At 49.3% G+C, this 53,423-nt stretch overlaps 2 protein-coding genes and 1 pseudogene across 2 annotated transcripts; 1 reads left to right on the top strand and 2 right to left on the bottom strand.

The window, feature by feature from the left end:
* Nucleotides 1-27,203: 27,203 nt before the first annotated feature.
* Nucleotides 27,204-32,579, bottom strand: LOC147118915 (uncharacterized). The gene is made up of 3 exons (XM_085983994.1): nt 32,494-32,579; nt 28,618-28,852; nt 27,204-28,182 (listed from the first exon to the last, which is right to left on the bottom strand). The coding sequence occupies exons 1-3, from the start codon at nt 32,577-32,579 to the stop codon at nt 27,346-27,348; spliced, it is 1,158 nt and encodes a 385-aa protein (XP_085840120.1). The 3' UTR covers nt 27,204-27,345.
* A 408-nt stretch (nt 32,580-32,987) lies between these two features.
* On the bottom strand, nt 32,988-36,194 carry LOC147118914 (uncharacterized). Its single transcript, XM_085983993.1, has 4 exons — nt 35,925-36,194; nt 34,678-35,843; nt 33,754-34,341; nt 32,988-33,135 (listed from the first exon to the last, which is right to left on the bottom strand). Exons 1-4 carry the CDS (start codon nt 36,192-36,194, stop codon nt 32,988-32,990), a joined length of 2,172 nt encoding a protein of 723 aa, XP_085840119.1.
* Nucleotides 36,195-36,470: 276 nt separating this feature from the next.
* On the top strand, nt 36,471-49,380 carry LOC147118913 (uncharacterized; annotated as a pseudogene).
* Nucleotides 49,381-53,423: the final 4,043 nt, after the last annotated feature.

Genomic DNA, 53,423 nt, shown 5'->3' with positions numbered 1-53,423 from the left:
TGGTCCAGCGAAACGGGCTGGTAACAGGTACGGCGCAGACCCTTCCTGGACAGCAGCGGCTAGAGCCGACCTATGGCACAGAAAAGGCCGAGCAGCGTCGACGGGAGAAGAGAGAGGGTAGAGCGCACAGGGCGCAGCCGGTGTTCAGGACCGAGCGGCGTCAATGGGAGAAGAGAGAGGGTAGAGTACACAGGGCGCAGCCGGTGTTCAGGACCGAGCGGCGTCAACGGGAGAAGAGAGAGGGTAGAGTACACAGGGCGCAGCCGGTGTTCAGGACCGAACGGCGTCAACGGGAGAAGAGAGAGGGTAGAGCGCACAGGGCGCAGCCGGTGTTCAGGACCGAATGGCATCAATGGGAGAAGAGAGAGAGGCGTGAAAGAAAACGCGCAGAGCGCAGCCGGTGTTCAAGGGCCGAGCAGCCGCAGCGGAGAAGAAGGGAGAGCACGGGAAAATGCCATTTTGAGCCGCAGCGGAGAAGAAGGGAAGCGCGGGATAACGCCATTTTGAGCCAGTCTAACCACACCCAGGGATGCCGAAGAGTGGCAGTGTCACAGCGTTCGACAATGAAGTCAAAGATTGGACGACATATGTCGAACGCATAGAAGTGTACTGCAAGGCGAATGAAGTGCCAGAAGAGAGGAAAGCGCTGGTATTGTTGAATTCCATGGGTGCAAAAACGTATGGCTTACTGCGAAACCTAGTAACCCTAGAGAAGCCAGTGGACAAGGATTTTGGAAAAATAATGTCAACCCTACAGGACCACTTAAACCCCACACCGCTGCTGATAGCAGAAAGATTTAAGTTTCACAAAAGGAACCAGCATCAAGATGAAAGTAATGCTGAGTATTTAACGGAACTGCGTAAGCTATCGAAACACTGCCAGTTTGGAGCGGGACTGGCAGATACCTTAAGGGACAAGTTTGTGTGTGGGCTTCAAAGTGAAGGAACCCAGAAATGGCTTTTATCTGAAAAGGACCTTACGCTGGAAAAGGCTTTCAGCATGGCAGTATCACACGAAGCAGCCGCACGGGGTGCTGCAGAGATACAACGGAGACCGCAAGAATATGGCACAAATGAAATGTCATACGGAACAGTGAAGTGTTATCGCTGCGGCAGAACAACACACGACAATAATGATTGCTGGTTTAAGGACAAAGTGTGCAGACAGTGTGGAAAAGTAGGACACATAGCAAGAGTCTGCAGGTCGGGAAAGAAAACCAGCAGCAAGAAATCTCCACAGGAGAAGTACAAGAAGGTACATATGGTGACGGAGAGTAGTTCAGACGAACAGAAAAGTGATACAGACTCCGGAAGCAAGGAGTTGGGTTGTCTGAAACTACATAAGGTGATCCAAACGGAGGATCATCAAACTATCTGGGTCATGCTCAAGATAGCTGGAGTCCAAGTGAAAATGGAATTGGACGCAGGGTCAGCCCTAACAGTCATAAACCGAAGGGACTACAAGCGGCTATTCTCACATATACCCTTGAGAGATACAGAGATTGTCTTGAAGACGTACACGGGGCAAAAAGTCTACCCCAAAGGAAAAATAAGGGTGAATGTTGTATATAACGGTAAGGAAACACCAAAAATGGACCTATATGTATTGCCAGATGGAGGACCACCACTACTAGTGTAAGGTTCAAAATTTTCAGGAATTCAATCACGCAACAAAACAGGGTTGATAAGACAGTTTATTGACCAAGAGAAAGCTTGTACAGAAAAACCTTTGACAAAAAGGGGCATACAAAATGGCCACCGGACCTCGTGATCAGTTTCTGGGACCATTTGATTTCTGTTACTGCAAGGCTTGTGGATTGAGGACAGTAAGCCCGTGAAAGCCAGTATCGGGAAACCGAAACTCAGGGAACTGAGCATACATATTAATTGGATTCTAAGTACAAGACAGTTTCAGGTAACAGGATGGGGCCCATCAAGAAATGGGCGGACAATTGAATGAACACTTAAACCCATTTACTGTACAAAGGAAAGACCGTTTAACAGCCATCAAGGGCAATCTCCAGGCCGATCAATATGTGAACCGAGTTACGGTGACAAAGTAAAAGACATTATCGGCCAGGAAGGCCAGTTAAGCTATCACCGGCTCCCGTTACAAGACAAAGCGCCCCTGCAGAGATTTCTGCCCGCCAAAAATATTCCAAAGACAGGACTATGATCTGGCGGGAGATAAGACTGTCCCAAAAAGGGTATAACTATGGATTTGAAAAGTCCATCAGGGCGATTTTCGTAAGTACACACACTGGACGCTACGCTTCACTTCGGAAGGTTTAACGCTTCAGAATTTCATCAGGACGCTTCGCTTCTTCTATGATTCTACGCTTCGCTTCGGGAACTCGCTTCTTCTACCTCGGCAGCTTCAGAATTCGACCAGGACGTTTTCAGGACATGGTCGGTGTTCAGCCAGGCAAGGCTCGGTGACAACGGGAAGACGACAAGGGTGGCCCGGGTACTGTTGTCGGGAGATCATCGACGACCCAGGCCGAAGGAGAAGACACCTTCTGGAAAACCGCCGAGCCACGCAGGAGCGAGAAATAAAAGGACACTCCGGGCCTAGCCAGTCAGGGCCTCGACATACCATTCGGCCAGAAACTTTCGGACTCCCCCATGTGCATCCAGTTATTTCAACGGATTCAGTCATGACGAGCGCTCATCGAGGCTGTGTCCACTGCCTCATCGCCTGAGAGAGAAAAACAAGCTGCGCCAGAAGTTTCCAAATCCATGTGACGACGGAAAGCTGTGCCAAAAGGCTGCGAACCCCCTCTTTTGCGAATCTGAAAGTGGTGAGCATGATTCCGAGTTCCTCAAGTCGAAACTTAGTCTAGGTCTAGGGGAGGGGGTAAGGGTAATCGTAATGTGTTTCCCCTTTTTCGATGTGCCGTGTGTTCCCCATTTCCATAGAGTTAAGTTTATAGATATGTGTATGCTTGTAGTTACTTTAATTTGTGCTTATGACATGTATTTCTTAATGCTGCAAACTGTTTAATAATAAAAGCATCCATTTTGTGCTATTCAACCTGGTCTATTGAGTCTTTCTCTGCACTACAGTTCCCTGTGTGGTAAACCACTTTTATCGTTCACTATCGTTACACTATGGTTATCACTGTTTATATCGTTACACTATGGTTATCACTGTTTACACTGTTGTATCACTACACAAGGTCACCTCTTGTCACGCTGTTATACCTGGGCTGACCACAGCTGACTCCGCCCATGACTCCGCCTGCTTGCCCAGGTATAAAGGTGGTCGACTGGCTGGTATTCCTCCTTGTTGGACCCGATCACCCACAAGGGTGGGCTCTGTTATTTAGCCAATGAAAACCTATAGTTACTTTCTTAACTCGTCGCTTTTCATTGGATGAATTGATAGGTATATCAATTTTATTGGCTAAATTTTGAAATGAGTGGATCGGAGCAGCCAAACGACCAGCCAAACGGCCAGCTACAACAGCCACAGCAGCCGGCCTGGCTGCGAGCCCTCCGACCGCCGTACCTGGATCTAAACCCACAGGCAGCGAACTCAGCCCTCGACTTCAAACACTGGCTGAGCTGTTTCGAATCCTACCTGGGAGAATCCGGCGTGCCTCCGGGATCCAAACTAAGAGTTCTGACCGCCCAAGTGAGCCCTAAAGTATTTGCACTCATCCAGGACCTTGCTACATACGAGGACGCCCTCAACCTGCTGAAAGAGCAGTACCGGAGCCCGGTAAACTCTATGTGTGCCAGACATCTCCTAAGATCCCGCTTGCAACAGCCAGGAGAGTCTGTAGATGAATTTTTATGGGCGCTACAAACACTCGGCAGGGACTGTGACTTTAAAGCTGTAACGGCTGCAGAAAATACTGAAGGGAATATCCGCGATGCCTTCGTGAAAGGCCTTCGGTCCGACTACTCACGGCAAAGACTGCTCGAATCAAAGGACCTCGACCTGAATACAACTGCAGCCCTCGCTCGCTCTCTGGAAGTGGCCCATCGGGACCTCGAGGCGTATTCCAGGTACTGTGCTGCGCGACCCTGGGACTCCGGCCCGACCCCGGCCGCAATACCCCTCGCACCGCCGCCTCTGGGACCTACCTCAGCGTCGGCATCCCAGAACCGATTGGGACCGCCACCCCCGGTACCGGCTGCAACATCGGAGCCCCGCGATCGGGCCGCCGGCTGCTTCTTCTGTGGCCAGGCGAAACACCCGAGGACGCGCTGCCCTGCAAGAAACGCGACTTGCTCCGATTGCCACAAGAAAGGCGACTTCGCTAAGGCCTGCAGGGGGAGAGCCACAGACGCCAGCAGTGCTTCCTGCGAGTTGTGGGGGCGGCCATCTTTCATCAAGGCCACAGATGCCAGTATCCCCTCGTGTGAGTCGTGGGGGCGGCCATTTTTGATCAAGGCCACCGACGCCAGCAGTGCCTCATGTGAGTTGTGGGGGCGGCCATCTCCTCCGCCATTTTATTCAACCTCGTGGGTGCCGCCATTTTGTCCACCACACTCGACCGCCACCTTGTCTCCAGACCCGACCACCGCCTCACCCGCAGACGACAGCAGCTCGCTCAGCCATACACTAGCCTCCGTCACACTGGACCAAGCTCGCCCGCATCACCTGTCCAAGTCCATGATGGACATCAAAGTAAACGGCCACGCCACGACCTGCCTGTTCGACAGCGGAAGCACGGAGAGTTTCATCCATCCAGACACAGTGAGCCACTACTCCCTCACTGTCCGGCCAACGCGCAACTGGATCTCGATGGCGTCGAGCTCCCATTCTACAGACATCAGCGGCTACTGTGTTGTGACCCTGTCGGTTAGGGGCATGGAGTATAAAAATTTTAAACTCCTCGTCCTGCCCCAGCTTTGCGCTGCCATCCTACTAGGGCTGGACTTCCAATCCCACCTTCAAAGTGTCACTTTGGCATATGGTGGACCCCTCCCCCCACTCACAGTCGACAACCAGCAGCCTTTAAACCGCCCACCGCATACCACCTGCGGCCTATCCACCCTCAAGGTCCCGCCCCCCTCCCTGTTCGCTAACCTCACCCGCGACTGTAAACCCGTCGCCACCAAGAGCAGGCGGCACAGCGCCGGGGACATAGCTTTTATTAGCTCTGAGGTGCAGCGTCTCCTGAAGGAGGGCATCATCGAGAGGAGCAACAGCCCCTGGTGTGCCCAGGTCGTAGTCATTAAGACCGGCAATAAAAACCGCCTGGTCATCGACTACAGCCAAACCATAAACCGGTACACCCAGCTGGACGCATACCCCCTTCCCCGCATATCTGATATGGTCAATCAGATTGCACAGTACCGGGTATTCTCCACCATCGACCTTAAGTCGGCCTATCACCAACTCCCTATCCGCCCTGAGGACCGCCAGTATACCGCCTTCGAGGCGAATGGCCGCCTCTACCACTTCCTTAGGCTTCCCTTCGGCGTCACCAACGGGGTTTCGGTCTTCCAAAGGGAGATGGACCGGATGGTTGACCAGAACGGGCTGCAGGCCACGTTCCCTTATCTAGATAACGTCACCATCTGCGGCCGCGACCGGCAGGACCACGATGTTAATCTGGAGAAATTCCTCCGTACGGCCGAACGGCTGAACCTCACTTACAATAAGGAGAAATGTGTGTTTAACACCTCGCGTCTCGCCATCCTCGGCTGCGTAGTAGAGAACGGGGTCATCGGCCCCGACCCCGAAAGAATGTGCCCCCTCATGGAGCTACCCCTCCCCCACTGTCCAAAGGCACTGAAGAGAACCCTGGGGCTCTTCGCCTACTATGCCCAATGGGTGCCGAATTATGCGGACAAAGCCAGACCCCTCATGAAGTCCACCTCCTTCCCCCTGACGGAAGAAGCGTGCGCAGCCTTCTCCCTCATAAAGGGAGACATTGCTAAGGCCACAATGCACGCGGTGGACGAGTCTATCCCTTTCCAAGTGGAGAGCGATGCATCCGACTTCGCCCTAGCAGCAACCCTTAACCAGGCGGGGAGACCTGTGGCCTTCTTCTCAAGGACCCTCCAGGGCCCTGAGATCCGACACTCTTCGGTCGAGAAGGAGGCCCAGGCGATCGTGGAGGCAGTACGACGCTGGAGGCATTACCTGGCAGGCAAACGATTTACCCTCCTCACCGACCAGCGTTCGGTCGCTTTTATGTTTAATAACAAGCTGAGGGGCAAAATCAAGAACGACAAGATCTTGAGGTGGAGAATCGAGCTCTCCACCTATGATTATGATATCTTGTACCGGCCTGGTAAACTGAACGAACCCCCAGATGCTCTATCACGAAGTACATGCGCCAACGCGCAAATTGATAGACTGCAGACCCTCCACAACAACCTCTGCCACCCCGGGGTCACCAGACTTTACCACTTCATTAAGGCCCGCAACCTGACCTACTCCATCGAGGAGGTCAGGACCATGACCAGGAACTGCCAAACCTGCGCCGAATGTAAACCGCATTTCTTTAGGCCGGACAGAGCAAGCCTGATCAAGGCCACCCGCCCCTTCGAGCGCTTGAGCATCGATTTTAAGGGGCCCCTCCCGTCCTCTGACCGTAATGTGTACTTCCTCAACATCATTGATGAGTACTCCCGTTTCCCCTTTGCCTTCCCCTGCCCAGACATGACCAGTACCACGGTCATCAAATGCCTGAACGACCTCTTCGCCTTGTTCGGGTTCCCGAACTATATACATAGCGACCGGGGCTCATCCTTCATGAGCGAGGAACTTCGCCAGTTCCTACTAGCGAGAGGCATTGCTGCAAGCAGGACCACCAGCTACAACCCCCGAGGGAACGGCCAAGTGGAAAGAGAGAACGCGACTGTCTGGAAGGCTGTTCTCTTAGCCTTAAAGTCTAAGGGCCTGCCAACCTCTCGCTGGCAGGAAGTCCTCCCGGCAGCGCTGCATTCCATCCGGTCACTGCTTTGCACGGCCACTAACGCCACCCCCCATGAACGAATGTTTGTTTTCCCCAGGAAGTCGACTACGGGAACCTCGCTACCAACATGGCTGACTTCTCCGGGGCCCGTCTTGCTGCGAAAGCACGTGAGGGCCCATAAAACGGACCCCCTGGTCGAGAGGGTGGACCTCCTGCACGCCAACCCCCAGTACGCCTATGTGGCATACCCAGACGGGCGGGAGGACACAGTCTCCTTACGAGACCTTGCACCCTCGGGCACCCCTGAGACACCACCGTTACCCCCCACCACCCCCCCAAATCCACCCCAGGTAGACGGTATGCCGGAACCCCACGAGCCTTCGCCGACCACGCAGACACCAGCATTAACATCGGATACTGCATCACCGCCGCCGCTGCTGCGCCGATCAGAGAGACTTACGAGGCCTCCGGACAGACTGACATACCTGAACTGGTAGTACACTTCACCCCGCCGGACTCAAATCTAAACAAGGGGTGAATGTGGTAAACCACTTTTATCGTTCACTATCGTTACACTATGGTTATCACTGTTTATATCGTTACACTATGGTTATCACTGTTTACACTGTTGTATCACTACACAAGGTCACCTCTTGTCATGCTGTTATACCTGGGCTGACCACAGCTGACTCCGCCCATGACTCCGCCTGCTTGCCCAGGTATAAAGGTGGTCGACTGGCTGGTATTCCTCCTTGTTGGACCCGATCACCCACGAGGGTGGGCTCTGTTATTTAGCCAATAAAAACCTATAGTTACTATCTTAACTCGTCGCTTTTCATTGGATGAATTGATAGGTATATCACCCTGCACCTAAGTCCAAGGTCTAGAACCGTAGGGGAGAGTGGGTCGAACCACTCAAGGGTAATTATTGCACAAAGCCTGGTAGGAGACCAGAACGAGCAAGAGAAACCCCCCGACAGAAATGGCGACCGCGGCAGGACCTTGGCAGCAGGAATATAGCGTTTTAGATCAAGGTTTGAATAAACGAAATGTGATGGATGAGAGGATAGCGGATTATGTTTTTGGGAAGGTAAACCTTACAAAACAGTGGATATCTGACCTATTGAGAGATAGGCGCCCGCTAGACGCAGCCATCAAGTGGACAGAAAGTAAAGAGCATAAGAAATCGGTAGAAAAGGCGGTTTGGCTAATATGCTACAAGAAGCAAGTCCAGCTTTTGGACCAGGTCGTTGTAGCACAGACAGCCCAGATAAAAGGGCTACTAACAGAAGTAGAGGAAAAGGTTGCGGGAGGTCAGAAACTGATTCAATCGCTTAACGCGCTGAATCAGGAACGCCAATCCGTAACTCACCGCCATGAGACCCGGATAGAGTATTTGGAATGTCAGGTCATTGAGGCCAAGGTCAGTGAAGGTAGAATAAAAGAGAGGTGTTTCCGCCTAGCTAAGCAGATAGCGGCACAGGAGGAAAGTATCTTGGGGGCCAGGGCAGCTTATAAGATGGCCATGGAGGATAGGTCTGAGAACACCGATCATAGCGCTTGTCACAGGGAGCTAGAGGACCTGAGAACAGCCCTAGCAAAGGCAACCGGCTTGGTGTGTCTCATAAACCCGCCAGCGAGCCAGTTACTGTTAGCCAAGGAATCCAAAAGACCAATTCCACAGGAGGCAGTTAGGGTACCAACCCCCGAGCCCTCAGCACCTCCCGCCTATACCGAGTCTTGGGTTGTGGGGGAGGAAACGGAGAAGTCAGACACAGAGGTTCTTGAGGTAGAGCAACCCCAGGTAGTAGAGTCGGGACTAGCACCGATGTGTCCCGCGCGACACCGGAGGCTCGGTCCAGGCGCCAATGATGGCGATGACGGACCCCTCGTGAATCAGATCGTAATGCCCCATAGCGCACGACAGCTAAGGGAAATGATCAGTAGCATCCCGAAACTCTCCGAGTCAGGAGATCCCTCCGTGCATTTTCGGGACGTGGAGCAGACCGCAGCAGTTAACGACTGCGACAGGGCCGAACTGTCCAAAATGCTGCTGTTCTCCCTGGACAGCTCGCTCCTCCAGTGTCTCCCTGACGAGAGCAAGAGAGGGCGCAAAGCGTACGAGGAAATACGGGATGAGATCCTGGAGATTATAGGGGAGGGTGACGGAACTCCGTTCCTCCGATTGGAAAGGATGGTACAGCTAGAGGGAGAACCCCCACGGGTTTTCGCCGGAAGGTTGTGGCCAGTGTACCGGCGCAGCTGCCCGGGAGGACCGGACCGGAACGCGCTAAATGATGACCAAAGGGCTCATTGGCTCCGGTGTCTGGTCGCCAATTGCTTGCCGCCGGTGAGGGAGCAGGCCAAAGCATGGTTTGACCCCACTAACCACCGCTCCACGGAGGAGGTAGTACTTGGTCAGCTCACGATAAGTTACAGGAACAACAAGAGTAGGGATGTGCTTTCCTCAAAAGGAAAGGTGCATGAGGTGAGGCCTGCAGCTCCTGCTAAAAAGGAATGGCATCAGGAGGGGAATCGTGCCCCCCAAGCCAAGAGCAGTTGCTCCGGGTGTGGAAAGGAGGGTCATTGGCGCCGAGACTGTAAAAATCCCTGGAAGGATTTAAAGGGAAAAACTTCCCCAGCCCCAGCCCAAGCACCCGTCCGGGAGAGGGGAGCCGATGTGTCGATCCATCCCGACGTGATCGAGTCGGTTTTAGAGGCAATGCGGTCTCTAATGACCTTGCAGGGGAAAATAGCGGTTGCCACCGGCCTCGTCGCTCCCGAAACTCTGATCGCTGTACCCAAGTGACTAGAGTCGGCGCCGCCCATCTACCTGTGTCCGCTCCGCTACGATGCATGGAGACGACCCCTCGTAGAGATGGAGGTGGAGGAGGTGAAGGAAACTTATCTGTTGGATACGGGAGCATCGTGCACCGTAGTCCACGCAGATAACCCCACCAACTCGCTTTTGTCAACCGGGGTCCCGTATCGTCTGTTGGGCTTCACGGGCGAAGAACAGGCTGGCGCACATTCCCTTCCCCTCTCCATTTGTTTAGGGCCACTCCGCACCACGTGGAAGTGTATCCTGCTGAGGTGGAAAGAGGGGGTGGGAGCGGGAGTCCTGGGGTCTGATTTCTTGGTAGCCCACGGGATCCACGTGGACCTGAGAAACCACTGTCTCTGGGGAGAGATTGCGAGCATGGAGGAGATGGAGAGGGTTCAGGAAACCCCTACGAAGGCGCGGGTTGGCCGGCGAGAAGTAAAATTCTTGGGTCTAACCCTATGCGCTGGCGAGAGAACCATAGACCAGGAGGATGAGCAGGAATCGGTACAAAGTCCGCTGGCCTACGCCACTCGCACAGTGGAGGTGTCCCGTCGTAACAAGTGGTTTGGTGGGAAGTGGTGCAAACTGTTTAAGTCGGGTGCACAAGGGCCAACAACAGTGGCCAAGTCTGAGGACAAAAATCCTCAGCCTGTGACAGAGTCACAGACCACACAGGCTGGAACAGTGGCCTGCATGAAGGGAGGAGTCATCCCATTGGAGTGGGAGGTCTCCCTTCTGATTTGGGATTCGGACGAGGAGGAGCCCGAACGGCTCGGCCCCGCCCTTGACCCGATCACGGAGGAGGATGAGTCAGAGGACGAAGATCCCGCCCTCGACTCAAGCTTAGGGGAGGTAGGGATTGGGGGCGGAGACTCACTACCTGTAGGGACAGGTGAGGTGGAGTCGGATGCCACAAATCCCGGCCCCGGGGGGGCGGAGCCTGAGGGAAGGGAGCCGGAGCCGGCAGCTGTGGTGGAACCACAGGCTGTGACGGTGAAAGTCCTGACCCCCAGTCCGTCAGCCCTGGGAGCCTCACCCAAGGCAGCCCCTCGTAGGTCAACTCGAACGCCCCAGCCCAGAAAGCAATGGCCCAATTCTCCCTATCTTCCCCAACCTCGGTACAGAGCAGCCCGAGAAAGGCACGATTCCTGTTCAGCAGCGACAGGCTGCGGGGGATCAAAGCCGAAGGTCAGTGCAGCCCCGCCACAAGAAGCGGCATGCTGCAGTCCTCACAGGAATTAGGTAGGCCGCCCGAAGGAGGGCGGCGCTGTACATAGGTGTTAGGTAATGATAAGTTAAGTTAGGTAATTGTAATGATAGTTTAAGGTGTGTAAAGTTTAAGATGATGGGATGTTTAAAAGATAGTTTTCGGAGTCTGCCCAGTATGTGTGTTTTGTTTGGAAGCGGGGTCAAGGGACCCGCGCGTTCGTTTAATTAAGCCAGCACCTGTTGGGAGCCTGGCTACATCATCTTATCGATTACAGAAACCAGGGATACGATGGAGAGGATTCTCGTGATACTCGCGGCGATTGGGTGCGGGCTGGCCTACCGGGGCCGCACCAAGGACGTCATCGTGTTCGGATGTTCCGGGGACACAGCCCCGGATGGATGGGACGGGGAAGCGAGAGGTTGAGGAAACCGCCACCTACTTCCACCAAGGGAGATGGCCAGGATGGCTGGGAACGAATTCTACGGAATACTCCAGCAATTTCGGTTTCGCCTACCAAGAGACTTCGTTATCGTGCCCTCGGGTGAGGATCCTTGCACCCAGAGTCAGCGTTACCGTGGGAAAGAGGATCTGTTTGGTGTGTAATGGGAATGTGCCGTTGAGTAGATGGTGGTGGTTACGAAAGCTGGGAAAGGACATGAAGAACTCGACTATCGAGTGGGAACGATTGGGTAACAATACCCATCGGACAATTACGGGGACTCATGGACAATTACGTGTGTGTTGGGACAAATGGTGGGAACCAGATGAAGGGATATATGTCTGTATGTGGGGTTCGAAACGCGTCTGCCCCAAGGGCATATCCATCTTTCTCCAGAGGCAGTGGCAAGATGAAGGAAAGGGGATGAGATGGGATGTCAGCACTCGGGCGTGCGGAGCCCCATACTCCCCGATTCCAGTAAACGCCACTGAACTCATCACCCGCCCACGCAAGCCCCTGCCCACGATTCCGGTAGCACTAGCCCAGCAGGAAGGGTGCCCCACCACCACAAAGGGACCCGGGAATGGTCTAGTATTGGTACCCACCGGTCAGGTGCTGTACCAAGGGGTACACTACGCAGTGGCCTCAGTAATTTTAAACCTCACTGAGGTACGATTGCCTGAGTGGTGCCCCAGGGAAACGGAACAGTTGTACCAGGTACTGTTAACCCGAATGTTCAGACAATTTTACGAGTTTGACTTTGCCGACATCGACAAGGCCAAATTATACACCACACCACAGGAAGTTTTGGATTGGGTAGGAAGGCAAAGAAGGGGTACTGTTAATGACATTTTCACTGCTTTTAACACCAGAACGTCTGTTGTCAACGCTCTAGACAACGTGGAGCTGCAGACACAGATCAATGGTTTAAAAACACAGTTGAGGAACATACTGACAGATGAAAATAAGGTAGTGGGTTCTGAGCTACATGAAGACCAAGCCATGACACTACACTTAAAGGAAATAATTGCTGAGCTGGAGAAACACGCTAGAACGGTAAATGCGCTCATTAAGGAGGATCGGAATGCGTCCGATCAGGCTGCGCAGAACGAGGCCTGTGTGCTATACGGGGCATGGTTACTGGGCGAGGGCCGCAGTAATCTGGAGGATTTAAAACAAGGTTTGGTCCCGTCCTGGATCAGCAACAAACACTTGCAAGCGCTCCACCCTTTTGAGAACGCATTAAGTCAGTGCCAGCTCAGACTAGCTGCAGAGGCGTACCCAGTCCCAGTGGACGGCGGATGCTCAAACCACACTATCATGGGAATAGTAATAAGGATGCCGGTGTTGGATCCCGCAGCAAAGCCCGCCCCGGTATACAGGGTGGAGAACATTGGAGTCATTCAGGGGGGGGTGCGCACATTCGTTACGCAGTGGTCCCACCTTATGTCATCAGATGGGAGCGTACGATGACAGGCACCGACCTCTCGGGGTGTCGTAGCCGGGGAGCACACATCATCCTGTGTCCCCAGCATTTGAATGCCTTTTTGAAACCACAGTGCGGGTTCAGAGCCGCTAGCGCGAAGCCGATAAATTGCACCATGGAGGCAATGGCAAAGGACCATGTGCCCCCGCAGGTGGCATATATCGGAGGTGGGACATACTGTGTCACCACTGCAGCGCCTCACTACCGCCATGGACAGCACGAGTGGTGTCCGGTCAGTGACAGCAGTTTCTGTTTTAAACCCAGGACTGAAGTTCAAGTGGCACAACAACGGATTGTCCCCATTCCTGCACCCTCCACCGTTCACCTCACTGTAAAAGAAAATTTCACGGACTTGCAGCGATTCGTCATGCATTTTGGTTATGTCATTCCCCCTCTCCCCGAACACCTCACCAAGATTTTAAAAGCTGTTATAGTTTCACAGAAGCATTTCTACACACTGGAGCAGAAGACATTAGAGATAGGGAAGGACATATTGGACATAGTCACCCCACCATGGTGGGACCTGTTCACCAATATAGAGATCCCGGCCTGGATTAGAATAGCATCCCACATCCTAGTAGTGTGTCAGGTTTTAATTGTAATATTTTTATTGTTCGTGCATTGCAAGAGAGGCAAACGCCTCCAGAGGCACGAGAACACAGGAGAATGGAGAGAACGCTATGTACGAGTGGGGGAAGAGGACACCCCAGTGTAAGCAGCTAGTATTAAAAGTTAAAAGCGGCCCTCCATTTTTGGATTTCAGCCACTGCATGATTTAAGTGTGTAATATGGTAATGTTATAGCCGTTGGTGAAGTTTTGCTTTGTTTGATTAATAAAAGGTGTATGCAGGTGGTGCAAGGGGCATTGGCCCCCTTCACATCTGAATAACTGAATGTGTTATAGTATAAGGTAATACTGCCTATGATTGTCCAACTGTACACAAGGTAATTTTTCCAAAATGGGAACTGCATGTGTCGGGGGGGTACATAGATACATAGATACATAGAAGATAGGAGCAGGAGTAGGCCATTCGGCCCTTCGTGCCTGCTCCGCCATTTAATGAGATCATGGCTGATCCTTTAATTCAGTATCCCGTCCCCGCCTTCTCTCCGTAACCCTTAACCCCTTTTGCCCGTAGAAATATATCTAATTCCCTCTTAAATATATTTAATGAGCTGGCGTACACTGCCCTCTGTGGCAATGAGTTCCACAGGTTCACCACTCTCTGAGTGAAGAAATTCCCCCTCATCTCTGTCCTAAATGGTTTAGCCCTTATCCTTAAATTATGTCCTCTAGTTCTGTTTTCACCCGCCAAGGGAAACATTCCTTCTGCATCCAGTCTGTCTAGACCTGTCAGAATTTTATACACTTCTATGAGGTCCCCTCTCAATCTTCTAAACTCCAGTGTGTACATCCCTAAACTACATAGTCTCTCCTCATAGGTCATTCCCGCCATTCCTGGTATCAGCCTGGTGAATCGCCGCTGCACCCCCTCCATGGCAAGAACATCCTTCCTCAGATGAGGCGACCAAAACTGTACACAGTACTCGAGGTGTGGTCTCACCAGTGCCCTGTACAGCTGCAGCAAGGTATCCCTGTTCCTGTATTCTAACCCTTTTGCTATGAAGGCCAGCATACCGTTTGCCTTCTTGACCGCCTGTTGCACCTGCATGCTCGCCTTCAGTGACTGGTGTACAAGAACACCCAGGTCTCTCTGTACTTCCCCCTCTCCCAATCTATTGCCATTTAAATAATAATTTGCCCTCCCGTTCCTGCACCCAAGGTGGATAACTTCGCACTTGTCCACATTATAGTGCATCTGCCATTTATCCGCCCAATCGCCCAGTCTGTCCAAATCGCTCTGGAGCTTCCTGGTCTCTTCCTCTGAGCCCACCCCACCTCCTAGTTTAGTGTCGTCTGCAAATTTGGAAATGCTGCATCCGACTCCCTGATCCAGGTCATTAATGTAAATTGTGAACAGCTGGGGGCCCAGGACAGATCCCTGTGGTACCCCACTTGTTACTGCCTGCCATTCAGAAAATGAGCCGTTTATTCCAACTCTCTGTTTTCTATCTGACAGCCAGTTCCCTATCCACGCCAAAACTTTCCCCTTTATCCCATGAGCCTCAATTTTCCATGCTAATCTTTTATGTGGGACCTTATCGAAGGCCTTTTGGAAGTCCAGGTACACCACATCTACTGGCTCTCCCCCATCTATTCTACCAGTTACTCCCTCAAAAAATTCCAATAGATTAGTCAAGCACGATTTACCCTTTGTAAATCCATGTTGACTCTGTCCTATCCTGTCCCCATTTGCTAAGTGCTCCGCTATTTCATCCTTAATGATGGACTCCAGCATTTTGCCCACAACTGATGTAAGGCTTACAGGTCTGTAATTACCTGCTTTTTCCCTACCCCCCTTTTTGAATAGTGGGGTAACGTTAGCTACCCTCCAATCCATCGGCACTGTTCCCGAGTCTAATGAATTCTGAAAAATCATCCTTAGTGCATCCGCTATCTCTAGGGCCACCTCCTTCAGTACCCTAGGATGCATGTTATCAGGCCCTGGGGATTTGTCCACCTTCAATCCCTTTAGCTTCCTTAACACCATATCCTTAGAGATATTGATTTGCGTCAGTTCCTCCTTTGCCAATGTCCCTATTTTTCCCGATATCCCAGGGAGGTTTTTTGTGTCTTCCTTCGTAAAGACTGACCCAAAGTATGCATTTAGTTGATCTGCCATTTCCTTATTTCCCATTATATATTCCCCCGTATCTGACTGCAATGGACCAACTTTGGTTTTCACCAGTCTTTTCCTTTTGATATATTTATAAAAGCTTTTGGAGTTAGTTTTTATATTTTCCGCCAGCTTGTTTTCGTAAGCTATTTTGCCCCTCTTGATCATGCCCTTTGCCCTCCTTTGCTCTATCTTAAACTGTTCCCAATCTTCCGCTCTGGCGCTTTTTTTGGCTATTTTATACGCCCTATCTTTGGATTTTATGCTGTCTCTAATTTCCCCTGTTATCCACGGTTGAGTCACCTTTTTAGATTTCCTTTTATGCCAGATTGGTATAAACAATTTTTGCAATTTTGTCATTCTATCTTTAAATGTTTGCCATTGTTTATCTACCTCCAGTCCTCTCAGGAACGTTGTCCAATCAGACCTACTCAGTTCCCGTCTCATGGCATCATAATTCCCCTTGTTTAAATTCAGGACCTTAGTCTCTGAGTCAATTTCTTCGCTCTCCATTTCGAGTGAGAAATCGATCATGTTATGATCGCTCTGACCCAAGGGTCCCCGTACAACAAGATTACTGATTAGTCCCTTCTCATTGCACAGTACCCAGTCCAATATAGCCTGTTCCCGAGTTGGTTCCTCGACATATTGATCCAGATAACCATCCCTTAAACACTCAAGGAATTCCTCCTCCTCATTATTTTTACTGATTAGGCTAGTCCAATCTATATGTAAGTTAAAGTCACCTATGATGACAGCTGTGCTCTTATTGCACGCTTCTCTAATTTCCCTCGTGATGCCCTCCCTAACCTCTATTTTACTATTTGGAGGCCTATATACCACTCCTATTAATGTTTTTCGCCCCTCGCTATTTCTTAGCTCCACCCATATAGATTCTGTATTAACTGAGTTAATATCCTTCCTTTCAATTGCATTTATCCCCTCTTTTACTAGCAATGCTACCCCTCCTCCCTTTCTTTTTTGTCGATCCTTCCTAAATACTGAATACCCCTGTATGTTAAGCTCCCAGCCCTGCTCACCCTGCAACCATGTTTCCGTAATCCCAATTAGATCATAATTATTAACCTCTATTTCCTCTATTTCCACAGCTAATTCATCTACCTTGTTCCTGATGCTTCTCGCATTAAGGTATAAAACCCTCAGGCTTTTTTTATGCTCACATTTTTTATGAATTAGTTTGGCCCTTTGTTTTTTGTTCCTCACCCTTTTACCATTTATTTCTGTCTGCCTTTCACTTTCCTCTATTTCACTACATAGGTTTCTAGCCCCCTGCCATACTAGTTTAAATGCTCCCGGGTCATAGATAGTTAATTACCGGGAATGTTTGGACGTGAGGAATCAGGGAAAATTTGCTCACCAAAGATTATTGATACTTTAAGCAAGCTATCAGTATCACAGGGGGGACTGTAAGATTCAAAATTTTCAGGAATTCAATCACGCAACAAAACAGGGTTAATAAGACAGTTTATTGACCAAGAGAAAGCTTGTACAGAAAAACCTTTGACAAAAAGGGGCATACAAAATGGCCGCCGGACCTCGTGATCAGTTTCTGGGACCATTTGATTTCTGTTACTGCAAGCCAGACAGGCTTGTGGATTGAGGACAGTAAGCCCGCGAAAGCCAGTATCGGGAAACCGAAACTCAGGGAACTGAGCATACATATTAATTGGATTCTAAGTACAAGACAGTTTCAGGTAACAGGATGGGGCCCATCAAGAAATGGGCGGACAATTGAATGAACACTTAAACCCATTTACTGTACAAGGGAAAGACCGTTTAACAGCCATCAAGGGCAATCTCCAGACCGATCAATATGCAAACCGAGTTACGGTGACAAAGTAAAAGACATTATCGGCCAGGAAGGCCAGTTAAGCTATCACCGGCTCCCGTTACAAGACAAAGCGCCCCTGCAGAGATTTCTGCCCGCCAAAAATATTCCAAAGACAGGACTATGATCTGGCAGGAGATAAGACTGTCCCAAAAAGGGTATAACTATGGATTTGAAAAGTCCATCAGGGCGATTTTCGTAAGTACACACACTGGACGCTACGCTTCACTTCGGAAGGTTTAACGCTTCAGAATTTCATCAGGACGCTTCGCTTCTTCTACGATTCTACGCTTCGCTTCGGGAACTCGCTTCTTCTACCTCGGCAGCTTCGGAATTCGACCAGGACGTTTTCAGGACATGGTCGGTGTTCAGCCAGGCAAGGCTTGGTGATGACGGGAAGACGACAAGGGTGGCCCGGGTACTGTTGTCGGGAGATCATCGACGACCCAGGCCGAAGGAGAAGACACCTTCTGGAAAACCGCCGAGCCAGGCAGGAGCGAGAAATAAAAGGACACTCCGGGCCTAGCCAGTCAGGGCCTCGACATACCATTCGGCCAGAAACTTTCGGACTCCCCCATGTGCATCCAGTTATTTCAACGGATTCAGTCATGACGAGCGCTCATCGAGGCTGTGTCCACTGCCTCATCGCCTGAGAGAGAAAAACAAGCTGCGCCAGAAGTTTCCAAATCCACGTGACGACGGAAAGCTGTGCCAAAAGGCTGCGAACCCCCTCTTTTGCGAATCTGAAAGTGGTGAGCATGATTCCGAGTTCCTCAAGTTGAAACTTAGTCTAGGTCTAGGGGAGGGGGTAAGGGTAATCGTAATGTGTTTCCCCTTTTACGATGTGCCGTGTGTTCCCCATTTCCATAGAGTTAAGTTTATAGATATGTGCATGCTTGTAGTTACTTTAATCTGTGCTTATGACATGTATTTTATAATGCTGCAAACTGTTTAATAATAAAAGCATCCATTTCGTGCTATCCAACCTGGTCTATTGAGTCTTTCTCTGCACTACAGTTCCCTGCACCTAAGTCCAAGGTCTAGAACCGTAGGGGAGAGTGGGTCGAACCACTCAAGGGTAATTATTGCATGAAGCCTGGTAGGAGACCGGAACGAGCAAGAGAAACCCCCTACACTAGGACGTGAATGGATCTGGAAGATACAGCTAGATTGGCATTCCATACAAGCACTGACTGTAGATGCCAAAAAGGATGACGACGCCACACCTGGACGACTGTCAAAAATGCTAACTGATGCACAAGAAGTGTTCCAGGAGGGACTTGGAACACTAAAAGGCATAACAGCAATGATCAAAATAGAGGAAAATGCAAGCCCAAAGTTTTTTAAGGCCAGACCGGTGCCTTATGCGATCCGCCCAGCCGTCGAAGCAGAGCTGGAAGGTTTGGAATGTTCAGGAGTACTGTCCAAAGTGGACTGGAGCGAGTGGGCCACACCCATCGTTCCTGTAATGAAGAGGTCGTTGAGTAATACGCCTGAGGAACCAAAGAAAGTTCGCATCTGTGGGGACTTTAAGGTGACAGTGAACCCAGTCCTTCACACGGTACAATATCCGCTTCCGCGGATTGAAGATATTTTCGCCTCGCTATCTGGAGGGCAATGCTTCACTAAGATTGATCTGGCCCAGGCCTACCTGCAAATGGAGGTAGAAGAAGCCTCGAAACAGTACCTCACGATCAACACTCATAAAGGTCTCTACCAATACAACCATCTGGTGTTCGGGGTAGTATCAGCTCCGGCTATTTGGCAAAGAGCAATGGATCAAGTCCTGCAAGGGATTCCAGGGACCCAGTGTTATTTGGACGACATCCTGGTCACGGGCGAAAATGACAGTGCTCACCTTGCCAACCTGGAGCAGGTGCTCACTAGATTGAAGGAATATGGGCTCCGAGCAAATCGCCACAAATGCGAGTTTTTCCAGAAACAGATCTCGTATTGTGGCCACGTTATTGATGAAGAGGGGTTACATAAGTCCCCTGTGTGGTAAACCACTGTTTGTATTCCTGTTTGTCCTGTTTGTATTCCACTGTGTACATGCCTGGACATGCCTCGGCTGACTCCTCCCACAGGTCCTAGTATAAAGGTGACTGCTCCCCAGCCCTTTGTATCCTGGACCGGTCGACCACGCGAGGCAGACCTCCATTCTGTTGTTAATAAAAGCCTTTAGTTACTCTTCTAACTCTCAGTCTTTTATGAGTAATTGATAGCGCATCAATTTTATTAACAACATTTTTATAATGGAGAAGATCCTCACACCAGCATGCCTGGACTTAGATCATCGGGAGGCGGACTCATCCATCAAGTTTACTCACTGGCTTAAATGTTTCAAAAAATTCCTGACCGCCTCCGAAGCAATCAAATCGGACGAGGACAAACTGGATGTCCTGACCTCCAAAGTGAACCACCGAGTGTACTCGGTCATCCAAGACGCGACCTCGTACGCGGACGCTATCAAGCTCCTCAAGGACCAGTACACGCGCCCAGTGAACGAAGTGTATGCCAGGCACCTCCTGGGGAGTCGTAAACAACAACCTGGGGAATCGACCGTGGAATACCTTCAGGCACTGTCTGTGCTTGGCCGGGCCTGCGTTGTAAGGATGTAAAGGCTGCCGTTTACACAGAGGAACTTATCCGGGACGCTTTTGTAGCGGGCCACAGATCCAATTACACCCGACAGCGACTGTTGGAGCAGAGTAACCTCGACCTCAACAAGGCCTCTGAACTCGCACTATCGTTGGATGCAGCCTACCAGGGCATGGATGCCTACTCCTCTGCACCGTGGACGCCGCGGGGAATGACAGCCTGGGACACGGTAGGACCGCCTCATAGCGCTGTGCCACCCCAGCCACACCCCAACAACGGCCCAACTACTGCAGCAGTGTCCCAAGGCCAGACAGCAGTGCCCCAAGGCCAGAAATGCTACTTCTGTGGCCAGGCAAAACACCCCAGAGCGCGCTGCCCGGCGAAAAACGCGATCTGCTCGGGCTGCGGGAAGAAGGGACACTACGCTAGTGTCTGCAGGGCCAAAGCCACCCCGAACCCCAGCAGCACCGCGTGTGGGCCATGCGGGCCGCCATCTTGGACCTCCCCGGCCATGTGCGAATCACCGGTACAGCAGCCTTTTTGGACGCCTCCAGCCACATGGGGATCATGGACGCCGCCATCTTGGACGACAGCCGGGACGCAGCAGGCCCCCGACACCGCCTCATCTGATACCCGCAGCGACACACCGACCCCTACGCTGGCATCCGTTACACTGGACCAAGCGAGACCGCACCAACTGGCCAGTTCCACAATGGACATTAAGGTAAATGGTCACGATACAATCTGCCTTTTTGACTCTGGGAGCACGGAGAGCTTCATCCACCCCGACACGGTGCGGCGTTGCTCTCTCCCAGTCCTGCCTGCGTAACAGCGGATTTCTATGGCCTCCGAGTCCCAGTCGGCGGACACCGGCGGCTACTGCGTGGTGACACTCGTAGTAGATGGGACCGTGTACGATCATTTTAAACTTCTGGTCCTGCCTGACCTCTGCGCTGCCGTCCTGCTGGGGTTAGATTTTCAGTGCCACCTTAAAAGTGTTACGATGGCGTACGGTGGACCCCTACCCCCACTCACAGTCCGCAGCCAGCAGCTTCCAAATTGCCCACCGCGCACCAGGTGCAACCTCTCCACACTCAGAGTCACCCCCCCCCCCACTGTTTGCTAACCTCACCCCCGACTGTAAGCCCATCGCCACAAAGAGCAGGCGATACAGTGCCGGGGACAGGGTTTTCATTAAAACCGAAGTGGAGCGGCTCCTGAAAGAAGGGATTATTGAGGGCAGCACCAGCCCCTGGCGAGCCCAGGTTGTGGTCGTTAAGACCGGCGAGAAGCAGCGCCTGGTCATCGACTACAGCCAGACAATAAATCGCTACACCCTGCTGGACGCCTACCCACTCCCCCGTATAGCTGATATGGTCAACCAGATCGCGCAGTACCGCGTCTTCTCGACCATTGACCTGAAATCAGCGTACCACCAGCTCCCCATCCACCCTGAGGACCGCCAGTACACTGCCTTTGAGGCAAACGGCCGCCTCTATCACTTCCTTAGGGTTCCCTTTGGCGTCACCAACGGGGTCTCCGTCTTCCAAAGGGAGATGGACCGGATGGTAGATCAAAATGCGTTGCAGGCCACTTTCCCATATCTGGACAATGTGACCATCTGCGGCCGTGACTTGCAGGACCATGACGCAAACCTCGAAAAATTCCTCCGCACCGCCCAACTCCTAAACCTGACATATAACAAGGAGAAGTGCATATTCCGCACAAACCGCCTCGCCATCCTTGGCTGTGTTGTGGAACACGGAGTCATCGGCCCCGACCCGACCCCGACCGGATGCGTCCCCTTATGGAACTTCCACTGCCCCACTGCCTCAAGGCCCTGAAGAGGTGCCTAGGGTTTTTCTCCTATTACGCCCAGTGGGTCCCCTACTATGCGGACAAGGCCCGTCCGCTGATCAAGTCCACCTCTTTTCCCTTGACGGCAGAGGCCCGCTTAGCCTTCCACCGTATCAAGGAGGACATTGCCAAAGCCACCATGCACGCAGTGGACGAATCCATCCCCTTCCAGGTGGAAAGCGACGCGTCCGACTTTGCCCTGGCCGCTACCCTCAATCAGGCGGGGAGACCCGTGGCCTTCTTTTCACGAACCCTCCAAGGCCCGGAGACCAAACACTCCGCTGTTGAGAAGGAGGCCCAGGCGATTGTGGAGGCTGTGCATCATTGGAGGCACTACCTGGCCGGAAAACGATTTACCCTGCTCACTGACCAGCGTTCAGTTGCTTTTATGTTTAACAACAAGCAGAGGGGCAAAATCAAAAATGACAAGATCTTGAGGTGGAGAATCAAACTTTCCACCTACAACTACGAGATCTTGTACCGGCCCGGGAAGCTAAATGAACCCCCGGATGCACTATCGCGTGGCACCTGCGCCAGCGCGCAGATCGATAGACTGCGGGCCCTCCACAATGACCTCTGCCACCCGGGGGTCACCAGGTTAGGGTTAGGGTTAGGGTTAGGGTTAGGGTTACCTCACGATCAACACTCATAAAGGTCTCTACCAATACAACCGTCTGGTGTTCGGGGTAATATCAGCTCCGGCTATTTGGCAAAGGGCAATGGATCAAGTCCTGCAAGGGATTCCAGGGACCCAGTGTTATTTGGACGACATCCTGGTCACGGGCGGAAATGACAGTGCTCACCTTGCCAACCTGGAGCAGGTGCTCACTAGATTGAAGGAATATGGGCTCCGAGCAAATCGCCACAAATGCGAGTTTTTCCAGAAACAGATCTCGTATTGTGGCCACGTTATTGATGAAGAGGGGTTACATAAGTCCCCTGAAAAGATTGAGGCAGTAGTCAAGGCTCCAGCAGCGGAAAATGTGTCACAACTGAGGTCGTTCCTCGGGCTGGTGAACTACTACCATAAGTTCTTGCCGAATTTGTCTACAGTACTACACCCACTGAACACCCTGCTGCAAATGGGGGTACCATGGAAGTGGAATGACTAATGTAAACGAGCTTTCCAGAAGTGCAAAGAATTGATCACATCAAAAGAGGTGTTGGCTCATTTCAACCCAGCACTACCAATTCGGTTGGCGTGTGATGCATCACCCTATGGCATTGGAGTGGTGCTGTCGCACAAGTTCCCGGACGGCTCGGAGAGGCCAGTAGCCTTTGCGTCTCGGTCATTAACCTCAGCCGAGCGTAACTATGCCCAGATTGACAGGGAGGCCCTCAGCCTAGTGTGGGGAGTGAAAAAGGTCAACCACTATCTGCACGGGCAGAAGTTCACCTTGCTGACGGACCACCAACCACTTGCCTCCATCTTTAATCCAAAGACTGCGCAACGGCTACAAAGATGGTCACTTTTTCTAGGGGCGAACCAATATGAAATCGAGTATAAGGGCACAAAACAGCATGGAAACGCTGATGGGCTATCACGCCTGCCACTGCCTACTGCGGAGGAAGCACCAGCAGTGGACCCTGTCGAAATATTTCATTCGACTATAATTGAACGCTTGCCAGTAACTAACGCTGATATAGAGAAGGAGACCCAAAATGACCCGACACTGTCTCGGGTATATGACTTGACGATGAAGGGATGGCCAACACATGGTGACTCACTGTTGCCAGCATTCTCATCCAGAAGAGAACAGCTGTCAGTATGCCAGGGGACAGTGATGTTTGGATCCCGAGTGGTAATTCCACCCAAGTTAAGGGAGAGAGTGCTCAATGAGCTTCACGAAGGCCATCTGGGAGGGGTGAAGATGAAAAGCCTTGTTAGGGCTTATGTGTTGGCCGGGGATCGATCAGCAAATCGAGGACCTGACAAGGAGCTGCTCAGGATGCCAGAAGGTCCAAAATGCACCACCACATGCCCCTCTACACCCATGGGAGTGGCCCTCATCTCCATGGCAACGGGTGCATATTGATTTTGCTGGTCCATTCATGGACTCAATGTTTCTAATAGCCGTGGATGTGCACTCGAAATGGCCTGAGGTGATCAAAATGTCGTCCACCACCACGGAGAAAACTATTGCAGTCCTACGGACCATATTTGCCAGGAACGGCTTGCCAGAGCAGATTTGCTCTGATAACGGACCAGAGTTTGTGTCTGAAGAGTTTCGAAGATTCATGAAAAGGAATGGGGTAAGGCATTACACATCCGCCCCGTATCATCCAGCCACAAATGGATTGGCTGAGAGGTTCGTACAAACCTTTAAGAAAGCAGTAAGGGCCATGTGCGATGACGACATTCCATTGCAGCATAAGGTGGACAATTTCCTGTTAGCCTACAGAAATGCGACACATGCAGTCACCAACCAGACCCCGGCCATGATGTTCTTTAACCGAAGGTTGAGATCTCGTCTGGATTTGCTCAGACCAAATGTAGGAAGAGATGTTGAGAATAAGCAATTCCAGCACATCAATGAGAAGCCGACAAGGAGCTTCAATATAGGGCAACCAGTCTTGGCCCGCGACTACCGAACAGAGAAATGGCAACCAGGAATGATATGCACACGGCAGGGGCCACTAATGTACACAGTGGATGTTGGGGAGAACATTGTGAGACGCCATGTTGATCAGATCCTAGAGTCACAGGAATGAGTCAACCCCATGTCTCGCGCACCTGGTGATGAACCCGACATACAGGTAGCATCTACCCCAGAAACAGTCGCATCGGAAGCTGATGAACCAACTGACGACAAGGGGCCCCCGCACCAAGAACAAGACATTCAGGAAAGGCGCTATCCAGAAAGGATCAGGAAGCCGCCCCAGAGACTGAATTTATAAATGGGCTATTTTCAGTTAATGTGCATGTTAAAAGTGTTAATTGTTAAATGAATGTAATGGTACTGTCAGTCTAAAAGGGGAGGAATTGTAGTGTATGTACCTTTAAGGGGAGAACTACTTTTTACAGCTCCTGTATACTGTAGTACCGGCAGTGACCACACCTGTATATAAACCCTGAGTAGGGATCTGTACGTTTAGTTTTTAGAGTAACCCTCATCCAGTAAATACCTGTTGATTGTTCCTGCAGTCTCGTGTCTAGTTATTGAAGGACACACAACATCAAAAATACACGGATCTAACACATCTTCCCCTCACCTCCCCTTTCAGCATTCCGTAGGGACCGCTCCCTCCGCGACACCCTAGTCCACTCCTCTATCACCCCCAGCACCCCTTCCCCTTCGCCTGGCACCTTCCTGTGCAAGCACAGGAGATGCAACACCTGCCCTTCTACCTCCTCCCTTCCCACTGTCCAGGGCCCCAAACACCCTTTCCAGGTGAAACAGCGATTTACTTGTACTACTTGCAATCTAGTATACTGTGTTCGCTGCTCACGACGTGGTCTCCTCTACATTGGGGAGACCAAACGCAGATTGGGCGACCGCTTTGCGGAACACCTCCGTTCAGTCCGTATGGGTGACCCTGAGCTTCCGGTCGCCTGTCACTTTAATTCACCGCTTCACTCCCACTCTGATCTCTCTGTCCTCGGCCTATTACATTGTTCCAATGAAGCTCAACGTAAGCTCGAGGAACAGCACCTCATCTTTCGATTAGGCACTTTACAGTCTGCCGGACTCAACATTGAGTTCAACAATTTCAGATAATTATCCCTGCCCCCATTTTTCATGCTGTATGATTTTTGCCATTCCCATTTGCAACATTATATCTTTCCTGCCTCTTACAAAAGTACAGGATGTTCTTTCAATTCCTTCCTCCCCTCCTAAACCGCCCCACCCGTCTCTGCACCTGCTTAATATCTGTTACATCTCCAGCTTTTTCCAGTTCTGATGAAGGGTCCCAGACCTGAAACGTTAACTCTGTTTCTCTCTCCACGGATGCTGCCTGACCTGCTGAGTATTTCCAGCATTTTCTGTTGTTATTTCAGATTTCCAGCATCCGCAGTATTTTGCTATTATATTGTTATAACAGAGATAATACAATGGATTCAGAGCTCTCTTCTCCCCAGGTCTGTTCTAACAAGCTGCGACTACACTGGTGATATTTATATTTAACTTGTTTACTACATTATTGACCTGGCCCTGTTCAAACCATAACCACAAGGATATCTGTCATTGTTCTGACTGTGACCACAAGGCTGTGTCACTATCACACACACACACCATTTCCTTGTTTCACATCTCCATACACAGACCATCTCTTTACACATCCCCTTTCTACACAATTGCAGCCGACATGAGCAAGGACGTGAGGCTCATTAAAAGACACACTTATTCCATGACTGCAAAGGCTACACTGGGACAAATCTTCAGTTATTTTCATTACAGGCACAATGCAGAGCGGTCCAGCAGCACATGGCACCTTAACAGAGTCTCATCGGCCTACAATATAGAGCTGGAGGATTGGGCCCTGATCTGTTTACTTGTTCATCTCTTGTTCAATACATTTGCTGAGTGCTTTTAAATTTAAAACCAGGTTTGCAGTAATAGTCATGATCACACCCCAGTGGATGTTCCGGGTTGTGTATTTTTAGTTATCCTGGTGTCTAACACACACACATCAATAAAACCGGGAATTCCTGGAAACACGCTGCAGGTCCTTCTTTATCTGGAGATCAAATGTCTGTTGTATAATTGTACCAGCAGTTAACAGGCTCCTGTGAACTCCTCCCTCTGCTATTTTAATGCAGACTTTAACCAATTTATTTTAAACGGGTTTATTTTAAATGAATTAACACCTGCCTTAAAATGTTGGACTCAGGACTGTCCCACAAACTTATTAAATGTTCATGGAATAATTACCACAGTCATTTTTAGACTGGAAACTTAAACCTGTTCCACTTTCAGTCAGGAACAGATCGCAGTTTGACACCAATCTCTGATTTGACAGCACGTTTCCAGCATTCACCGTTGTTCTTCCTGACTCTAAACACAGTTGTAAAGTAGCCTTCTGTTCTGTGCCTAGGAGCTCTGAACCATGGAAGAGAGCGGCTGGGACACATTTCTTACAGGCCTTAAAATTAACCCACACGGGGACTTTGCTGTCAGTGAAGAGAGACGAGAAAGACCAAAGTGCCGTTTGCCCCTCTCAGTGTGGCCCTGAAGGACTGTGTCCAGGCTGAAGTTCTGTTCCCGCCGTACGATCCTCCCCCCAGATTGTCCTTTCTGAGCTCCAGCCAGGTGATGCTAAACACTCAGGTGGGAAAGAGAAAAATCTACAACAACATGTTTAAAACAAAGCTGGTTTATTTGACATCTATCCAGAATATTGAACACCAGCCCAGTTATAGGGGTTAATAACATCAGCAGAAACCCCAACTGTCAGGTTGAACAAGGTTCAGTCCTGGATCTGATTAACAGCAGCAACAACAGAATCCAACCCCTGCAGTCACTTGTGAACTCGCTGGTGTCTCAACATGCTGGATAAATGAGTGAATCCCCTCCCACACACGGAGCAGGTGAACGCCCTCTTCCTAGAGTGAATTCGCTGGTGTATCAGCAGGCTGGATGACACAGTGAATCCTTTCCCACACACGGAGCAGGAGAACAGCCTCTCCCCAGTGTGAAGTCGATGGTGTATCACCAAATCCTTTTTGTATTTAAAGCTCTTCTCACAATCAGAGCATTGAAAAGCTTGATCACCAGTGTGAACAAGTTGGTGTTCAGTGAGGTGTGATGACCGAGCGAATCCCTTCCCACACACGGAGCAGGTGAATGGCCTCTCTCCAGTGTGAACTCGCTGGTGTGCTAGCAAATCCCTTTTGCTTTTAAAGCTCTTCTCACAGTCAGAGCATTGAAAAGGTTTGCCATCAGAGTGAACAAGTCGGTGTTCAGTGAGGTTGGATGACCGAGTGAATCCCTTCCCACACTCAGAGCAGGTGAATGGCCTCTCCCCAGTGTGAGTGCTTTGATGTGCCTGCAGATCCTTTTTGCATTTAAATCTCTTATCACAGTAAGAACATTTCAAAGGTCTCTTATTGGTGTGAACAAGTTTGTGTTTAGTGAGGTTGGATGACTCAGAGAATCCTTTCCCACACTCAGGGCAGGTGAATGGCCTCTCCCCAGTGTGAACTCGCTGGTGTGTCACCAGGTGGAATGAACGAGTGAATCTCTTCCGACAGACGGAGCAGGTGAACGGCCTCTTCCTGGTGTGAGTGCGTTGGTGTACAGTGAGTTCAGATGAACGCCTGAACCCAGTCCCGCACTGAGAGCACCTGAACGGTCTCTAGTCAGTGTGAACACACTGATGACACAAGAGGTCCTTGGATCTTTTATAACACTTCCCGCAGTCCGAGCATTTAAAAGATCCCTTTTCAGTGTGAACTCGCTGATGACATGTCAGGTCCTTGGATCTTTTATAGCACTTCCCACAGTCTGAGCATTTAAATGATCTCGCGTTAGTGTGAACGCGCTGATGACACGTCAGGTCCTTGGATCTTTTATAACACTTCCCGCAGTCCGAGCATTTAAAAGATCTCTCGTCAGTGTGAACTCGCTGATGACACATCAGGTCCTTGGATCTTTTATAACACTTCCCGCAGTCCGAGCATTTAAAAGATCTCTTGTTAGTGTGAACTCGCTGATGACACGTCAGGTCCTTGGATCTTTTATAACACTTCCCACAGTCCGAGCATTTAAAAGATCTCTCATCAGTGTGAACTCGCTGATGGCACATCAGGTCCTTGGATCTTTTATAACACATCCCACAGTCCAAGCATTTAAAAGATATCTCATCAGTGTGAACACATTGATGACACGTCAGGTCCTCAGAGCTTTTATAACACTTGCCACAGTCCGAGCATTTAAAAGATCTCTCGTCAGTGTGAACCCACTGATGGCATATCAGGTCCTCGGAACTTTTATAACTCTTCCCGCAGTCCGAACATTTAAAAGATCTCTCGTCAGTGTGAACACACCGATGGCACGTCAGGTCCTCGGAACTTTTATAACACTTCCCACAATCTGAGCATTTAAAAGATCTCTCATCAGTGTGAACACACTGCTGACACGTCAGGTCCTCAGAACTTTTATAACACATCCCACAGTCCGAGCATTTAAAAGATCTCTCGTCAGTGTGAACACATTGATGGCACGTCAGGTCCTCGGAACGTTTATAACACTTGCCACAGTCCGAGCATTTAAAAGATCTCTCGTCAGTGTGAACCCACTGATGGCATATCAGGTCCTCGGAACTTTTATAGCTCTTCCCGCAGTCCGAACATTTAAAAGATCATTCATCAGTGTGAATACACTGATGACACGTCAGGTCCTCAGGACTTTTATAAAACTTCCCGCAGACCGAGCATTTAAAAGATCTCTCGTCAGTGTGAATACACTGATGACACGTCAGGTCCTCAGAACTTTTATAACACTTCCCGCAGTCCGAACATTTAATAGATCTCTCGTCAGTGTGAACACACTGATGGCACATTAGGTCCTCAGAACTTTTATAACACTTCCCACAGTCCGAGCCTTTAAAAGATCTCTCATCAGTGTGAACACACTGATGACACGTCAGGTCTCTGAACTTTTATAACACTTCCCACAGTCGGAGCATTTAAAAGATCTCTTGTCAGTGTGAACTCGATGATGGCACATCAGGTCCTCGGAACTTTTATAACGCTTCCCACAGTCCGAGCATTTAAAAGATCTCTCGTCAGTGTGAACACACTGATGACACGTCACATCCTCGGAACTTTTATAACACTTCCCACAGTCGGAGCATTGAAAAGGTCGCTCGTCAGTGTGAACATATTGATGGCACATCAGGTCCTCAGAACTTTTATAGCACTTCCCACAGTCCGAGCATTTAAAAGAACTCTCATCAGTGTGAACTTGATGATGGCACATCAGGTCCTCGGAACCTTTATAACACATCCCACAGTCCGAGCATTTAAAAGAACTCTCATCAGTGTGAACACACTGCTGACACGTCAGGTCCTCAGAACTTTTATAACACATCCCACAGTCCGAGTATTTAAAAGATCTCTCGTCAGTGTGAACACATTGATGACACGTCAGGTCCTCGGAACTTTTATAACACTTGCCACAGTCCGAGCATTTAAAAGATCTCTCGTCAGTGTAAACACACTGATGACACGTCAGGTCCTCTGAACTTTTGTAGCACTTCCCGCTGTCCGAGCATTTAAAAGATCTCTCGTCAGTGTGAACTCGATGATGGCACATCAGGTCCTCGGAACCTTTATAACACTTCCCACAGTCCGAGCATTTAAAAGATCTCTCGTCAGTGTGAACACATTGATGGCACGTCAGGTCCTCAGAACTTTTATAACACTTCCCACAGTCCGAGCATTTAAAAGATCTCTCGTCAGTGTGAACACACTGATGACACGTCACATCCTCGGAACTTTTATAACACTTCCCACAATCCGAGCATTGAAAAGGTCTCTCGTCAGTGTGAACACACCAATGGCACGCCAGGTCCTCGGAACTTTTATAACACTTCCCGCAGGCCGAGCATTTAAAAGATCTCTCATCAGAGTGAACACATTCATGACGCGTCAGGTCCTCAGAACTTTTATAACAGTTCCCACAGTCTGAGCATTTAAAAGATCTTTCGTCAGTGTGAACATATTGATGGCACATCAGGTCCTCAGAACTTTTATAGCACTTCCCACAGTCCGAGCATTTAAAAGATCTCTCGTCAGTGTGAACACACTGATGGCACATCAGGTCCTCAGAACTTTTATAACACTTCCCTCAGTCCGAGCATTTAAAAGATCTCTCATCAGTGTGAACACATTGATGACACGTCAGGTCCTCGTAACTTTTATAACACTTCCCACAGTCCGAGCATTTAAAAGATCTCTCGTCAGTGTGAACACATTGATGACACATCAGGTCCTCGGAACTTTTATAACACTTCCCACAGTCTGGGCATTTAAAAGATCTCTCGTCAGTGTGAAAACATCGATGACACGTCAGGTCCTCGGAACTTTTATAACACTTCCCACAGTCCGAGCATTTAAAAGAACTCTCATCAGTGTGAACACACTGCTGACACGTCAGGTCCTCAGAACTTTTATAACACATCCCACAGTCCGAGCATTTAAAAGATCTCTCATCAGTGTGAACACACTGATGACATATCAGGTCCTCGGAACTTTTATAACTCTTCCCGCAGTCCGAGCATTTAAAAGATCTCTCGTCAGTGTGAACACACTGATGGCACATTAGGTCCTCCGAACTTTTATAGCTCTTCCCACAGTCCGAGCATTTAAAAGATCTCTCATCAGTGTGAACACATTGATGACACATCAGGTCCTCTGAACTTTTATAGCACTTCCCACAGTCCGAGCATTTAAAAGATCTCTTGTCAGTGTGAACTTGCTGATGACACGTCAGGTCCTCAGAAGTTTTATAACATTTCCCGCAGTCCAAGCATTTAAAAGATCTCTCGTCAGTGTGAACATATTGATGGCACATCAGGTCCTCAGAACTTTTATAGCACTTCCCACAGTCCGAGCATTTAAAAGATCTCTCGTCAGTGTGAACACACTGATGGCACGTTAGGTCCTCGGAACTTTTATAACACTTCCCACAGTCTGAGCATTGAAAAGGTCTCTCGTCAGTGTGAACACACTGATGCCACGTCAGGTCCTTGGAACTTTTATAAAACTTCCCACAGTCAGAGCATTTAAAAGATCTCTCGTCAGTGTGAACTCGCTGATGACACGTCAGGTCCTTGGAACTTTTATAACAGTTCCCACAGTCCGAGCATTTATAAGATCTCTCATCAGTGTGAACACATTGATGGCACGTCAGGTCCTCAGAACTTTTACAGCATTTCCCGCAGTCCGAGCATTTAAAAGATCTCTCGTCAGTGTGAATACGTTGATGACACGTGAGGTCCTCGGAACTTTTATAACACTTCCCACAGTCTGAGCATTTAAAAGATCTCTCGTCAGTGTGAACACGTTGATGGCACGTCAGGTCCTCAGAACTTTTATAACACTTCCCACAGTCCGAGCATTTAAAAGATCTCTCGTCAGTGTGAACACACTGATGGCACGTCAGGTACTCAGAACTTTTATAACACTTCCCACAGTCCGAGCATTTAAAAGATCTCTCATCAGTGTGAAAACATTGATGACATGTCAGGTCCTCGGAACTTTTAGAACACTTCCCACAGTCTGAGCATTTAAAAGATCTCTCGTCAGTGTGAACACACTGATGGCACATCAGGTCCTCGGAACTTTTATAACACTTCCCACAGTCCGAGCATTTAAAAGATCTCTCGTCAGTGTGAACACATTGATGGCACGTCAGGTCCTCAGAACTTTTATAGCATTTCCCACAGTCCGAGCATTTAAAAGATCTCTCATCAGTGTGAACACGTTGATGACACGTCAGGTCCTCGGAAATTTTATAACACTTCCCACAGTCCGAGCATTGAAAAGATCTCTCGTCAGTGTGAACACACTGATGACACCTCAGGTCCTCGTTACTTTTATAACACTTCCCACAGTCCGAGCATTTAAAAGATCTCTCTTCAGTGTGAACACGCTGATGGCACCTCAGGTCCTCTGAACTTTTATAACACTTCCCACAGTCCGAGCATTTAAAAGATATCTCGTCAGTGTAAACACACTGATGGCACATCAGGTCCTCGGAACTTTTATAACACTTCCCACAGCCCGAGCATTTAAAAGATCTCTCGTCAGTGTAAACACACTGATGGCACGTTAGGTCCTCAGAACTTTCATAGCACTTCCCGCAGTCCGAGCATTTAAAAGATCTCTCGTCAGTGTGAACACACTGATGGCAAGGCAGGTCCTCAGAACTTTTATAACACGTCCCACAGTCCGAGCATTTAAAAGATCTCTCGTAAGTATGAACACATTGATGGCACATCAGGTCCGCAGAACTTTTATAACACTTCCCACAGTCCGAGCATTTAAAAGATCTCTCGTCAGTGTGAACACACTGATGGCAAGGCAGGTCCTCAGAACTTTTATAACACTTCCCACAGGCCGAGCATTTAAAAGATCTCTCGTCAGTGTGAAAACATCAATGACACGTCAGGTCCTCGGAGCTTTTATAACACATCCCACAGTCCGAGCATTTAAAAGATCTCTCTTCAGTGTGAACAAACTCTTGACACGTCAGGTCCTCAGAACTTTTATAACAGTTCCCACAGTCCAAGCATTTAAAAGATCTCTCGTCAGTGTGAACATATTGATGGCACATCAGGTCCTCGGAACTTTTATAGCACTTCCCACAGTCCGAGCATTTAAAAGATCTCTCGTCAGTGTGAACACACTGATGGCACGTTAGGTCCTCGGAACTTTTATAACACTTCCCACAGTCTGAGCATTGAAAAGGTCTCTCGTCAGTGTGAACACACTGATGCCACGTCAGGTCCTTGGAACTTTTATAAAACTTCCCACAGTCAGAGCATTTAAAAGATCTCTCATCAGTGTGAACTCGCTGATGACACGTCAGGTCCTTGGAACTTTTATAACAGTTCCCACAGTCCGAGCATTTAAAAGATCTCTCGTCAGTGTGAACACATTGATGGCACGTCAGGTCCTCAGAACTTTTATAGCATTTCCCACAGTCCGAGCATTTAAAAGATCTCTCGTCAGTGTGAACACGTTGATGACACGTGAGGTCCTCGGAACTTTTATAACACTTCCCACAGTCCGAGCATTTAAAAGATCTCTCGTCAGTGTGAACACACTGATGGCACGTCAGGTACTCAGAACTTTTATAAAACTTCCCACAGTCCGAGCATTTAAAAGATCTCTCGTCAGTGTGAACACGTTGATGGCACGTCAGGTCCTCAGAACTTTTATAAAACTTCCCACAGTCCGAGCATTTAAAAGATCTCTCGTCAGTGTGAACACACTGATGGCACGTCAGGTACTCAGAACTTTTATAACACTTCCCACAGTCCGAGCATTTAAAAGATCTCTCATCAGTGTGAAAACATTGATGACATGTCAGGTCCTCGGAACTTTTAGAACACTTCCCACAGTCTGAGCATTTAAAAGATCTCTCGTCAGTGTGAACACACTGATGGCACATCAGGTCCTCGGAACTTTTATAACACTTCCCACAGTCCGAGCATTTAAAAGATCTCTCATCAGTGTGAACACATTGATGGCACGTCAGGTCCTCAGAACTTTTATAGCATTTCCCACAGTCCGAGCATTTAAAAGATCTCTCATCAGTGTGAACACGTTGATGACACGTCAGGTCCTCGGAAATTTTATAACACTTCCCACAGTCCGAGCATTGAAAAGATCTCTCGTCAGTGTGAACACACTGATGACACCTCAGGTCCTCGTTACTTTTATAACACTTCCCACAGTCCGAGCATTTAAAAGATCTCTCTTCAGTGTGAACACGCTGATGGCACCTCAGGTCCTCTGAACTTTTATAACACTTCCCACAGTCCGAGCATTTAAAAGATATCTCGTCAGTGTAAACACACTGATGGCACATCAGGTCCTCGGAACTTTTATAACACTTCCCACAGCCCGAGCATTTAAAAGATCTCTCGTCAGCGTAAACACACTGATGGCACGTTAGGTCCTCAGAACTTTCATAGCACTTCCCGCAGTCCGAGCATTTAAAAGATCTCTCGTCAGTGTGAACACACTGATGGCAAGGCAGGTCCTCAGAACTTTTATAACACGTCCCACAGTCCGAGCATTTAAAAGATCTCTCGTAAGTATGAACACATTGATGGCACATCAGGTCCGCAGAACTTTTATAACACTTCCCACAGTCCGAGCATTTAAAAGATCTCTCGTCAGTGTGAACACACTGATGGCAAGGCAGGTCCTCAGAACTTTTATAACACTTCCCACAGGCCGAGCATTTAAAAGATCTCTCATCAGTGTGAACACACTGATGACACATCAGGTCCTCGGAACTGTTATAGCACTTCCCACAGTCCGAGCATTTAAAAGATCTCTCGTCAGTGTGAACACATTGATGGGACGTCAGGTCCTCAGAACTTTTATAGCACTTCCCACAGTCCGAGCATTTAAAAGCTCTCTTGTCAGTGTGAACACAATGATGACACGTCAGGTCCTCTGAACTTTTATAACACATCCCACAGTCCGAACATTTAAAAGATCTCTCATCAGTGTGAACACATTGATGGCACGTCAGGTCCTCTGAACTTTTATAACACTTCCCACAGTCCGAGCATTTAAAAGATCTCTCGTCAGTGTGAACACATTCATGACACGTCAGGTCCTCGGAACTTTTATAACACTTCCCACAGTCCGAGCATTTAAAAGATCTCTCGTCAGTGTGAACACATTCATGACATGTCAGGTCCTCGGAACGTTTATAACACTTCCCACAGTCTGAGCATTTAAAAGATCTCTCGTCAGTGTGAACACATTGATGGCACGTGAGGTCCTCGGAACTTTTATAACACTTCCCACAGTCCGAGCATTTAAAAGATCTCTCGTCAGTGTGAACACATTCATGGCACGTCAGGTCCTCAGAACTTTTATAACACGTCCCACAGTCCGAGCATTTAAAAGATGTCTCATCAGTGTGAACACATTGATGACACCTCAGGTCCTCAGAACTTTTATAATACTTCCCACAGTCCGAGCATTTAAAAGATCTCTCATCAGTGTGAACACGCTGATGGCACGTCAGGTCCTCGTTACTTTTATAACACTTCCCGCAGTCCGAGCATTTAAAAGATCTCTCGTTAGTGTGAACACACTGATGGCACGTCAGGTCCTCGTTACTTTTGTAGCACTTCCCGCAGTCTGAGCATGTCAAAGGTCTCTTGTCAGTATGAAGTCGCTGGTGTCTCAACAGGTGAGATGATGTCCTGAACCTCTTCCTGCAGTGAGAGCAGCTGAACGGTGTGTAACCAGTGTGAATATACTGGTGCTCTGTCAGTGCCTCAGGGCGTTTAAAGCTTTTCTTGCAGTCGGAGCATTTAAACTTTCTCTTTTCAGCGTGGACTCGGTGGTGTCTCAGCAGGGCAGATGACTGAGTGAATCCCTTCCCACACACGGAGCAGGTGAACGGTCTCGCCCCGGTGTGACTGCACCGATGAATTTCCAGCTCAAACGAGTAATTGAATCTCTTCCCACAGTCCCCACATTTCCACGGCTTCTCTCCGGTGTGACTGCGCTTGTGTCTCGACAGGTCAGATTCTTGGCTGAATCCTCGTCCACACACTAAACATATGTACGTTTCCTCCCCACCGTGAATGGTGCTTTTTGCTTCCATGTTCAAAGGCCGATGATATTCAGGTGCCAATGTAAGAGTGACTCTGTCATATCTTGATGTGGTGTTTGGTTTGAATTTCCCATCTACAAATCTTCCCCTTCTTGGTACCCTGTAACATGGATTTAATACAGCAAAAAGGGAGTGTGAGAGCGAGACCCCACAAAAAAGCAGGTTGTGAAATTGAGCTTAATGAATCTGGTCATTAGTGGGGCCGGTATTAGAACAAAGTGACCGTGAAAGCTGCTGGATTGTTGTAAAAACACAAGTGGTTCACTAATGTCCTTCAGGCAAGGGGACCGACCACCCCATCTGTCCCACGACTGCCTAGAAGGAAAAAGGCAGAAGGCGCATGGGAACACCATCACCTCCAAGTTCTGCTCCAAGTCACACACCATCCTGACTTGGACATATATCACCATTCCTTCATCGTCGCTGGGTCAAAATCCTGGAACTCTAACGGCACGGTGGGAGCCCTTCACCACACGGACTGCAGCGGTTCAAGTAGGCGGCTCACCACCACCTTCTCAACGGGCAACTAGGGATGGGCAATAAATGCTGGCCTTGCCAGTGGCGCACACATCGCAAAAATTAATTTAAAAAACTTGTATGCGTAAACTGGATTAAAAGCCTCTACACAAATACTTGTTCCTAAAACAATACTTTTTTACATTGTATGGACAGTGTCTATTTAACAACCTAATCTCCCGCAGAATCCACCTCCCTTGACAGTCCCACATTGGAAATTGTTGGGTCCTCCTGGGCTCAGAAGTACTGGGGGTTAAACCCAGCAGCTTCTCCTCCATCTCCACTCCAGCTCAAACTGAAGCAACAAAAAGACCTACACAGGCGGCCAGGGACCTACCTTCCGTCAGCCTGCAATAAAACTCTTCCCCACAGCCACTGACTAATGGCGGCCGCAGCACCCACACTTCCCCGCGCCCCAGAAACCGCTCTATCCAAGGCGCTGATTTCCCCGCTGTGAGTGCGCATGCTCCCCGGGGCCGTGGGCCATTCTGGGAGCCTGGCTCCTGTCCTTTGTCCTGAGTCGGACTCGGTGGAACCAGCTGAAGAAACTGGGAAGTGGCGGCTCGGATGGGGGAGGCGCTACACCCTGGGTTTCCTGGTGCCGGGGCCCTGGCCGCACGTCCGCCGGGCCAAGCCGCTCTGATTCTGATTGAGTTTTTTGATGAGGTAACAGAGAGGGTTGATGAGGGCAATGCGGTTAACGTGGTGTACCTGGATTCCAAAAGGCGTTCGACAAGTGCCACATAATAGGCTTGCCAGCAAAGTTGAAGCCCATGGAATAAAAGGGACAGTGGCAGCATGGATACGAAATTGGCTAAGTGACAGGAAACAGAGAGTAGTGGTGAACGGTTGTTTTTCGGACTGGAGGAAGGTACACAGTGGTGTTCCCCAGGGGTCGGTACTAGGACCACTGCTTTACTTGATATATATTAATGACTTAGACTTGGATGCACAGGGCACAGTTTTAAAATTTGCAGATGACACAAAACTTGGAAGTATAGTGAACAGTGGGGAGAATAGTGATAGACTTCAAGAGGACAGAGACAGGCTGGTGGAATGGGCGGACACGTGGCAGATGAAATTTAACACAGAAAAGTGCGAAGTGATACATTTTGGTAGGAAGAACGAGGAGAGGCAATATAAACTAAAGGGTACAATTCTAAAGTGGGTGCATGATCACCAACAACGATGAGTCAGCCTACAGGGAGGAGGTCCAGCATCTCGTGAAGTGGTGCATCGATAACAACCTGGCCCTTAACATCAAGAAAACCAAAGAAATCATTGTGGACTTCAGGAAGTCCAATGGCGGAAGTCACCCCCCCCATCCACATCAATGGGGCTGTGGTGGAAAGGGTGGACAGCTTTAAGTTCCTCGGAGTCCACATCACGGAAGACCTCTCCTGGTCCCTCAATACCTCCTCTCTGGTGAAGAAGGCCCAGCAGCGCCTATATTTCCTAAGGAGGCTGAAGGGATGTAACCTGTCACCCCTGATCCTCTCTAACTTTTACCGCTGCACAATAGAGAGCATCCTGATGAACTGTATCACAGTATGGTATGGCAGCTGTAGCTACTATGACCGGAAAGCCCTGCAGCGGGTAGTCAAAACTGCCCAACGCATTACCGGCACCCGGCTACCGACCATAGAGCACATATACCAGAAACGCTGTTTACGGAGGTCACGGTCCATCATCAAAGACCCTACCCACCCCAGCCACAGTCTGTTCGCCCTCCTGCCATCTGGGAGACGCTACAGATGCATTCGCACCCGTACAACCAGATTTAGGAACAGCTTCTTTCCCAGGGCTGTCATCCTACTGAACTCCACAAATAAACTCTAAAGCCTGCACATCTGCCAATGCACTTTATTATGGTTATGTTTATGTTAATGTATTACAAGCCAAATGTATGTTGAATGTTTAAATGTCTTAATCTAAATGTACACTCTCGGGAGCCGCAAGCCTACATTTCGTTGTACTGCACTTGTGCACTAATAATGACAATAAAGTTGATTATTATGAACAGAGAGATCTGGGGGTATGTGTGCACAAATCATTGAAGGTAGCAGGGCAGGTTGAGAAAGCGGTTAAAAAAGCATACCGGATCCTGGGCTTTATAAATAGAGGCATAGAGTCCAAAAGCAAGGAAGTTATGATGAACCTTTATAAAACACTGGTTCGGCCCCAACTGGAGTATTGTGTCCAATTCTGGGCACCGCACTTTATGAAGGATGTGAAGGCCTTAGAGAGGGTGCAGAAAAGATTTACAAGAATGGTTCCAGGGATAAGGGATGAGGGACTTCAGTTACGTGGATAGACTGGAGAAGCTGGGGTTGTTCTCCTTAGAGCAGAGAAGGTTGAGAGGAGATTTGATGGAGGTTTTCAAAATCACGAGGGGTCTGGACAGAGTAGATAGAGAGAAACTGTTCCCATTGGTGGAAGGGTCGAGAACCAGAGGGCACAGATTTAAGGGGATTGGCAGAAGAACCAAAGGCGACATGAGGAAAAACTTTTTTATGCAGCGAGTGGTGAGGATCTGGAATGCACGGCCTGAAAGGGCGGTGGAGGCAGATTCAATCACAGCTTTCAAAAGGGAATTGGATAAATACCTGAAGTAAAGAAATGTGCAGGGTTACGGGGAACGGGCGGGGAGTGGGACTAGCTGAAATGGTCTTGCAGAGAGCCGGCATGGGCTCGACGGGCCAAATGGCCTCCTTCTGTGCTGTAACCATTCTATGATTCTATGAAATATTAGAAAGTTTGTTCCACAGAAGCACGAGGTTTATCTGCTTTTATTGATGAATTTTAAAAGTCTCTATTAAAACCTGAGCCAGTGTGTTGTGAGACAAAGAGCCTTGTGTCCAATAAGGGGAATAAAGGCCCACAGCCTCCCCTGGCCCCGGGCCCTGAACAAGGGACTGGAGAAACTCGCTGCCCTGCGGATCAGACAATCAGCCGACGCTAGTCCCGCCCCTCGGGCTCCCCGATTGGTTGGAGGACCCGCCGCCGGCTCGCTCCTCCAGCCGCGCCCCGCTCGCTGCCTATTGGTCGGAAGCTCCCGTCAATCAGGCCGCGGGCCCGGGTCACGTGTCCCCCAGGAGATCACGTGCACTGACCAACTGACGCCGGCCGGTCCGGGGCCTCGCGGACTCTCAGGTTTTTCTATTTCTCTTTATTCTCTCCCGATCCAACCCTCCCCCCCACCCCGCGCGATTCTGCACCCAATCGGAGCGGAGAAAACTCACTTTGCGTCACCGATCGCGACTCTGTAACCGACACCAAGGCCTTTCCCGGAATGCCCCGCGCCGATTCCGAGCGACAGGATCCGAGTGCGCATGCGCAGCTCTGAGTGGGGGAGCGGGGTGTTGGTGTACTCTGGGCATGCGCTGTTATTACCCTTGGTGACCGGCAGGGGTCGCTGTGCCGGACTCGGCCCAAACCGCCGTCCCGCGTACGCATGCGCGGACTCTCGGCTGTCAATCAACCAACAGCCAGAAGAGGTCGCTGGTGAGACCAGTGAAGAAAGAAAGAGTTGCATTTATATTGCGCCTTTCACCACCACCGGACGTCCCAAAGCCTTTACAGTTAATGAAGTACTTTTGAAATGTAGTCACTGTTGTAATGTAGGAGACGCGGAAGTCAATAATCGGACAGCAAGCTCCCACAAACAGCAATGTGATAATGACCAGATAATCTATCTTTTTGTTATGTTAATTGAGGGATAACCATTGGCTAGGACACCGGGGATAACTCCCCTGCTCTTTCCCACATTATAACAGTGACTACACTCCAAAAGTACCTCGTTGGTTGTAAAGCACATCAAGACGTCTGCTGGTCATGAAAGCACTGTATAAATGCAAGCCTATCTTTCTTGAAATAGTGCCATGGGATCTTTTACATCCACCTGAGAGAGCAGACAGGGCCTCAGTTTAATGTCTCATCCAAAAGACGGCACCTCCGACAGTGCCACACTCCCTCAGCACTGCACTGGAGTGTCAGCCTAGATTTCTATGTTCAAGTTTCTGGAGTGGAACTTGAACCCACAACTTTCTGACTCAGAGGCAAGAGTGCTACCCACTGAGCCACTGGCTGACACTAAAGAACAAGCAGTTCTGACGAAAGGTCATTGACCTGAAACGTTAACTCTGTTTCTGTCTCCACAGATGCTGCCTGACCTGCTGAGTATTTCCAGCAGTTTCTGTTTTTATTAAAGAAACGAGGGAGTGATTGCTGACAGGAAGAATGTTGGGTCGTCCTGCGCATGTGCACCTCCCCGGCGGCTGAGGCGAAACACCGACTTGCCCCCACCTGAGCCGCACACGCGTACCAGATGTTGCGGCTCCGCATGCGCGCCCGATGTTCCAACCGCGGGGTTTTGTGCGCTGAGCATGCGCGTTGCGGACCGATCGGGACGGGCGATTGTGGAGCAGGAGGAAGAGCGCGGGGGCCATGAGGCGCATGCGCGGGACTCAGCGTCAACAGAGCGGTTTCTGGAGCGCCGGGGCTTGTGGGTATTGCAGCCGCCATTACTGCTGATCCTTTCAACCAACATGTGCAGCAGCTGGGGCCTGAAAATCAGCTTCACTGCCCCTAGGTTAGGAAAGAGGAAAATTAAACAACAGTTTGTCTCTGATCCTTTTCTGAACTCATTTTACAGGGTTATAGAAGTGGAGCAGTTACAGGCGGGAAGCTCAGACCAAACATCACGTCAAGATCTGACAGAGTTGCTCGATTCATCAGGACCTGAATATCATCGGCCTTTGCACATGGAAGGAGAAAGCAGCGATCGTAGCGTTGACAAACCGCACACGCGTTCGGTGTGTGGACGTGGTTTCAGCCGATTGCCTGACCTGGTGAGACACGTGCACCGTCACACCGGGGAGAAACCGGGTAAAGGTGGGGACGGCGGGAAGGGATTCAGTTCCCCATCTGCATTGGAAGTTCAACGGCGCAGTCACACCAGGGACAGTCCGTTCACCTGCTCCATGTGTGGAAAGGGATTTGTTTGTTCATCCCATCTGCAAACACACAAGCGAGTTCACACTGGGGAGAGACCATTTCAGTGTTCTGACTGTGGGAAGAGCTTTAAAATCCCTGGGGATCTGAAGAAACACCAGCGAGTTCACACTGATGAGAGACCATTTCAATGTTCTGACTGTGGGAAGGGATTCACTCAGTCATCCAACCTGCAAACACACCAGCTTGTTCACACTGATGAGAGACCATTTCAATGTTCTGACTGTGGGAAGAGCTTTAAAAGCCCCAGGGAACTGAAGGAACACCAGCTTGTTCACACTGATGAGAGACCATTTAAATGTTCTGACTGTGGGAAGAGCTTTAAAAGCCCCAGGGAACTGAAGGAACACCAGCTTGTTCACACTGACGAGAGACCATTTCAGTGTTCTGACTGTGGGAAGAGCTTTAAAAGCCCCGGGCATCTGAAGGGACACCAGCGAGCTCACACTGATGAGAGACCATTTCAGTGTCCTGACTGTGGGAAGAGCTTTAAAAGCCCCGGGGAACTGAAGAAACACCAGCGAGCTCACACTGATGAGAGGCCATTTAACTGTCCTGACTGTGGGAAGAGCTTTAAAATCCCTTGGGAACTCAAGCAACACCAGCAAGTTCACACTGGGGAGAGGCTGTTCACCTGCTCTGTGTGTGGGAAGGGATTCGCTCGATCCTCCACCCTCCTGACACACCAGCTTGTTCACACTGACAAGAGACCCTTTAAATGTTCTGACTGTGGGAAGAGCTTTAAAAGTTTGAAGAGCCTTAAGAGTCACCAGCGTGTTCACACTGATCATCAAATCTAACAGCACAGAAGGAGGTGATTCTGCCCATCGTGTCTGTGCCGGCTCTTTGAAAGAGCTGTCCAATTTAGTCCCAAACCCCAGCTTTATCCCCAGAACTCTGCAAACTAGTCCTCTTCAAGTACGTGTCCAATTACTGTTTGAAAGTTCCTGTGGAACCTGATTCCAGCATCCTTTCAGATGCTGCGTTCCAGATCCTAACAACCCTCTGTGTGAAAACAATTATCCTCATTCCCTACTAGTTCTTTTAGCAACTATTTTAAATCTGTAACCTTTGGTTACCGACCCACTTGCCAGAGTGAACAGTTTCTCCCTACTTGCTCGATCAAAACCCCTCATCATTTTGAACACCTCTATTAGGTCTCCTCTTAACCTTCTCTGCTCTAAGGGGAACAATCCCAGCTTCTCCAATCTCTCCACATAACTGAAGTCCCTCATCCCTGGTACCATCCTGGTCAACCTCCTCTGTACCCTCTCCAAGGCCTTGACATCCTTCCTAAAGTGTGGTGCCCAGAACTGTACACAAGACTCCAGCTGAGGCCAAAACCCTGCAGCTGTACAAAACCCTGGTTAGACCACACCTGGAGCACTGTGAGCAGTTCTGGGCACCACACCTTAGGAAGGATATATTGGCCTTGGAGGGAGTGCAGTGTAGGTTTACCAGAATGATACCCAGACTTCAAGGGTTAAGTTACGGGGAGAGATTACACAAATTAGGGTTGTATTCCCTGGAATTTAGAAGGTTAAGGTGTGATCTGATCGAAGTTTTCAGGATATTAAGGGGAACAGATAGGGTAGATAGAGAGAAACTATTTCCACTGGTTGGGGATTCTAGGACTGGGGACATAGTCTAAAAATTAGAGCCAGACCTTTCAGGAGTGAAATTAGGAAACATTTCTACACACAAAGGGTGGTAGAAGTTTGGAACTCTCTTCCGCAAACGGCAATTGATGCGAGATCAATTGTTAATTTTAAATCTGAGATTGATAGGTTTTTGTTACCCAAAGGTATTAAGGGATATGGGCCAAAGTCAGGTGTATGGAGTTAGGTCGCAGATCAGCCATGATCTTATTGAATGGCGGAAGAGGCTCGAGGGGCTGAATGGCCTCCTCCTGTCCTATGTTCCTAACTAGTGATTTGTAAAGGTTTAGTGTAACTTCCTTGTTTTTGTATTCAATGGCCCTATTTACAAAGCCAAGTATCCCATACGCTTTCTGAACCGCCTCACCAACTTGCCGTGGCACTTTCAAAGATTTGTGAATATGGACCCCCAGGTCCCTCTGCTCTTGCACCCCCTCAAAATAGTCCCATTTAGATTATACGGCCTCTCCCTGTTGTTTCTCCCAAAGTGCATCACTTCACACTTATCCTCATTTAATTTCATCTGCCTTGTGTCTGCTCATTTCACAGTCTGTCTCTGTCCTCCTGAAGTCTGCTACTACTATGCTCACTATTTACTACGTTGCCAAGTTTTGTATCATCTGTAAACTTTGAAATTTTACACCTATACCCAAGTCCATGTCAGTTATATATAACAAGAAAAGCAATGGTCCTAATCCCGACCCCTGGGGGAACCCACTGCATACTTCCCTCCAGTCAGAAAAACATCCCTCAGCACTGCTCACTGCCTCCTCTCCCTTAGCCAATTATATACCCAAATTACCATCAGCCCTTTAATTCCCTGTGCGTCTATTTTCCGAGTAAGTCTCTTATGTGGTACTTTATCAAATGCCTTTTGAAAGTCCATATAAACAACATCTACTGCACTACCGTCATCAACTCTCTGTTACTTCATCAAAGAACTCAATCAGGTTAGTCAGACACGATTTACCTTCAACAAATCCATACTGGCTGCCCCTTATTAACCCATGCTTCTCCAAGTGAGAATTAATTTTGTCCTTGACAATGGCCTCTAGTCGTTCACCCATCACTGACATTAGACTGATTGGCCTGTAGTTACCAGGTTTATCCCTCTCCCCTTTTTTAAACAGGGTGTAACATTTGCAATCCTCCAGTCCTCTGGCACCACTCCCATATATCTGAGGGAGATTGAAAGATTGTGGTCAGAGCTTCTGCTGTCTCCACCCTAGTTTCCCTCAGCAACCTAGGATGCATCCCATCTGGACCGGGTGACTTGTTAACTTTGAGTGATGACAACCTATTTAGCACCTCCTTTTTATCTATTTTTATCCAATTTCTCTACTTCCCCCTCCTCTACTGCGACATTAACTTCATCCTCTTCTTTTGTGAAGACAGATGCTAAGTACTCATTCAGTACCTCAGCCACGCCCTCTGCCTCCATATGATGAGCTCCTATTTGGTCCCTAATCGGCCCCACCATTCCTTTAACTATGCTTTTATTTTTCATATGTTTATAGAAGATTTTTGGGTTCTCTTTTATGTTACCCGCTAATCTTTTCTCATATTGTCTCTTTGCCCTTCTTATATCCTATTTCAATTTCCCCCGCACTCTCTGTATTCTGCCTGGTTTTTGACTGTATTCTGTACCTGACATTTGTCGTAAACCTCCTTTTTCTGTTTTATTCTAACCTCGATATCCTTTGTCATCGGGAGCTCCAGCTTTGGATGCCCCATCTTTCCTCCTTATGGGAATATGTTTGGTTTGTACCCGAACTATCTCAGCCTTGAAGGCCTGCCATTGGTCATTCACTGTTTTCTTGGACAATCTTTGTTTCCAGTCCACCTGAGCTCGATCCCTTCTCAAATCACTGAAATTGTCTCTCTTCTAGCTGGGTATTTTCACTGTTGATTTTTCTTTGTCCCTTTCCATAACTACTTTAAACCTAATGATATTGTGATCACTGTTAACCAGATCCGTCCTGCCCCAGAAACGATGAGAGACCCTTTAAATGTTCTGACTGTGTAAAGAGGTTTCAGAGTTCATCCAACCTGCTGAGTCACCAGCGAGTTCACACAGATCTTCTAAAAAAGGAAGATGTTTTAGAAAGGCTGGCGGCACTAAAAGTTCACAGCCATCTCAGAGTAGTGACCCTTTAATTACAATCTCGCAAAACAAGAAGAATTCACCAGACTGATACCTAGGATGGCAGGAATGACGTATGAGGAGAGATTGGGTCGACTGGGCTTATACTCGCTGGAGTTTAGAAGAATGAGAGGGGATCTCATTGAAACTTATAAAATTCTAACAGGACTAGACAGACTAGATGCAGGAAGGATGTTCCCGATGGCGGGGGAGTCCAGAACCAGGGGTCACAGTCTAAGGATAAGGGGTAAGCCATTTAGGACAGAGATGAGGCGGAATTTCTTCACCCAGAGAGTGGTGAACCTGTGGAATTCTCTACCACAGAAGGCAGTTGAGGCCAATTCAGTAAATATAGTCAAGAAGGAGTTAGATATATTTCTTAAGGCTAAAGGGATCAAGGGGTATGGGGAGAAGGCAGGGACAGGGTACTGAGTTTGGATGATCAGCCATGATCTCATTGAATGGCGGAGCAGGCTCGAGGGGCCGAATGGCCTACTCCTGCTCCTATCTTCTATGTTTCTATGTAATCACTGTCCCTTTAACTACCACAAATGCCTGTGTGGAGGAGAGGGGAGATACAGTCTGTCCCAGTAACTGTCACAGAACAGAATTAACGACCCTGTCCCATAAGGGCTCGACCCTTCCCACTCACTGCTTTTCCTCAATTGTCTCATCCTTAAAATTCTCAATTCTTGTTTTCAAATCCCTCCGTGGCCTCGCCCCTCCCTATCTCTGTAATCTCTTCCAGCCCCTACAACCCCCCGAGATATCTGCGCTCCTCTAATTCTGGCCTCTTGAGCATCCCCGATTTTAATTGCTCCAGCATTGGCGGCCGTGCCTTCAGTTGCCTGGGCCCTAAGCTCTGGAATTCCTTCCCTAAACCTCTCCATCTCTCTACCTCTCTCCTTCTTTAAGATGCTCCTTAAAACCTACTTCTTTGACCAAGTTTTTGGTCGTCTGCCCGAATATCTCCTTATGTGGCTCGGTGTCAAATTTTGTTTTATAACGATCCTGTGAAGAGCCTTGGGACGTTTTACTACATTAAAGGCGCTTTATAAATACAAGTGGTTGTTGCTGTTTCCTGAAACTAATAATAAATTCCCCAGAGGGAAAGAAACTTGTACTTTTACTCCCAAATATTAAAAAGTTTGTTTTACAGAAGCACGAGGTCTTTCTGCATTTATTAATCAATTTAAAAAGTCTCTATTAAAATCTGAGCCAGTGTGTTGTGAGACAAAGAGCCTTGTGTCCAATAAGGGGAATAAAGGCCCACAGCCTCCCCTGGCCCCGGGCCCTGAACAAGGGACTGGAGAAACTCGCTGCCCTGCGGATCAGACAATCAGCCGTCACTAGTCCCGCCCCTCGGGCTCCCTGATTGGTTGAAGGCCCCGCCGCCGGCTCGCTCCTCCAGCCCCGCCCCGCTCGCTCCCTATTGGTCGGAAGCTCCCGTCAATCAGGCCGTAGGCCCGGGTCACGTGTCCCTCACCGACTTTACCAAGAAACGTCGACTCTAATTTCTCTCCACGGATGTTGCCTGGCCTGCTGAGTTTTTCCAGCATTTTCTATTATTATTACAAAGAAAGCCTCGCACGGTCGCCGGGCGGAGCTGCGGGGTCGGGAGATTAATAAACTGCGGGTAGGCCACGCCGCAGGGTTTATAAAGTTGGAGAACGGCCTCAGGCCCGAATGAGATCCAGCGGCCCAGTCTGTGATCCACCGGACGGCAGTGGTGAGGCTTTTTCTCGGTGACAGGCCCGGGTTAGGCGCCGCCATCTTCATGGAGGAAAGACAGACCGGTTCCACCTGCAGCAGGGCGCATGCATGGCCATCTTGGCACAGGAACAGTGAGTGGGCGGGGCTCCAGGGTCCCAGTGACCAGGAGAGACAATCAGTGACTCATTGATTTTATTCTCACTCTGCACACAGCGGGTGTAGAACTGAACCCAACCAGAGTAGAGGGAGGGGGAAACTGGGAGTGGAGGAAAGAAATGTTGGAGATGGTGCGATGGGTTTGGATTTCAGCACAGGGAGGAGGGAGAGTGTGTGGGACGGGGATTTACAGCTTTGGGGGAACAAGAGAGACAAGAATGCTACACAGAAACTCGAATTGTCTGTTCTGAATTTCTATCCTGCACTTCCAGTGATGACTTTTGTAAACTCCTTTTACAGGGTATTAGAAGGGGAGGATTTACAGACGGGAAACTCAAACCAAACATCACATCAAGATCTGAGCGAGTCACTCCATTCATCAGGACCTGAATATCATCGGCCTTTGAATGTGGAAGGAGAAATGTCTGTCTGTTCTGTCTGTGGGGAAAGATTTCAAACATCAGTGTGACTGGAAAAGCACTTTAACCAGTTACGCAGCCTAAAAAAACATCGCACAGTGGGAAAAGAAAGGGAGCGAGAGAGAAAGGGAGCGAGAGAGAGAGAGAGGGAGAGAAAGGGAGCGAGAAAGAGAGATAGAGAGAAAGGGAGTGAGAGAGAGAGAAAGATAGAGAGAGAGAGAGAAAGGGAGCCAGAGAGAGAGAGTGTTCCGTGTGTGGACGAAGCTTCAACTGATCATCCAACCTGGAGAGACACAGACACCCGCACCACGGAGAAACCCTGGAAATGTGGGGACTGTGGGAAGGGATTCAATTATCCATCCAAGCTGGAAACTCATCGGCGCACTCACACCGGGGAGAGGCCGTTCACCTGCTCCGTGTGTGGGAAGGGATTTGCAGAGTTATCCAAGCTCCAGATACACCAGCGAGTTCACACTGGGGAGAGGCCGTTCACCTGTATTGAATGTGGGAAGGGATTCACTCAGTCATCCAGCCTCCATAGACACCAGCGAGTTCACACTGGGGAGAAACCGTTCCCCTGCTCCGTGTGTGGGAAGGGATTTGCAGAGTTATCCAAGCACCAGATACACCAGAGAGTTCACTCTGGTGAGAGGGCGTTCACATGTATTGAATGTGGAAAGGGATTCACTCAGTTATACAATCTCCAGTTATACCATCCCCGAGTTCACACTGGGGAAAGGCCATTCACCTGCTCTATGTGTAGGAAGGGATTCACTCAGTCATCCCATCTTCTGACACACCAACTTGTTCACACTGTTAAAAGACCATTTAGATGTTCTGACTGTGAGAAGAGCTTTAAAAGCACAAGCGACCTGCTGACCCACCAATGCACTCACACTGGGGAGAGGCCGTTCACCTGCTCCGTGTGTGGGAAGGGATTCACTCAGTCATGCACTCTGCTGAGACACCAGCGAGTTAACACTGAGGAGAGATCTTTCACGTGCTCTTATTGTGGGAAGATTTTCACTTGGAAGTCTAACCTGCTTAATCACCAGCGAGTTCACACTGGGGAGAGGCCATTCACCTGCTCCATGTGTGGGAAGGGATTCACCCGTTCATCCCATCTGCTGAGACACCAGTGAGTTCACCGGTGACTGCAGGGGTTTGATTCTGCTGTTATTGCTGCTGTTAATCAAATCCAGGACTGAACCATGTTTCTCTGGCAATTGGGCTTTGTTTCTGCTGATGTTAATAACCAGATTAACTGGGGTTGATATTAATATTCTGGACCAATATTAAATAAATCAGCTTTGTTTCAAACACAGTGTGTCTAATATTTGATTTCTCCATGATAAGAAGAGACTAATTGATGTTCTGTTACTGACTGTTTCTTACTCTGGATTATTTCAGTTCTCATCTAACTCGCCTTCTACCACATCAAACCCCAAGCTTGTTCCATTTGTGTACACGGTCTGTGGGTGTCATAGACTGAATTATAGTGTCTCGCTTTACTCTCATCTGAAATTCCTTTGAACCACCCCTTTACAGAACTAACTTGTATAAGATTTGAAATCTGTTATTTTCTGTATCATTTACCTCTTTTGGATCCGATTTTTTTTTAAACTCCACACACACTGCATGTGACAGCCTTAGAAATGTTCTGATCTTTGTAATTGCCATTGCTGATGTTGATGGTCCCGTCAATTAATCTCATTACTAACATACCTTGCACTATTTCTTTAATCGAGATAATTGTTTCAAATACTTCTTTATCAGGACTTTAGCTCCTCCATTGATCCCTGTCAATAATCCTTGGTCAGGGGCTGGGGTTAAGGTGTAGGATTGGGGTTAGTGGTTGGGGCTCGTGGTTATTGGTCAGGATTGGGGTTAGTGGTTATTGGTCAGGATTGGGGTTAGTGGTTGGGGGTAGTGGTTATTGGTCAGGATTGGGGTTAGTGGTTGGGGTTAGTGGTTATTGGTCAGGATTGGGGTTAGTGGTTGGGGGTAGTGGTTATTGGTTAGGATTGGGGTTAGTGGTTGGGGTTAGTCGATAGGATATTAGGCTTAGGAGATAGTGATTCAGGTTAGAAACCACTATTGACAATGCCAGTGTCACTAGACGTGCCTTTTTCATTTCATGTTTTTGAACCTCACGCAGACAAGTCACGAAACAGCCTCATGAATTGTTCATTCAAGGAACCTTCTTTCTGGCCCGAGCCTGATTTCCTCCCTTCTTTCACATCTCTACATTTCTCATAGAAATAGACATCAGGGACATTAGACTTTGTGATTTGGGACAAGAACAGGCGGATCCAGGTATTGTGCAGATTACATCCAATCATCGGCCTGCCTGAAAAGGGCTTCTGACAATAACCTGTCACCAGGCCCCACCAATCACCATCTGATTCCACCATCATATCTTCATCCATTACCCGCCTTTCACCCTCACTGGAGCTGGTTTCACAACCATGACCATTCTCCACACTGAGGCTCTCTGATTCCCATTTATAGCCTCAGTGTAAGTGGTCCCTGGATTTGGTGCCACAGTGTAAATAGTACCTTGATTTGGTCTCAAAGTGTAAATGGTCACAGGATTTGGTGTCACAGGCAACAACAATAACTTGCATTTATATAGTGCCTCTAACTAATAAAACATCCCATGTTGCTTCACAGGAACGTTTTCAAACAAAATTTGACAGTGAGTCATATAAGGAGATACAGGAAACTCTCGTTTAAACGGCACCTAAATATCCAGAATTCGCTATTAACCGGCAAAATTCTCACTCCGAAAACAATGTCTCAATAACCAGAAATGTTGCCGAGTCCGAGTCACCCACGGTAGCCGAGTTAGTCAGTGGGGGTAGTTCTCCAAACTGCCACTACTCGGCCTCTTGACGCTATCGGAAGTCGGAACACCTCAATAACAGGAGTCTGACTCTCCCACGCTGCCGGTAGTCTCTTCCGATCCGCCATTTTTCTGTTTACTGTATAAGTTTTGTTTTACTGTTAAGTAATTAAAGAGTTATGGATTACCCTCAACTGGCAGTACTGTACTAAATCAAGCATCTTCCACCATCCATTTAACACAACATTCTGTAGGTGAGTACCCAATTACTGTATACTGCACATTTCTTGATTTTTTAAAATTTTTGTTTGCTAAAAATAGCCTTGGTAGATAACTCTCTCCGTCATCCGGAATTTTTAATCAACCGGCACCATCCCGGTCCTGTCGGTGCCGGATACCAAAGAGTTTCCTGTATTAGGGCAGTGTGGTAAACCACTGTTATTGTTTTCACTGTCGTTCACTACCGTTATCGTTATTGCACATTGTTACCTCCTGCTACTCACTGTGTACCTATGCATGCCTCAGCTGACTCCGCCTACATGACCTGGTATAAAGGTGGCTGCCCGGCAACCCACTTCCTTCTTGGAACCAGTCGTCCACGAGAGGCATGCTCTGTTCTTTAGTTAATAAAAACCTTTTCATTACTTTCCTAATTCATCGCCTTTTATGGAGTAATTGATCAGCGTATCAATTTTATTAACTAAAAGTAAAATGTCCGGAACTGAGCAGCAACAACAGCAGGCGTTGCTGCGAGCCCTCAGACCAGCATGCCTGAACCTCGACCCCCAAGCGGCGGGTTCAGCTACCAATTTCGAACACTGGCTGAGCTGCTTTGAATCCTTCCTAGAAGCCTCCGCCGTGACATCGGAGGAGAACAAATTAAAAGTCCTGACCGCCCAGGTGAGCCCTCAAGTATATACACTCATCCGGGACGCTACTACGTACACGGCGGCTCTCGACCTGCTAAAAGGGCAATACACACGCCCAGTGAATACGATTTACGCCAGACACCTCCTGGGATCCCGCAGGCAGCAACCGGGGAATCGGTAGAGGCATTTTTACGGGCGTTACAGACGCTCTGCAGGGACTGCGACTGTAAGGCAGTAACGGCTGCGGCGCACGCAGAGGGACTTACCTGTGATGCCTTCGTTAAGGGCCTCCAGTCCGACTACTCCCGGCAGAGACTGCTCGAAAGCAAGGAGCTCGACCTGAAGACGGCCGTAGCCCTCGCGCTCTCACTAGATGCGGCCCACCGAAACCTCGAAGCATACGCACGTAACGGGGCCGCGCCATGGTCATCGCGACCTTGGGACATGGGACCGCCGCCCCCGGTACCAACTACTGCAGCGATGTCCCGAAAGCAACCGGGACCGCCGCCCCCGGTACCAACTACTGCAACGATGTCCCGTGACCAGGCCCAAAAATGCTATTTCTGTGGCCAGTTAAAACACCCCAGAGCGTGCTGCCCGGCGAAGACCGCTACCTGCTCTGGCTGCGGGAAGAAAGGCCATTACGCCAACGCCTGCAGAGGGAAACCCGCGAACGCCAGCAGCGCCGCGTGTGAACCGTGGGGGCAGCCATCTTCTCCACCATTTTGTGCACCTCCGGCCGCGTGGGGATCGGAATCATGGCCGCCGCCATTTTGCCCGCCGCACTCAACCGCCAATTTGTCTCCGGACTCGACCACCGTCTCGTCGGACGACCATATCAGCTCACTCAGCCATACACTGGCCTCCGTTACGCTGGATCAAGCCCTCCCTCATCATCTGTCCAGGTCCATGATGGACATTATGGTAAACGGCCGCGCCACTACTTGCCTGTTTGACAGCGGGAGCATGGAGAGTTTTATTCACCCCGACACAGTGCGTAGCCACTCCCTCACGGTCCTGCCAATGCGCCATCGGATTTCTATGGCGTCCAAGTCCCATTCAACGGACATCGGCGGCTACTGTGTGGTGACCCTTTCGGTTAGGGGCACTGATTATAAAAATTTTAAACTTCTTGTCCTGCCCCGTCTTTGCGCTGCCGTCCTGCTAGGGTTGGATTTTCAGTGCCACCTCAAAAGTGTCACATTGGCATACGGTGGACCCCTTCCCCCACTCACAGTCTGCAACCAACAGCTTTTAAATCGCCTGCCGCGCACCACTTGCAGTCTTTCCACACTCAAAGTCCCCCCCCCTCCCTTGTTCGCTAACCTCACCCGCGACTGTAAACCCATCGCTACCAAGAGCAGGCGGTACAGCGCCGGGGACAGAGCTTTTATTAGCGCTGAGGTGGAGCGACTCCTGAAGGAGGGCATTATCGAAGGAAGCACCAGCCCATGGTGAGCCCAGGTTGTAGTCGTTAAGACCGCCGATAAACGCCGCCTGGTCATCGACTACAGCCAAACCATAAACCGATACACCCAGCTGGACGCATACCCCCTTCCCCGCATATCTGATATGGTCAATCAGATTGCGCAATACAGGGTATTCTCCACCATTGACCTTAAGTCAGCATACCACCAACTCCCTATCCGCCATGAGGACCGCCAGTATACTGCCTTCGAGGCAAACGGCCGCCTCTACCACTTCCTTAGGGTCCCCTTCGGCGTCACCAATGGGGTTTCGGTCTTCCAAAGGGAGATGGACCGGATGGTTGACCAGAACGCGCTGCAGGCCACCTTTCCCTATCTGGATAACGTCACCATCTGCGGCCACGACCAGCAGGACCATGACGTTAATCTAGCGAAATTCCTCCGTACGGCCCAGCGGCTGA

The sequence above is a fragment of the Somniosus microcephalus genome, chromosome 4 (assembly GCF_052327205.1).
Source record: "Somniosus microcephalus isolate GS21.2 chromosome 4, FLI_Smic_1.0, whole genome shotgun sequence".
Lineage (NCBI taxonomy): Eukaryota > Metazoa > Chordata > Chondrichthyes > Squaliformes > Somniosidae > Somniosus > Somniosus microcephalus.
This window is presented reverse-complemented; position numbering and strand designations above follow the sequence as displayed.

Bases quoted from the DNA above. Each gene is read 5' to 3' on its own strand.
- LOC147118914 (XM_085983993.1), bottom strand. From the start codon at position 36,194: ATGGAAGCAAAAAGCACCATTCACGGTGGGGAGGAAACGTACATATGT. The intron at 35,844-35,924 runs GTCCACGCTGAA...ACAGAGCACCAG, and splicing joins CCCTGCTGAGACACCACCGA to TATATTCACACTGGTTACAC. The intron at 34,342-34,677 runs GTGCCATCAATG...AGAGGACCTGAG, and splicing joins AAAAGTTCTGCGGACCTGAT to GTGCCATCAGCGTGTTCACA.
- LOC147118915 (XM_085983994.1), bottom strand. From the start codon at position 32,579: ATGTGCCATCAGTGTGTTTACACTGACGAGATATCTTTTAAATGCTCG. The intron at 28,853-32,493 runs GTGCCATCAGCG...CACTGACGAGAG, and splicing joins AAAAGTTCAGAGGACCTGAG to ATCTTTTAAATGTTCGGACT. The intron at 28,183-28,617 runs GTTCACACTGAT...CACACTGACTAG, and splicing joins ACCTGATGTGCCATCAGCGA to AGACCGTTCAGGTGCTCTCA.